The 65,309-nt window shown below is 43.3% G+C and overlaps 1 protein-coding gene across 1 annotated transcript; it reads left to right on the forward strand.

Moving 5' to 3' along the window:
• The first annotated feature begins 7,296 nt into the window (after positions 1-7,296).
• Positions 7,297-49,617, forward strand: FAM124A (family with sequence similarity 124 member A). Its single transcript, XM_058045481.1, has 4 exons — positions 7,297-7,355; positions 18,688-18,719; positions 34,473-35,212; positions 44,130-49,617. Exons 1-4 carry the CDS (start codon positions 7,297-7,299, stop codon positions 44,925-44,927), a joined length of 1,629 nt encoding a protein of 542 aa, XP_057901464.1. The 3' UTR covers positions 44,928-49,617.
• The last annotated feature ends 15,692 nt before the right edge of the window (positions 49,618-65,309 follow it).

Consider the following 65,309-nt stretch of genomic DNA (forward strand, 5'->3'; position numbering starts at 1 on the left):
TTGGGGCAGAGTGTTTCTATTTAAGTCCCAATGATTTTCTTCCTGTCATTCCTGTACAAGACTCTGCTTTCATTCCTTGCCAGGTTTTGGTAGAATCGTTGAATGCTTTGGGTTGGAAAGGAACTTAAAGATTATTTAGTTCCAACCCCTGTGCCATGAACAGGGGCAACTTCCACTGCACCCATCCAACCCAGCCCTGAACATTTCATCATTGCCTCCTAATGTTTTCAGCACAGGCAGAGACATCACATATTCAAGGCTGCTCTCACCATGAGAGAAGGGATAGAGCCGTCACAGCCTCAGTCTAACAAGGGAGGGGAAGGGAAGGCTGCACAAAGCCACTGGACACAGGAGCTCCTACGCCAGTCAGAGCAAGTGGGACTTTAACATCTCCCTGCACAGCAGTAAACCTACTCCTGCTTACAGATGTCAGAAGTGGAAATGGAATCAAATATCTTCTCACAAAAAATTGCTTACATTTTATTTCAGTGATCTACTTCACTGTATTTACCATTGTTTATATCACCCGTAAAACAGGCATTCTTGATGTTGATTTGATACATCAGTGGCTAAAATTCACAGCTACTGGATGAAAAGTTTTAGTGAAAACATTTAAACCTAGTAGAACCATCTGACTGCCAATCTTATGATTAAAAATTTGTATCACAGGTAATTCAAAACTTTTTTTAAAAAATGTGGTAGAACAATTAGGAAATAAAATCTCCCTTGGAGATCCAACAGTGTTTTAAATGTAGCTGCTTTCCAGAGTAAAACTTTTTACTGTCATGACCAGCTGCAAAGGAAAAAAACCTGAAGATAATTTTCAGTTTCAGAAGAGTCTACATGTAAAAGCTGCTTAGTATTTACTGCTGCTACCATAGGGGCTTAATCTTTCCTCTTTCAGCATCAATGGGTACAGGACTGGCCCTTGAAAATAAATGTTTTCTCTGCCTCGTAAAGCACACTATTTCATGAAAAAACTTCATTTAATAGGAGTTGTCATGGTTACCAATATAGGAGTGCTTTTCTGAATATAATAATCATTCACTGAGTATATGTGAAGCATTCAGGACACTCACCAGAAGCCAGAACTGTCTCACTGACCTCATAAAAGTGGCAGCAAGTCCATTGTCTGCTTTCCTGGTATACTTTTCACACATGTGACACCCCATGACACTGGCTAGCACTTCTCCAAATGTGTCAACTGAAACACTTCCACTGTGCTTTAGTGGATGTGTGCCAGCACACTCTTAACATTCCATTGGCAGAGAAACAAGGCAAACACCCAAGCATCACCAGACTCGTACTCTAGCTCAAGCACTGCCTCCCTACCTCAGCAAGTCCAAGGAAGACAGCTCCCTACCCTGTCAGCCGGCACAGATCAGTAGTCTCTGGCCAAGTGGGATAAGAGAACCTAGAAATGTGCAAATTTTTAGGCCTCTACCCATCCACTGATATCTTGAAAGAAGCTCTCTAGTCCTAGAGAAAGTAGAGATGGCTTTGTGTGGATTGTGCTGATGCTCTCCCTTCTTGCAGAGCGGCAAAGAAGAGGCGCAGTATAACACTACCAGAAAAAGGAGAATTCAAGTGCATGACCTCCACCTGCCTTCACACGACTGCAGCACGTGGCCCTTGTACCAAGCTTCCCACCTTCAGGGCTGCCCAAGCTGCTGCTAAGCCCTTCTAAGTCCCCTCACACCAGTAAGGGCTGCGTCCAAGTTTGCAGCAAAGGCTCCCCTCTGGTGCTTTATCTGGGATGTCAGGACTGGTCAGTGCACTCAAAGAGCTCGGGGACTGATCCAGCATTGCCTGGCACAGAGCCACTGCCACAAAGTCCAGTCCTGGGTGCTGATCCTGGCACCACTGATTGCATCCACTGGAAAGGTCTGAACGGGATCGTTGCAGTGTAAGAGCAAGATTAATTCCTAATGTCCATAATACAGACTCACCTTGACTTTACTTCCCCTGGAAAGGGCTTTTCATCACTCACACTGATCAAGCCTCCAACCAGAAGCCTGAACAGCAATGGGGTGCAGCTCTGCCTCCCCTTGTACCCCCATAGAGTTCTGGGCTTTAGGATGATACTGAAAAGGATTTGAAATAGTCGAATTTTTATAGCAGTTGTTACAGAGTGTTAGAAGTTTTCCATAAAAAACATTAATATACTAGAATTCAAGTAAAAAAGAGCAATTTGCTTATAAAATGAGCATTTGTTGTACTGTACCATGAACTTGGGTAGGAGTGTGTGTGTGCTACAGTTTTCAAATGAAACTTAAAAGAGTGGGACCTGGGAACCAAGCTCCCTTAAACTTCACTGAAAACCCTCACCTTGGTGCTTTGAAGAAATAGCTTTTTATTGCATAGTTGTATTTTACCTCAAAATTGTATAATTTTAGGAGGTTGGGTGTCTGGCTTGAGACCTACCACAAATGAAACTGACCTTATCATAACCTTTAAAAATCCAAACAACCCAACAGTCTATGTGAGAAACTGCCACAACTATTTTGGCAACATTTACCAGTCTAAAAGTCAGCCTTTTAGGGCTGACCTAGCATGAAGAGAGAACCACATGCCAAGCCATAATTTTCCTTCTCCTTCCAAAACTGCAATTGTCTTTTTTTTTTTTTTTTTTAACCACAACCCCATGTCTTAAGTCCAGCAGTGAATGCTAACAAAGCCTTGACCTGCAGAGGGCTAATTTCCACAGGGACCATTAAAAGAGAAAAACTTTTCTATAAATGCCAGATTCTGTAAACTGAGAAGTTCATCACTGAAATACCTAGAGTAGTGTGGAAAGTGTCAGGAATGGAATCCAGAACCCCTTATTAGAGGGTGAGATTCTGCCTCCAGAGTCAGGTAGCAGAGGGTGAAGACAGCAATTTGAAAGGTTGTAGTTGGGAATGAAAAATCCCATCGTTTGGCATCTTTGCTATTTCTTTGTCTATGGTACTGAATCCTCTGCTAAGCTAGGTTCTTTTTCTCTCAAAAGATAAGAGGGCTCTCTAATTTATAGCATAATGCCAGAAGGAACTTCAGTAGCATTGATCCCCTTTTGCTTTGGAATTGCACAGGAAAACAGAGAGATCCCAAATGCTCCATGAAAAGAAAACAACTGAGAGCTTTTTCCCCCAGCAGAACACCTCTACCACCAGAAATTCAGTCACATGAAAAGGGACACATTTTTCTCCTCTCTCCCTGCCCTGCTGCACTATTTTGCTTACATTCCATCCTCCCAGCTGGTGCAGGAAAGTTGATATCCCAGCAGACAGAACTCAGGGAGCAGAAAAGATATTGAAATTTGAATCCAAGTGTGGATTCATCAGGGAGATGGATGCTTTTGCTTCCCCTTCTTTCAGTCCCCGTATGATCCGGCGCGGTTCATCTTTCAGCTTCCCAACCTGCCTTTCCTCAGCTGGAGGCTGCAGCTATTGCTCTCCTGCACTGTGCTCTCAGCTACTGAGGCCACTGTGTGATGAAGGAGGATCTGCTGCCTGCGTTTGCTTCGGTGAGGACAGAGATTATAGCAGATGGAGGGTGCAGTTAGGTGGTGCTTCACTCTGCTGATGCAAGCTAAAATGGTTCACCTTGGGCAACTGCACACAGAACCCCAGATACATTGGAAGTTTCCTTTGGAAGGTAGATACCTCCTAATTACCACTGTGCAGGACTTACCATGATAACAGATTTGAACATAGTCATAAAACCGGGCTTTACATCCTCTTTTATGTACCTTAGGTCCTATTTCAGATCTGGATCTGGGCAAGTAGGAGCAAGAGAGCTTCCTGCAGAACTAATGTTCATTTCACATCCTCAGTGTTTGGTTTTGAGAACAGAATACTTTACTTTTTTGGCATCTTTGAAGATCCAAAGTCTCCTGTTACTTTTGTGTCTGGGTCCTTACCACCACTGCTATTAAATGAAAGGCTTGAAATTTGAGGAAATTTAACTTAGAAATATTTTCACCATTGTCTTTGTCTTTAAACTGATGTCACAGCATCAGAAGTATAATAAAGTAATTAAAACGCCTCTTTTATCAAGAAATAGTAGAGAGGACTTAATGTGAAGTACAGGTAACAGAGAAAATCTAAGTAAGGGGCAGGAGTTAACACCTCATTCATTAAAACCTTTTTAAATGCTTGGAATTTAATACAGAGAAGTCTCCTTTTCACCATAATTATGTGAAAGACCAGAATAAAACAGAGTTAAATGGGGCAAATATATAAATAAGAGAACCTACAGTTTGCGGTAGCTTTACTTACTATCTTAATTATATATTTCCTTTGAATGTTTCTTTTTTCCCTCCCTGGGACAGATGGAATAAATTAATCTTAAATGCAGCATAAAATCTATTCCAGATCCCCTCATATGCCAGTGTTTAAACAAAACTAACTAGAATAATAAAAGTCAGAAATGGAAAAGATCTATTAGCTGACCACCTAAAATTTTATGTACAGAAATGTATCAATTTAACTAAACCTATTTCTAAATATTTAAGGAGGTTTGGTAACACCTTAAATCAGTTCAATGGTGGCTAGAGTCAGTTTATTTCACTTTGAAACCACTCTTAAAAGCAAATAAAAGTGACCTGCTTTTAAGCACAGTTGCACTAGCTAAATAAATGCATGTGTGCAGGCTAAGAATCAGAGAGACAAGCAGGTCTGTCCAATCCTGGTAACAGAGACTACCAGCATCATGTTTGTGAGGCCCAGGGATATCCCTGGCCATTGCAGTGATGGAAAATAAAACACTTACCCAAAACAGAGCCCTGAGTTGGGAATCAAGAATTGTTGTCTCAGTTTTGCCTCTGTCCAGCCTTGGGGGAATCCCCTAATGATGCAGAATATCTGAAAATATTAATGCCTCCTACCTGAACGTGGTGATTCAGATTTTAGCAAGCTGGGAAGCAGACAAGAACAGCATTTTGGTCCCAGTCCTAAAAGAAATTGTATAAATTTCATTTTGTGAGTAAATTGTTTTGGATGGCAGTTTACCAGTCACAGAGCATGGAATAGGTTGTTTCCATGTGTTCTGAATTACTGTGTAGGTGCCTGCACAGGACTGTTCTGTATGAGCCCCATTAATAGCATTTTGTCCAAACTAGCTTTTAACAACTTGCTGGGGGGAGAATGGAGGAGGGATTATTAAGGGGGCTTATTCCGTACCTAAATCCTTATATTTATGGGAATGTTAATGTGAAAACCTCCACATAAAATGAGAAATCATTTATCTGCTTTCAAATTGACACACATGCAGCCCATGCATGCATGCAACCAGACTGTCAAAACAGATCAAACACCAAATTTCCTATACCACTTTTATTTTTTTCTTAATTCTGGATGAATAGTAGAAGCTAAAAGTTTCTTCTAAAACCCTCTGAAGGCACTCAGTGGGTTGACCTTCTATGATGCTGAGAGGCCACAGGACAGCACATGTGTTCAGTGTCTCTCCAAGGTGGAGCAATGGGAATTTTCCAGTTTCATGATAAACACTTTGGGGTTTGGCACTGACTTGTTGTTCCTACAACAAGGCAACATCACCTTGACAGCTCCAACCAAGGTGTTCTCCTTTCCTTTTATTTCACAAGAGTCCTATCTACACCCAGATTATTTCAGAGAACAGAGACCATGCACTATTGGAGACAACAGTAGCATGAACCACACCCAGCCTGTTAAGCAATGCTAGGTGCCACTATTAATTTGTGCTGCCACATACAACTTGGGAGACCACTGGCAGGCTTGACATAAAGGACAGCAGTGCCATGCAATGTAGAGATGCATATAAAAGCACTGGTGGCAAACCAAACCAGTTTAGCATTTCTTAGACCAACAGAAGGTTGGTTTGTGTGGTATATTTTTATAGTCTGGTCAGTTTTATGTCTTTTAATGACAAAATTTTCACTATTTTTCTTCTTTCTTGTAAGACATAAATAAGAAAAGGTCTAAGAAAAAAATTTTTTAAATTAAAAAACCTTTTTTATTACTTTCTCCAAGAGCCTGCAGCTGATAGAAATCTGGTGATTGTTGGAGATTTTCCAAAAGAAAATTCCAACTCATCAAAGCATCTTCCACAAAATATTAAAGGAAGGAACCTCCAGTTATGGGGTAGATTTAATTGTCCCACAATGTCTGCATTGTGGGGAACACAGAGCACCCCATTCCAGTTTTGTGCTTGAACCTTTGAACCTGATTCAGAAGAGACAAAGAGCTGGTCTCTAGAGAGCTGAGCTAACAAATCAGTTCTGCCCCTCCTCTTGTAAAATCTGTCACAGACTGAATGGACTCCGTAGATTAAGGGAAGACTCTTTTTTTTCTTCTTTTTTTTTTTATTTTTTTTTTAAATTTTTTTTTTTTTTATTTTTTTTTTTAAATTTTTTTTTTTGGCAGGGCGAGATCTTGGTTCACACCTACATGGATGGATATTTGTATTTCTGTAAGTGATGGTGAAAGAAATTGGTGTTCACTTCCAAATACAAAACAGAAAACAAGAGCGCACCCACAACTTTTCCCTTCACTCTCACTTTACAGACACCACCATTCAGCTTTCCTACATCAGCATTTCCTCACAGGCAGCATTCAAAATGCTTCTAACCCTCCTTTTGCATCGCTACAGAAATTCTCATCAAGCTGGAAACCACTCTGTTTCTGCGCGTTATTTCAAAGTTATTGCATTCAATGTAATGAACAAGTGCCAGGCAGCACTGAGGGAGGCTGGAGAAAGCTCAGCACAGTAAGATACTTCAAATAAAAGGCTGTAACAGCGGATGTTCCAAGACCGGATGGATAGCGAGAACGCCCACACATCCAACAGTCTCTCTTAACTTCCACTGGACATGGGGCGTTGCACCTCCAGCCCAGGGAGCACTGAAGTGTCACCGTGAAGGTGCTGACGCGCTTTGTGAGCCAGCAGCCCGCGGTGTCCCAGCGCGGGGCACAGGCTGTGCCCGGGGGCCGGACATCCCGTGCCCGCGGTGCTGTCCCGGCTCCGGGCACATCCCGTGCCCGCAGTGTCCCGGCTCCGGGCACATCCCGTGCCCGCGGTGCTGTCCCGGCTCCGGGCACATCCCGTGCCCGCGGTGCTGTCCCGGCTCCGGGCGCTGCAGGGAGCGGGCGCGGCGGGCGGTGCCTCCCGCGGCGCGGGGCGGGGGCCGGGCCGGGCCGGGCCGGCGGAGCGGGCGCTGCTCTCGCTGCTCTCTCTCTCTGTCGCTGCTCTCTCTCTGTCGCGGCTCTCACTGCGGCACAGGGCGGGCGGCAGAGGCGGCAGCGCCGCTCCCAGAGCCCCCCCAGCCCCGCCGCAGCCATGGAGAAGCCGCCCGGCGGCGAGGAGGAGTGCGCGGACTCGGGAGCGGAGACGGGCGGGTGAGTGCGGGCGGCTCTGCCGGGCTCTGGCGCGGCTCCCCCGGCCCCAGGGGCTGCACTTGTTGCCGGCAGCCGCCCCAAGCGCGTCCCGGCACCGGCGGGGCTGGGGCTGGGGCTGGGCTGGGGCGGCGGCTGCGTGTCCCGGGCAGAGCTTCCCTCCGGCAGCATCCCGCTCAGCGCCGAGCCTCCTTGCCTTGCCCGCCCTTCCCTCGCCTTTCCTGCCCTCCTGGGACCCCGTCCGGCGTGACCCCCGGGGAGGCATCACGCTGCTCCGACTGCCCCGGGAGTTCGCGTTCCCCTTCGGTGAAGCAGACCCTACACACGGGGAGGGAGCCACGACAGGTCGTGGCTGTGGGCTTTAAGTTTGAGCTCCAAAGCACGGGGCGATAGCTCGGCGGTGCGGGCTGTATACCAATCCTGTATCCCAGGTTAGTGCGGCTGAGGATGGTCTGGGAGCGTGTCCAGGACCCGTCCTCTCCTTCTGGCGGTGACACCCAGACAACGTGGGGCAGAGAGAGCTGACTCCTCAGAAGGACCATTGAGAGCCTTCCACAAAAGCAAGTTTGATTTGCAGGCACTCTGAAAGTGGGTTGCTGTTGTCATGATTCTCGTCGTGGTACTCTCCATGCTGGCCTGTGAACTGCTGTAAACTTTGCCATCTCAGTCAAGGAGACTTTTTTCCCCCTGATTTCATGACCATGTTGCCAGAGTTGTGCTGCTTGTTAGCTGCATGACTTCTGAGCTAATGGAGCTGCAAGGATGATCCATGGGATCTCCCATTCAGCTCACACCTTCAGCCCATCTCTGTGGGAAAGGGAAGTGTTTTCAAGCCTGTCCTACATGCTGCCGCCTTGGGATCTTGTCAGGAATGGCAGTGAGCCTTTGCTCCTCCTGCGGCTCCAGAAGGGCAAAGGGAGGTTGCATACTCCTGCTAAGGCCGTTCTTTCCCGACTCTTCCTTCTCCTCACTCCTTGCTCCTCCAGCTGCTTCTCTCCAAGGTCCTTGCCTGGTGCATCTCCTTTGGCCTCTACTCTGACTCTTGCAAAACTGTAAAGCTAATTCTTTGCATGGTGGTGTCAGGTGCACCACACCAAAACTGAACTAGCAACATTACAAACATAAATCTGAAATGTGAAAATGGCATATAGTAATCTTTTTCATACATCCAGCTAGTAATTAAAATAACTTTTTAATCTCTTCTGTAGTCTGAGAAGTTAAGGAATTTTCCCATCACCTTGTATTGTAGGCACACCTAACAGTAAAAACTTTAAAATATTTTATGTGACATAAGTTCAAAGGAAAAAATCCAGGCTTCTTTTCCAGATATAGGTTAGTCCCCATTAGGGATGTGGGTAAAAGGAAGACAAAGTAATCCGTGGACTCATGCCTGGTTCAAAGCTCAAAAACCCCTTGATTGGTCAAGTCACTCTTAATTTGCTGTGTTTATCTGGAATGGAAAAACCTGGGTTTCCTTGGGACAGGCACTTGGAAGGATTTGACCCAGCTGGTGACATTAGCCTTTAGATCTCAGGGACCAATGTGACAGCTGCTTGAGTCTGGTGTTGATGAGGTGCTAAAGCTGATGATTTTATCAAGTGTCTCTGTTCCGGTGCGTGACACTGGAAAGTATAGGTTGGTGGAAGAGTCTGTCTGAGGAATTTGAAAAATGACATATGGCAATTAATAGCTGCAGTGCTTTGCACTGATGTTTATTTTGAAAGGCAATGGGTCTCTGCATTTCAATTATTATTTTTAGTTTTGTTTAGCAGCTATTTAATTCTGATAAACATGTTGCGTATGTCTCTTTCACAATGTTTATATTTCAGCTTTCTCACCAGACCAACTGTTCACAGCACTTGCTTTTCCCCGTTACCAGAGCTGCTATTTGCTTTGTCTCAGTCCCATCACAGCTATTGCTAAATTGAACAATATTCCTTTTTCACCAATTACTCAATGGTAAAAAAAAAAAAATTAAAAAAAAAATTATCTATTCTGAGCTTCAGCAGGAGGATAAGAAAGAATAAGGAGGAACAACTATCAGAGTGATTCAGGCCCAGTTTTGCATGGAGTGGTCGCTTTCTGTCACTCAGGGAACAATAGTGGATAGTGACTGTAGTAACTGCAGGCACTGCACGCCCTTGTCATCTCAATGATGGCACGTAATGATGTGTGAGCTCTTGCACGGAGCCCGGGCTGCTGAAGCTGCTTAGAGCAGCTAACAAATTGAACACATCAAGTACTCCGCAGGGCATATGTTGCTTAAGGTTTTGTTGTGGCTGCCAGCTACAAAAGCAGGCAAAACTCTTTGCTAAAGGCAAGATCAATTACAATTCAAAGCCTTCATTTTCCTAATCCTTTAGAAAATATGTTCCTCTTACTGCATTTGCCTTGGTAAATAGGGTTGGCAAAGAGTCTGCTGAACAGAAATAGCATATTTGGAGTTCCTGAATCCAATAAGAATGGATTGAGCTGGTGTTGTCAAGTACCTAAATAAAGGATGTAGAACATATAAGCCAATTAGTTTATATTGGCTGTTTATTAATGAGATTTGAAATAGTTCGACCATCCTTGATCTGAGAGACTTTGCCTATACAAGTTGTATTTTCTCAGGAAACATATTTTGGGAAGTTTTAGTATAAGAACCTTATTTAATCTGCTACTGAAAACTTTTAGTCCACAATTATGGGACACAAAGCTTTCTCTAGTAATAGTTTCAGCAGTGGGTTTGTACTATAAAACCTGACATTTTAGGAAGAATAAAATAGTATTTCTTTAGTCTTTTATTAGAAAGAAAACAAAGGGCAAAAGCAGGTGGAAGAAAGATTGAAAGGAGGAGAAATGTACACATTTACAGAACTGTAGTTGAATAGCAAAGAAAAACAAAAAAAGTGAGAAAAATAACAGTTACTTAAAATAAATTGTAGAAATATTAATTTTAATATTTTCTTCATTTTACAAGCCATGCAAATGCTGTTATTTCACTCTCTTTGAGCAGCAGAGCAAAGATGACAAACTAAGACAATTTTGGAAGTTGTTAGGCATGCCTGATTTTGAGGCAATGATACAGATTGGCTACCTCTGGTATCCAGGCCATAGCATCAGCTGAATTCACTGCATTCAGGACCAATATCCCAAATGAATGTGGAAAACCAGGTGGTTTCTCTGTTCTAAACATCAATGTTCTAAACATTTCAACATCCATGATAGTTCCCAGCAGAAGTTAACTTGTTCACTTAGACAGCTGTAAAAGCCCATGTCTTAAAATGTTCACACTTCAATCATTAACTTACTGATTGCCTCCAAGTTTGCCTAAACTTGTAATATTTCCTCACCTTAAAGTCATTTCAAGTTTTGAGAAGTTATAACTTTTAATTTTTTTGCATTTGCAACTTACCTGCTTGTATTTCAAATAAATTATTAATCTACGTAGAGAAAGTGGGGAGACATTGCTGAAGTACCAGGTGGGGAAGTTTTTTGTATAAGTTTAAAATGTAAATATTGATGATGCAAACTGGATTAAACAGTGGTTAATTGTTGAGTATTTGATGAATTTTCGGAAGAATGGTTATAGTATTTTTTGGTAGTAGGCAACTGCAACAAAACAGTTCAACAAGATATAGAGAAATCCCTTGCAAAACAGAGAAACAAGGGATGTTTGAACTTTATGACACTGTACCATGCAGCGGCTATTTGTAACATACATTTAGCAAAATCCAGTGATGTTTGGTTACAATTAATTTTTGTGGTGCTTGTTGCCTCCTCTACATTTTGTCCTGTCTCTCATTGCTCAAATTAATTTTGCAGAGATTATGTTCATTTTTGGAGTGTTCTATACTTGTTTGTTGGTTTTCCTTATGGCACTCCCTAGCTGCATGTGCGATCCTGGCCAAACCACAAATTATTTGAACCTCTGTTAACTTATCTCTTAAGCAGATCAAAAAAGCCTTTCTTTAATTGTTGCAGTTCAGTAAAAGGTGTGAGGTTCTAAAGTAGAAAATACACTTGTTAATAGAAGGTAAGGCAGCATATACATATACATATACATATACATATACATATACATATACATATACATATACATATACATATATATGTATACGTATACATATATATTATACATACATACATATATATATATATATATATATATATATGAAGTTGTGCGCCTCTTAGAGGTAAAATATCAAGAACGCTGTAATCCATGTGTGTTCTGAGCCAGAAAGGATCACTTAAATTATCAAATGAATAGTTGAATGTTTTATTGGGGTGAGAAGTTGCTTTTATGTCTCATGTTTCTGGCTTTAAGGAATTTCTCACTTAGGACTTTGTATGGCAGTCCTTCAAACTGACACATCAGTCTCTTGTCACGTATTTCATCCATCTATGAGAAACTCTCAGAAACACAAACCACTGATGCTGAAAGCTATTTTAAGGCCTATTTTTACCCTGGAGCTTCTTTTATTTTGGTTTGGAGTTTGGGGGGTTGTTTTGCTGTGGGTATTTTGCTGACACTTTCACTTCATGTATAGACCCATCAGTCCAGATATGTCATGATACTCAAGTTGTCTCTGATTTGACATGTGAAGTTGAGCTGTTTGTCACAAACTGGCATTGAGGCACCATTTCCAAACAGATTTACTCAGTGAAGCAAAGCTGTTTGGTTGAACATCGGGGCAGGCAGACCTGAGAGTGCCAGGCACTGGAGCAAGACACGGACAGCAAGAATGAAACACACTTTAGATCACATTCTGGAGGCCATGAGCTCTGTGCTGATACCCATAATTTTTAGGTCCCAGCAAGCAGCAAGGTTCACCTCAGCTAAATGTAGCTGTGTGAAGGTTTGATGTTTGGTATAAATCAGGCTTCTTCTGTTGTTAATTAAGAGAACCAGGACCTCAGGAGGATAAGTCAGCCCCTGGCCTGGGATGGGTGGATACATGGCACCTGATGTGTCCCTCTGGGAGTGCTCTGTGAGGGAGTGGTGAGCAGGGTGTGCAGACTGGTGTGCTCACTAAATCCCAGGGTGTTCCTGCCTCATTAGGTGCTTTTTGGAAGATGACAAACAGCTTTTCAAACCCTATACAACAATGGTGTCTCTCATATGGTGTCTCAAACATTGCTGTTGGTAATGAGCTCTGGAGTATAGTGGTTAGAGCTGCTCAATGGGAATCTTTGCCACTTTCCTAGAAATCCAAAGCAAGGAGTATAGGGACAAGTTGCTGTGAGTCATTCCATTTCAGTCATCTTGACTGCACAAGTAGAAGTATCATGAGGGTAACAGATTTGTGCTGGACTGGTTTTAGTGAAGCAGATTGTAATCTGACCTGCAGGAATTTGGTGAGAAGAAACCCAAGACAGAGCTATAAAGCCAAATCTTCTAATTCTTCTAATGGGACTATAAAATACTCCCTTGTGCCTTGTGGAGTATTTTCTGAGGGAGGGAAGAAGAAGCTGTTAAATACAGTACTTAATATGAAACAGTGAAATGTGCCACAAGTATAGGTAGAGAAGGCTTGGGAAATATAAATCCAGCAGGTTCTATTCCATCAGTCCTAGGCAAGCAAAGGATGCAGAGAGCAGAAGAGATTGTAAAATTTCCACTATTTCATTTTGGGGAGTGGGTTTAAAGAGCCCTTGCAATGGAGACCATAGGCATATTGGGGTGTAGTATTATGTTAGAATTACTGGAGATGTGTTTGTTTTACACAGCAGGCTGCCTTTGGGGATGACCAGCTCAGAGACCTTGGTCCCAGCCATGCCAGAGCATTGAACAGCACATAGGGGTGTCCCTGAGCACAGGATGGAGTTGTCCATGTTGCTGAATCATTAAAATGGTTTGATGGGATCAGTTTGAATGGGGCCATCTAGCTGTCCCCCATGTCTTTCCTGGGTGTGTTTTACCATGGGCCAGGATATGTTTTGCCATGTTGCCATGGTTCAGGGATCATTCCCAGCAGACAACTAGCCAGGATGTTTTGGGAGGCAAGAGGTGTTACTGGTACAGGTGCAGACTGTTCCACATCACTTGGCCCGGCTCCCAGGCAGTTCCCTTGGGACTGTTTGTTTATGGCTGCAGCTGTCAGGGCTGTAGCTGTGCTAACGTGGTGCTGTGTGATCACAGCTGATCAGTGTGCCCAGGAACCCAAGCACAGTGTGGTGCTGGAGGAGCTGCATTGCTTGTGTGAGCCAGAGCTGTGAGAGAGCCATGTTCTCACCCAAAGAAACGGGCTCACAGTGCTTTTAGGTACCACATTCAGCAACTGCAAGTTGCACTAGCACCTTTTGCTGGTATTCAGTGGAATGCTTCCCTCTCTTGGATATTTTGAGGTTCTGTATCACTGATCAGCAGTGAGAGATGCATGCAGATCTCAGAGGATTGTTCAATATCTTTTGTGCTCCTGATGCTCTTAGCATGTCTAATAATGCACAAGTCTGATCCTTCAATGATGGTAATGGGAACTGAGGTCTCACCTTTATCACAAGCTTCTACATTTCCATTTTAATGTCTTTTGACATCTCCACAGCTCCTCTTTGCTGGTGGGCTGACCATTGAGCACACATTCTTTGCAGACTAATGTGTCTTTTGACTGAGCTATAAGCCTTCCTTTTCAGTACCTCACACTGTTTCAATACCCTGTTTGATAATTTTTCTTCTCATTATGTGCCTATAAAGGGAACAGTCCTCTATTTGTTCACTTTCTCTCATGGATGTTTTTTCCCTTTTTATCTATAATCTAACATCTATCAGAGGAAATAGCTTGCTGCAAGACCACATAATAGACCTGGAACCTCTTGGCCCCAGTGTGGTCCCAGGTGTCACCATTAAAGCACATGAGTGCTGTACTCTTGAGTTATCCTATTGGGAAAATCCTCTTCCAAGGGAAATGATAGAAGCCAATACTCAGGATGTTTAAAAGAGGAATGAGAAGAACAGAAAGGAGCACAGTTACTTGATGTCCATGGAGCTTGTATGCCCCAGGAGATGTTTATTTCAGTACTTGATTTTTCTAATGCATGATTTTGTTAAAGGAAATGTTGTGTGTGCCAGTCTAAAAAGCTTAAAAGACTTATACTAACTTCAGAATTTAGTGTCCTAAATAGATGACTGTAGAGAAAAAAATTTAATTTATGAGCCACTTACCAATGCATGCCATGAATCTGGATGATTTCTTCTAATATTTTAAGAACAATAATAATTTTGCTAGCACTGTTTTGGTTTTGGTTGTTTTGTGGGTTTTTTGTTGTTGTTGTTTTTTGATTTTTTTTTTTTGTTCCCAAGGACTAGATTCAAGGCAAGGAAAGAAACTGGAGGGAGAACAAAAAGTGATCCAGATTGTCCCTTAGAGCACACAGATAGACTCATATTCATCCCATTTGGTTTTAGACACCCAGACTAGGGTTCTACGTTAGAAATGTTGTATTTCTACATTAGAAATGTGATTTCTGTAGGATTCTTGTCTAGGCAACAGCTAGGGAGAGATACTTCAGACCTCTCTTTTCCTTGACAATAGAGGGTGCTTAGGGAGGGTACAGCCCTCATTTTGGTATCTGAGGTTGACATAAGCCTTTGAGCCTAATTGCCCTTTTTTTTTTAAATTTATGGATGTCAGTTATGCAACAAACATGAATTAAGTATTAGCTTGAACCATATTAGACCTACAAAAAAGCTCCTGCAATACAATTCTAAAGCCTATTAAAATATGTCTCTGCAATTTGTCTCCAAGCATGCTGTTGTTTCCTCCTTTCTCACCCCCCATCATTTCATTTTTCCTCTTGTTTCATTTTTCAAGTTCTGCATGTACATAGTCTGCTACTCCCTAAGTTCAGGACTCATTAGTTCTCCATGTCCTATAATGTGCCTGCAGCACTTTGGGATAATAAAATAACAGTGTGAAGTAATAGAATACTGTTCCAACTTGCAGTAAGCAAAAGGCAAAATGTTGTCTCGCTTCCATCCAAAATACAAGCAGTGCAGATTCATTTTGAATTAGCTGCCAACTGCTGAACACAGATACATTGAAGGACAGCCCCAGGCTGTGTTCAAACAGAAGTGCAGACTAAATGAATTCTTGCTTGGGCTGCTTGGAGGCAGCTGGATGTGTATTGCTTGCCTCTAGGCTTATGAAGAATGACATGTTACACAGTTTTCACACCCTTTCAAATATACATGGTGTCAAGTGACACTGGTGTGACTTGCTGCTGAAAATACTGTGTGGTTTTATGGCCTGCATAGCACCTTACCCAGCCCCTGGCACCACTTCCCCTTGGTCCCTGCCCAGAGCCAGACCAGCAATATGTACATTGCCCAGCAGTAGGAACAAGAACGTGTCCTTCTCTACTCACGTTGATATCCAGGCTTTAGTAGATAAATTAGAATTTAGCTGTCAGTAGAATTGCCCTGGTACATTTTAGGGCTTGTGTGGGAGCCCAGGACATCCCTCTGGCTGTCCAGAGTGGCCAAGACCCTGCCAGGGAGCTCAGAAGCCCTGGCACAGAGTCCAAAACACCTGTGGTTTTGATTATGACCCGTGGAGCAAATTACCAACCTTATATGAAGATCAGCAAGCCACAACAGTTTAGGTAGAATAATAGTGAAGTTATCACAGGGTGAATTTTGGGGTTTCTGGAATGGGGGAGGCAAGATGGAGGGATCTGGGCATGTCCAGCCTTTCTCCTTCTTGGCCTCCATCTTCTGCTGTGATGCTGGCACTTTTAGATTGGTTTAGAGTAGAAGCTCACTGTCTAACATAGGTAATAGGTATTGGACAGTAATTGTAAACATTGTGGATGTAGGTTTTAGTATAAAGACATAACACCACCCTGGGGGCAGCCAGAGTGCCTGGACTGTCCTGCTGAGCAGACCTCAGCAGGGCAGGAGAAATTTTTTTATAGATAAGATACAAAAAACAACCTTGAGACCAAGAAATGAAGAGCTCTGACTCCTTCTTCAACTGCTTGGGCTGGGAAAAGAGACTTTTAACATCTCTCGGGGTCACGGCGACCAGCAAAAAATCCCGAAAGGCTTGATGTGCTTCAGTGGTCTCAGATCTAGGGGGAGGTTAGCCAAGCTTGGGGAGAGGGATGTGCTGCTGATAGTGGGCACAAAGAACACAGAATTCACGAGCCACAAGGACATTTGGCAGAACTCACAAGATAAGGATTGAAACAAATAAAGCCAACTAATTTCAGCAACTGTGCTGAAGTCAGCTCTAACTAGGTAGAAAACAATTTCACTGGGGGAGATGGTGAGCATTGACTCCCAGCCCGCTGACTCGAGAGACAGGCTGGTCATTGGCATGGCAAGTGAATCATGTAGCCAAGCACAGGTGGAATACTGATCAGTAGCAGAGCTGTGTGGCTGGTGGCCAATGAGCCCTGATTTCTTTGCTTGCTAAAATATGAGTGGTGTGGAGCTTTGATGGCTGGGGACCCGGTCTGCTGTGGGCCAGCTCCCTGCTTTGCACAAACTGGACAAAAGGAATGGGAATACCTCATCTTGGAGTGTAAATTGGTGCTGCACACAGGGCAGTGAGGCCACATTTGGGACACCAATGTCATTGCTGCCCCTGCCTTCCCAGCTCCATAGGGGTCCTGGGGGCGATTGTTTGAGGGGTAGCTCTTGATTAATGGAGAAGTTGCTGTGGAGCAGCTCTGTATGGGGTGCCTGAGGGTGGCTGCTAATGACCTAGACCTGTGGTCTCTGCCAGTGGGACAGAGATGTTTCCTTGCTCCCTGGCCTTATCAAAGTGGCTGGGCGTACAGGATTAGCAAAGAGGAGGGAGAGCTGCAAGCCCCCTCCAGCAACTCTTTCCCCAGCATTGCCCAGATCTTTTCCAAAAACTATGAAAACCTCATGGCACTTGATGGTATTGGTGAATCTTTTTTTATGAGTTTTTTGAAGCATTCAGGTTGTGTCATCTTTCACTAGTCCAGCAGGATTGGCAAGAGTTGGGGGTGGTTCCTCATCATCTTCTCACCTAACCAGTATGAGAAGATGGCATCTGCCCTGCAGAGTGCTGAGTGCACAGCTGTGAAATATGGGGATGACTGTAATTCTTTTTTCTTCTGCAGAGACATTTCTACATTAAAATCAAAAGCAGATACTATAGATATGTGGGACTGATGTCCTTTATTCCCTTGGTTGCCTGAGAGCCTAGAGTATGAGGGTGTCCTGAGAACAGACTTAGATGGTATCTGCTTCCCCACACATCTCTTGGGAGTCAAGGCTGGTGTGGTTTCTTTAATTTAAAGCAATGTTGCAAACTTGCTGCAACTATTACATGAAACAAGGATTTAGGTTTGAATCCCAGAGCTGTGTCAGAGCTCCCTGAGCCCTTTGCCTGTTCAGGGCACTGCAGGGCACACGTGCCATGCGCTTATGGTGGCAGGGGGCTCTGGTGCATGGGGTCTGTTTTGGGGACCCAGTAACTATGAGGGTAGAGGCTGTGTGGCTGTGAACTCCAAACCCAAACACTCAAAGGTCACAGGTAGGGCCTCAGCAGTGGAAATGATTTTTTTTCCCTTAAATATTATGTGATGGCATGTTTGTTTTACCTTATTATTTCTGAATCTTCAGGGCATAAATGGATATGTTTTAATCATCTCAGAATGGGGTTTTCAGGAGTTTGGGGTTATGTGCAGCCAAAAAATTAGTTGCACTGCTGCTCAAAACACTCAATTTCTTTGGCTTTCTCACAGATAATCCAGTATGCCCTGAACTAGAACCAATGGCTGTATAGTTTTATTGAGATGTCTTCAAGAGGAAAATGGCCTACTAAATCAAAAAGCTTTGTTATCTAAATGTTTGTATTTTGGAATTCTTTTTTTTTTTTTCCTTCTCTGACAATTGTAACTGTAGAACTACAAAAATTCTGTTCATCAAATAGAGTTCTCTTTAAAAGAATTCAAAAGCATTATCTGGAAAGCAGCATTTAGAGGACATAAACTGAGGAAGGAGAGGAGCTGAGTCAAAGTCTAGTAGACTTCTACTCCTCACCTGTGTCTGAAGCAGACTATTTCTTCCTTATGGAAAGCCATCTGAGCTTTTATTTTCACATCTAGAATTAGGTAGCATGAATAACCCCTAGATAAAAGCATAGTTACTCATTCTACTTACATATTTACTTATTCTACTTATGTGTTTTCAAAATTCACATGTGATGCCAGTTTTTCTGAAGCAGTGTTCAAAACCTATTCTAGTTATTCTCTTAGCACAAAAATAGTGCTAGATGGGCATTAAACTTTTTCAATAAGCACAGTGTGTCAGCTTTGGTATTTTTTTCATTATCTCTTTTAGATTTAATACATTCTAATTAAAATCTTTGTCTTGCAGGTCTGAGTACAGCCGCATGTCCTCTACTAGCAGTGAGTATAACTTTGAGATTCTTTTTTAAAGTGGATTATTATATTTTCTTTTGTTCTGCTTGCTAATATTTATTAACATCAAACTGGTGTTACTGACAGAGTTCACTTTGACACAGTAAAGCCTCCATTCCTTCTCCTTTTGGATCTATGTCTAGAAAGAGTATAGAAAATGAAACTGTTTGAATATTTATGACCAAACACAAACCATGTGTAAAGACCTAAATATTGACGTTTGCAGGGATGCAAGGCAAAATGAGAACAAAATCTATAGACACAGTGTGGGCCAGTGTGAATGGGCCCTCAGGCCAAAGGAGTTTGCAGTGATTAATGTCATTGGAGCTGGGAATGCAGGAATAATTGAATGTTTATTGTGAGCTGATGCCAACAAAGCACTTCAGAGCAACTCCAGTGAAGTCGGTTTTTTATTTCAGAGATGGTAAATGCACTAGTAAGTGCCACAGTCTCTCTAGATATTTACAATGACAGTTGATTTTCAGGTTATCCAACTGATAAAAGACAAATTCCCGTGTCTGGACTATTTTTTCTTTATTTTTCACCAATGCAAAATGAGGATTTTTTTTTTTTAAGCAACGAGGAGCACTTTCACTCCATCTACTTCCTTAGTTGTAGAACACACTGCATCCACAGCACTTTGAAATGCAGCGATGCTTATTCATGCATGACTGCTGGTATCTCTCCTTGTCCAAGTGCAAAGCGATGTCTGTCTTCCTGATTCACACATAGGCATGAACTTTATTTATGCCAAGCAAGCACATCAAAAATTCCAAGATGACAAGATGTGTTTTATAATCTGGATCTTTAAGCACCATGAAAATCAGAGGGGAAGAAAGCTGTCAGGTTTTTTTCTCATTCACACATTCTGGCTGAAGTGTGGGGAGGGTTATTTTCCATCTCCCGTGGTCTTCACTGAAGGGCTTTAATTGATTTCAACAAGAGCTGGATGAGACAGCATTCGTAATGTCTGACTCCTGAGCTGATGTGACTAGCAAGGAACTCGCTGCTTTCCCTCCATCTGCTCACTCTGTGTGTGTGTCTGAGAAAGAGAGAATTTAGTGCAGCTTTTCCCCGAATTCTGTTGTTTAAATCGATTTCTGGATTCTCACTGTTGGGCATAGTTTTTTAAATGATTGGGAGGCAAAATCCAGGCAATCAGCTTCTCTGTGCTAGTGAAAGCATATTGGATTTGCCTGATTGCACCAGATGTGTGGCACACCACCCTCTCAGCTCTCAGTTTCAGATCATGGCTTGGGGAATATGCTGGCAAATTCTTCCACTTTTTGGGTGGTGACTCATACTTACTTGATTAATGGAGGCAGATTATTCAAAAGAAAAGATGCAAGTAGAGTATTTCTCGTTTTAAAACTAGGTTTGAATCCCTTAAAAACTTTGCATGGCTGCTGCACATTTTACAAATAAAGGTAGCAAAATCCAATTGTAAGCCTTGGTTTTTATTAACTGAAGTATTTCTGAGGGGGATGAAGCTGTTGTTACGTGGCAGCTACAGTGTGTCCTGTTATCTCTGGTCTGCTCAGTGACTTGCTGGCCACTGCTGTGCTGTGTATGTGGCCATTGCAGCTGTGTTTCAACACCAGTAATTTGTCAGTGCAAGGAGGTATTATCATTCCAGCAAAGACACACAAGTTCAGGAGACAGAAAAGTCTCCTTTCTCTTTTCTGCCTCCAAGGCAAATTATAGTGACACAGCTTCACAAGTAGCAGTATTTAGCTTTGCCTTTTGAGCGGTTTGTGTGTGTGGTTGGCTTGGTCAGACTTTGCAACAGTAACAGAAGCAGTTACATAAAAGAATTTTGGTAAAATAAAAATACTTTCATGTCAGAGGCTGGTAGTGGATATATAATGCATTTTGAAGAAAGAATGTTGGAGAAGAGAAATTGAAAAAAAAAGGTGATTTGGACTTTTTAATTTCTTTGAGGAAAAGATTCAATAAGTGATATCATTCACAATACAAAAAGCAGTCTAGTCAATGATGCTGTTAGGCCCTAGTGCAGCACAAAGTAAGCTGTTGTAAATTATGAAGGAAAGAATCTCCATTACCTGCAGCTGCTTCACCTGAAGCTCCTGTTCTAATGGTGTTTTTCTAAACCAGAAGCATTACAAGAAGGATTACAGGTTAATTTGGTTTTATAGAGGTCCTATTTGGTAGTACCAGCGAGGCTCCAATTTCAGTGTTTAACAAATGAATAATCTTTTCACTTTCTGGATTAACTCCCCTGGACAATGATTTTCCACAGACATGCCAAGAAAAGGCTAAGAAAGACTTAGCAGGTGGATCAACTACAGCTTCTGTCACAGCAGCTGAGCAGACTGCAGGACTTTGCACCAATGCAGAGTTGTACAGGAGCTCCAGATCCCCCAGGTCGGAAGTAAAACCTCATTGACTGCTAAATGGCAGTGGCAGGATCATTCTGTGCCTATTTCTAGTACTTTTTTTCCCTGAGCACAAGGCAGCAGCAGCTATTGTGGTCAGTGTACTGCTCCAGCAGTTCAAAGCCCTGCCTTGTGGATTGGTTGGACCTTGGGTTTTAGGCAGCCTCTCACTTCTTTTGTTCTTTGCCCTTGTGTCCCAGCTTCAGACAACAAAAAAATGCTTTTTGCTGGCAGCATTCATCTAATGCTTGTGGTTTTGTACAGCAGGTAATGTGGGGAAGAGTACCAAAGTTTGCAGAGCGTGTGTATTTCAGCAAGAAAAGGCAGCGGGTGCCTGCTGTGCTGAGGGTGTTGTCAGGGTGACTGTGTGCCACTTGGCCTTGTCTTATTGAGTTGGAAAAAAAGGTCACACAAACCTGTCTGCAGAATGATGCATCTGGAGGTAGTACAGCTTTCAAAGGTTCAGCAGTATAATTTCAGTAAAGAGAAATGCCTTTGCTTTTTTTTTTTTACCTGAATGCCGGTGTATGTAGTTACTTTTTCCTTTGTTCTTTAGGAGGAAGAGTGCTTTGTCTTGTTGGGATATTTTGCCTACTGGTGTGCTCTTCATTAATCTAGGAAATGTATTAACCTTAATTTTCCTCATATTTTCAATTACCTTTTCAGTTGTGGTGTGCAGTTTCCATTAGGGATCCCTAATTCCATATGAGAGAGAATTGGGCTAGGCACTTTACATCCATAGAAGAGACCTTTACATAATGCCAAAATATAAAGACCATTAGTGGCATATGGATATAGACAGTCAGAATCACAAAGAAATAATTAATTAGTGTTGGTCGGCAAAATAAACCGCAGTCTCCATATATCATAATTTTAATTATCTTCAGATTGCTTTCAGCTATGTGTTTCAGAGATTTTCAGCTAGGGAGGTGGAGTTTTGATGGAGGATGCTTATTGCCTCTTCTGCTTAATTTTTGCATTGATGAAAATGGCTCTTCCATTACAGCGTCCTGAGTGGGTCGCTGCTGGTGAGAGAGAGACGATGAATCTTGTTTCTAGATCAGAAGGCTGGATTTATTGATATATAATATATAATACATTATGACTATGCTAAAAGAATAAAGAGAGAGGTTTGCAGAGCTGCTAGGCTAAGAATAGAAAGCAAGAAAGAATCCCTAACAAAGTTGTGTCCAGGGACTCTGTCCCCAGCCTGCACTTTGCGATTGGCCCTTAGTTATAAACAAGAAGCATGAGCCAATCAAGGTGCATCCCATTACATTTCAAAGCAGCTGATAACAATTGTTTACCTTCTCTTCTGAGGCCTCTGCCTTCTAGAAGGCACAGAAATCTGAAAGAAAGGATTTCTGTAAAGAAATGTCTGCGACACTCTTCAGAAAGACCCAAACGAGAAATGGACGTTTTGAAACATGACTTTTGTCATTTGTAACATTCACAAAGGATGAGAGGAAATGGTCTTAAATTACACCAAGGACAGTTTATATTAGATATTAGGAAAAATTTATTCACTGAAAATGTGGTCAGGCATTGGAACAGGCCCAGGGAGGTGGTAGGGTCACCATCCCTGGAACTGTGTGGATGTGGCACTTGAGGATGTGGTTTAGCGATGAGCAGGGCAGTACTGTGTTATGATTGGATGGAATGATCTTAGAGGTACTTTCCAAACTTAATGATTCTATGATTTGGAGTATTCCACACCTAGTCAGCCTTGGAGCCAATATAAGTAAGTTGTCTTAGAAATAATTGTGGAAGTTAATGATTTTTTTCTTTTTCTTTAACCATTTTTAGCCTGACAGGTAAATGGTAAATTAAATATAAAAATGGCCCTATGGGATAAGATGCAAGTTTCTGGAAGAGTTTAGAGCATTTGAAATTGTAGAACCCGGCAGTATGCTGTAGTTCAGGTTGTGCTTCTCAGTGAGGTAAAGAGCTTGTCACTCACCTGCTCTGCAGTTGGAAAGCTGGTAATTCCCCTTCCCCTGCTCCCCTGCCTTTCCTTCAGCAGCTAGGAAACAATCAAGTCCTTGTAGGGTGTTCATATTCTTTTCTGGTAAACCTGGGAGTTGAGGTATTAAAATTTTTATTTCCATATTTCACATACCCATGCTCCCAGCCCATGGAATTTCACCCACTTTCTGGTTCTAGAAATTGAACACAAGTAGGTTTGTTTTGGCAGATATAAAATATGTGGGTTACTGCACATATTTCTTTTTAATAAATGCTCTGTTTGATATTCTGTTCCTCCACCAGTATAAATTCAGATCGTTGTTTGGGGATTTGGTCACGGTTTGGTCAACATTTTGTCAGTGTCATCTGCATCAGCTCTGCGGGCTTGTGACCCTGTGGGAGCCCTCACTAGGGGAGGCTCCTGCCGGGCCCACGCTGGAGCAGGTTTGCTGGCAGGGCTGGTGACCCATGGGGGGCCCGTGCTGGAGCCCGTCCCTGAAAGCCTGCGCTCCACAGGAGGAACCCACGCTGAAGCACTTCGGGAAGAACGGCAGCCTGCGGGAAGGACTCACTCATGTTGGGGACGTTCATGGAGGACTCTCTCCCATGGAGGGACCCCACCCTGGGGCAGGGGAGGGACTCTTCTCCCTGAGAAGGAGCAGCAGCAGAAACGATGTGATGGACTGACTGTAACCCCCATTTCGCATCCCTATGTGCAACTGCAGGGAAGGAGGTGGAGAATTGGGAATAAATTTAATACCAGGAAGGAGGGAGGGGTGGAGGAAGGTGTTTTTAAGATTTTTTTACTTCTTATTATCCTACTTCAGTTCTGATTGGTAATAAATTCAACTAATTTCCCAAAATCAAATCTGTTTGGCTCATGACAGTAAGTGATGATTGATCTCCACCTGTCCTTAACTCATGACCTTTTCATTAAATTTTCTCTGCCCTGCCCAACAGAAGAGGAGAGCAATGGTGTGGTTTTGGTGGGCACCTGGTGTCCAGCCAGGGCCAACCCGCCACAAGATGCCTTGTAACAAAAGCACAGGGAGAAATGGCTTCCTGTTACTTGTGCATCATTTCAAAATCTGTCTTCAATGAACTGTTAAAGGTGATGAAAATTAACCAGCAGCAGGAAGGGGAAGGGGTCTGATTTTGGCATTGAAAAATCTGTCACAAATCTTGAATTTCATAATATAGTTGCCAGCTTTAAGTTAGGTTAGTTCTAGCTGATTCTGACCCAAGCACTGTTGTACTGGGTATCTTCTAAGTCTGTTTCTCCAAACAACATAATTTAATGAGTGTAAGGATATAATTATATTCTTTTATTGCTATACAAAGATACACTGTAGTATATTGTTTCTTATTTCCATAGAGAACAGAGATGCTTTTACAATGGCTGGCAATAAACTGTATTAAATACAATTATAAAAACAATTTACAACAGGCTTGCCAGCATCACACTGCATTTCCAGAAGGTGTTATTATAAAACAAAGACTAATTAAAGTATGAGGAGAAATGCAAGAGGAAATTGGACCCAAATGATGTAAAGCCTTAGCCTGCAGCATCTGTCAGTGTTGCAAATTCAGGTGTTTTATGTAGTAATGAAATCTGAAGTGTCAGCTCCTGTGGAAAATAAAGCTATGTAAAATATGATACATCTTCTGCATATCTTGCCTGGCTCATGTTATGATGCCAGGGGTAAAATGCAATGCTGATTCCCACTCTGGCAGGGGGAAGAGGGAAAATGTCACTGGTACGTGCAACCTAGCAGTCTTTGGCTGTGCAAACCATTTGTGTAACTGCTTGTCATCAGATTCCACTGTGCTGAAGGACCAAATGCTTGCATCCAGGATAGGAGAGTGCAGTGCTGATTCACAGAGAGTTCAGCTTGGAAGGCACCTCTAGAGATGAGGCACAGCCGTGTGGAAGGACATGCACAGAAGAATGTGTAACTTGAAATCAAACCTAGATTTGATTTTTGCATTCCAAGTGGCATTGACCACAAACATAGCATTGCCCTTGTTAAGACTGAGGTTCCTGTTCAGGTTTGTCTGTCTTGGAGAAACCTGTGTATCTCTGGATTTTGTAAAATTCGGTTTCACTCTTTGGGATCATTTAGCATGCACCAAGCAGTGTGTTCCATGGCTTAATTGTTTTCTACTGGCTTGGTGCTAGATTGGGATTTCTGTATCAAGGATGTGCACGTTATCCTAAACAATTACTGCACCAGAATTATCAAAACATTGTTTGCAGTTGTTTTGCATACTCTTTTCTGACCACATCCAGTCAGGTTGGGTTTTTTTTTTTTCCTTGTCATACAGATACAGCAGATGAAAACTGGACTAGTTTAGTGGACTAGAATAATGTGTATGGATGACAATGTAAATTTTTTCCACCTCCTTTTTTTAAGGCCACACAGTCATAATCAAAACCACATAACCAAATACATCCTCATTTATAATAATCCAAGCATATTTCAGAAGCATAGGAAATCTTTGGTAGACACTGAGCTATCGAGTGCCGTACAGTTGTAGTAAAATCTTACAGGAAATATGTCAGAGAAAGTTAAATTGGATTATTTGGTGATGTGGGTTAAATTTCCCCCTGTGGAAGTGTTACTGCTGCTGTCCCAGAAAACCACAAGGAGCTAGGCAGCCATTTAGTGGGTGTTTTAACCCTGAGCAATGGGTTGCAGGAAAGATCTTGGCACTCCTAAGTTCAGCTGGTACAGTGATGAGAATGATCTGGAAATTGTTGCTATGTCTGTCTGAATTGTTAAAGCCCAAAGAGGGAAGCTAAAAAAATAAATCTGTCCCATGGCAACTCCTGACTCAGAGGCACTAGTTGGGGGAGAACAGGAAAAGCCATCTGAGTCACAGAGTCAAATAACAAAACACTTGTGGAGGCTGGAGCTATTAAGGCAGTTTCTACTGAATGTTGCCAATGCCAACAGTCAGTATCCTCATGGCCACAGCACATTATCGTGGGGTACTTTCTTTCATCTGAACTTTTAAAAATAAATAAATACCATTTGTTTATGCACACTCAGTGGAAATTGGGGCATTTGGTAATAGTGCATGCCACATTCTAGAGCTGTAGATATCCTCTGTCTGCCTTGTTTTAGTTGGAACAAAATTTGTTGATTTGTAGTTTGGGGGAAAAAAATAATTGTACCTTTAGTTTGTAAAATGTTCATGAAATGTTTACCAGGTGACTCCTGGCTGCCATCACAGGGGACCAGGATGGAGTATGGACAGCATGCTTTCCATTCCTGCTTCCCTTTTCCATCAGCTGGTAGGGGGTAGATATTTTCAGCCACACGCTGCTGTCAGCTGAAAGGATTATGAGATTCAAACTAGTTTTCCACACCTGCCAAGTCCAAATGGGCCCTTTGCTGTAATGCTGATATTGTTCATTGTCTACAGAGACACAAACGTGGCAATGCTCAGCCATGCCCCAGGGTTTGATCCCACATTGTCTTTGGTTGTGTCTTCAGTGCAGATGTTTTGGTGTGACTTCTGCCTCCTCTCTGGCTGGCTTTCCCTGCCACATCTTTGTGATACCAGGAAGCAAAAGCACAGACTGATTAAAAGGTCTGTCTGAAATTTAACATTTTTAGCCAAGCTAGTTTTCTGACTGCCACCAGAAGACACAATCCTTATTATCCCTGAAGTCTGAGAGTTCCTTTTCAGTAAGTTCAGCAAGCTCTTTCAACTTGCATCTAGATCTGACACATGGGAAGCACTGGAAACACTTAGCTGAGAATAGTAGGGGGAAGAGTGCCAAGAGTAAAGTCTTAAATTGTCTTAAGCCCATCATAAAATCACACTTTCAGTTAACTAAAGTACATTGTGTGTGGTATGGACCTCATTGTTGGACTGAATTTGTTAGCTACTCAAGTGTGCAGTGTTTCTTGGGTTTTTTTTTTTGAAGGCAGTGTTCTTTCTGCCCTATTATAAAAAACACATTTTTGACAATCTCAGCTTTTCACAGGAGTGGAATTTTAAGAAAACACAATGCCTATAATCAGAGGACTTTGGAAATTATGGTATTGGATGCAGTTTTTTACAGCTTTTGATTTACTAGTGGTTGCTGATGGGAGTTTTATTATGTAGTTTATTTACATTTATTTACATAGTAATTTAATTACACACACAACTTGTAATTGAATTACACATTGCAGCTCTCTACAGAATCTGGTATTTATACCAAATACCAGTGTCTGGGTTCTTGCCAAGAACTATGATCCTTATCTGTGGTTGAGAAGAGTATTGAAGACTTCAGTGCTCTCCAGAGGATAAGTAGATGATAAGGCTGTTGGGTTTTTTAATTGAAATTCTGATTATTTCTAACAATATAAGATAATGTTCAAGCAGCACATTTTGAGGGAGAACACCAGGCAGCCAAAATAAACAGCTTATGGAGGAGCCTAGAGCATTGGCAGAAAAATCATTGTCTTACATGGTGTTTGTAAAGAATTGCCAAGCAGTTTGCTTGCTTGTAACCATGGTGTGAAAGCATTCACTTTGGGTTCCTCATGCAAACAAACTCCTAAGTTTGTTTGCATGAAGAACCCATACACTGTCTTCTCAGAGCTGGGAGTCCTTTTTTTCCTTGGGTGCTCAATATACAATGAGCACAGCCTCTGCTTTGACATACCTCCAGGCCCCATAAAGCCTGGGTGGAATACACACACCCAGCAAAAAGTGTCAGGGACACAGGATTACACATCCAGAAACACAATATGGCATTCTCATCCTTTCTTTTAGCCTGTTTCTGAAGGGAAGCATGATGTGAACTGGTGCCATCTTTCTTAACAGAGACACTAACTTCCCACAGGTTTCACTGGAACTGAATGAAATGCACTGGGACAAGAGGGAGAAAAAGTACTAATAGGAGTTCAGGTTTCCCCTTTTCCTAACCTGCAGCTGGACAGTCAGCCCACAGGAAACCCACACATCCTTCTATACCAAGCATGAGCTGTTCCTTAGCTGCCAGCTAGTGAGGGGATAGGTGAGGAATCTGCAGCACTGTGAATGAAGAGATGAGGGAAATGGGGGCTGAGAAAATATCTGTGACCTAGGGAGTGACTCTGACTCTTTGCCTTAGTATGGACAGTCAGCAGCCATACCAAAGGAGTCAAAGAAGTTCTAGAGGATGTCATGGAAGACGTGATAATCATGTAGCTCAAGGGCTCTTTTTCCATAACACTTACCACAAAACCACTCCTCATTTGTGGACAAGAAGTACAGCAAGATAATGTGTTAGAAAAAGATAATGCAGCCCACACAGATGAGGCATCCAAGATGGGAGAAGAGAGTGATGGGCCTTATCTGAGGTTTGACTCTGCTTCTTACCTTGGGCTACAAAAATAGCCCAGGACAGCCAGCCATGTGCTGGAGGGACATCCATCAGGCCCATAACCTTCCATGGGAGGACTCTGTGCCACAAAAATTGTGATTCCCGTGAAGGAGATGAGGGTCACATGGCTCTGAAGAGGGCTTAGATGGCACCAGAGGCCATCTGACTGCAAATGGAAGAGGGAGTGCCAGGTATTGTTGCATTATCAGCTTAAGAAATGTAGCTATGCAAGTAAGGTGAAGGGTGTTAGATGGGCCCTTCCAACAGCAGCTTAAATTGATCATGAAAAGTTACCCCTAGGCAGGTCAGGAGAAGATATCTGGTGAGGGAGGGATGAAAATTCACTGGAGCTGGAGCACAGTGGGTAGTTTTAGAAGACATTTTACCATCTAACAGCAAAGGTACCACTTGTTTAGATCTGCCATTGCCTTTGCTTGGTCATGCAAGGGCTCTGTGGGCATTTGTTGGCTGTTGACAAGATCCATTCCCTCAGAACTGGCTGCAGTGCTGTACTCTAAGGGTAATAATGACTCCTTGTAAGGCTGTTCATATTAATGTACCAGAGAAGGCTTTTTATCTTCATCAGAGAAATAATGACCCTAATTTTGAACTTTTTTTTTTTACTCAGGGTTTTTTTGTAATTGTTTTTCAGCTACTGGAGGAGCAGATTGACCATTTTGCTGTGCTTGTCTATGTACTGGTCTTCTGTGCATTGTCTGTGCTTCCTTAGCATGATGGAGGAGTAGAACATTCATTGTAGAACATCCAACTGCAGTTCCTCAGGAAAATGATGCTCTGAGGGGAGTGTGAAAGAGGCTTCTCCTCTTGGCACGGTGCTGGGCAGAAGATCCCCCTTCTTCTTGCTTCTGAACAGCCTTCCTGGGTTTGAGGTGGTGTGCAAAGCAGGGCATGCTGAGAAGCACATCATCCGGCAGCCCTGCATTTGTCAGATGCTATTAAACAGCAGGGAAAGGGAATGGAGGAGCTGGTGAATCTGCCACATCCTGCTTGTTCTAAAGATTATCGATGGTGCATAATTCATCAAAGCATGACCGACCTAGGGGTGGGTTCTGCTGCCAGAGGTGTCCTGTTACTGCTTCTATTGCAGCTGCCCATGAAGCAGTGCTCCTGTTTGTGAAAGCAGCCTCTGACTTTGTGCCTGACCATGAGCCTTTCAATTAGTACACCTAAAAGGATCACTCTTGCCTTGGACTCAGATAAAATGTGAAGGTCCTGTTCACTGAGAAATGCTACAGTTTGACATTTCCTTATGTTTTGCAATGTGGAGGTACTGATATTTTCTGTGCAACAGTAATCCTGGGAAATTTTAATTGGAAACATTATAGTGCCTTTTTATTCTGACATTATTTATATAGTGTTTGGGATTATTTTACATTCCCACAGTTGAAATATTTTGATTGATTAACAGTGAAAAAATATGCTGTTTTGTAATGTTTGGTTTTGAATTATTTCATTACTTCCTAATAGCAGTAATTTCTTGATAATGAAGTACTGCTTGATGGGAGTTGCAGTTCAGAAGCTTGGCAAATTCACCCTGAACAGCTCCTGTTGCCTGATTTACATCTCTGGTACTGCATCATGCAGTTTGGTCAAATGGAATTTGAAGTCTTACTGCCTGATGTAGCAATGGAGGAATCTGGTCTGTATGGCATAAGGCAGGTTCAGGTGTTGATTCTCATGAAGCAGTGTGCTGCAGAGGAAAAAATGGAAGTTCGTGTTCCAGTGTTCTGATTCTCAATGCAATATTGCTGGTCAGGGAAAAAAAAGAAAAAGAAAAAAGAAAAAAAATTCATCAACTATTTTTAGGTTGGATATTTCCTCTGTGTTTCCTGGATAGAAGATTGAAAATATACATGGCTAGAAAACTGAAATTATCTGCCACAGTTTGGAAATGCTCTTTCACATGCACAAACTAGGACCAGGAACCAGTCTGCCTAAAATCTCACTTCATTGTAAATTCAATCTTATCCTATGAAACTTACCAGGTTTCCTTGGCCCTGTAGGTAACTCTTCATTAAATAACTCCTGGTAAGTCTGAGAGGTTTTTAGATTCACCCTTTGTTTCACCAGGACAGGGTGAGGAGAGACATTTCAGGGAGCCAGGTATTATATCCTTCCTAAGCTCTGCTATGGGATGAGTTTAGTTCACTGGAGAAGCCTGGAAAATCAGATCTCATCAAGACTGCTGGTGATGGTGACTTCTGAAATAAAACAGTAGTTGGAACACTGCCATGAGAAGGAATGGGTCTTTGCTCAGGGCACCTTCTCCAGAGGGAAAGCAACCTGGGTATGTCACAGTGTAAAAGAGGGACCAGACTCCCAGGTCATGGTCAGAGTTTTGCTTGAGCAAGGTGTGCAAGAGACCTAGGGCCAAAAAGGAAATGAAAAAGGGAGACTTCTCTAACCTAGGATTATGCAGGTGGTGTGGAAGAAAACTCATGGCACATTTTGCCTTTTTTGTGGGTTGAAGTTCAATGCATACATGCTGTAGGGAGGAGTTTTAGATCCAGTTCTCCATATCTGCTGATGAAACTGGCTGCTTCCCGGCTGCTGGGGTTGCTCTCCTGACCTTACACCCACATGTGCCTGCCTTAGGTCTGGAGCCCTGCCTTCCCGGCCAGCAAGAGTGATACCTGAGTCCTTATGGCACCTCTCAGGGGTGGTGGCTGCCCCCGCAGCCACTGAACCCATTGTTTCCCACTTCACCCATGGGTATTTGTGTCACTACATCATAGAATCATAGTTATTGAAGTTGGAAAAGACCTCTGAGATCATCGAGTCCAGCCATTAACCCAGCACTGTCAAATCCACCTGTCCTGTTTGTCCCCAAGCCCAGGCAGCTGCAGTTTCAGAGAAGTCACCAAAAGGAGGTAGTTGGCACAGGCAGACTTGACAGGACCCACTGCTTTCTTTCAGATTGTCTTACTGATGAAAATGTCTTGGTTTCTGGGCAGGAAGAGCCACAGGGCTGGACAACCATTCTGCTTTGCAGGACTTTCTTTTACCTCAGCTCAGCAATATCGCATCAGCAACAAAATAAAAATAACATGTACAGAAGGACACGTACCATCATGAAATATCAGGGCCACCTTCCACTCCCAGCCTTAAGAGGTCAAGTGTAACAGCTCCACAGCATTTGGGCTGACTGGCTGCTTTAGCCTCTCATGGGTGGTTAACAGTACCTAGCAGAGGAGTAGAAACTTTAGAATTGTAAAGTACTTTTTCAACCCTGTTAGTAATTACCTCTTAGCGAAGTTAGTGCTTTGCCAACTCAAAGAGACCTAATCCCCTTCTGTCATAGGAAGAGAAAAAATGTAATAGCTGTGAGAACTGTGAAGCTTATTTTCAAATAGATGCCTCAGCATTTTGATATTTTCTGTGGGATTAACTGGTAACACAGGAAGGCTAATACATATGCAGAGCTTTCATTAGCTTCTGTAACAATTTGCCCGGGGCAAATTGAACTGTGTCATGAGAAATGGTGTTGTTTCCCCTCCTCCTTTGTCAGATGAAGGAAAAAGACTTGTTAGCAACATAGAAACAATTTGCAACTTGTTGTCATTTCAGGGAAGGTTTGTCCTTGCCTCGTATTTCTGCTTAAGTTTCTCTTTTTCTCACCCAAACAGAAAGGGCTGCCATTTTAGAGGCACAGAAGCCACATAATGAAACATGTTAAAGCATCTGTGCTAACATAAAATAGGACTAAAGCTCCTTCTGTACTGATCTGCTGCACTCACATAGTTGCTGATAGCTCAAAAAGAAGAGATGATTTGCTCTGCTCTGTGTAACTCTGGCTCCTAAGGATGGCTTTGTGCTGTGCCTCTGAGGCTGCTTCTGCGAGCATCTGGTGCGGATGGGCACAGGCAGCGATGGCTGCAGAATACTAATGCTGCCACTGGCTCCCACCAGGCTCCACTTCTGAAAAATGCTTCAGCCATTCAGTGTCCGTGCAACATGCTGAGCAACAGGAGGCTAGAAAAGCCATGCTCAGGGATTTTTATTTTTTTCTTAATTCAGAGCAAGAAGCTGACAGAAATGATGGCTCTGTGCTTCACATTGTTGTGCCCAGGCTTCTTTCAGAGCTGCAGTCATTTATATGCATAAATATCAAGCCTGTCACTTGTTGCAGGCTTTGATAGCATTTGTGTAACAAAGGAATCAGAGAGAGAAAAAAGCTGAACATCTTCTATTCCAGCCTTAGAAAATGAATGGCTGTGTCGTTATCAGGTTTCAGGTTTCATTAGATCGCTGTCCTCTGCAATTTGTTTTCCTTCCTGTTCTGCTGTCCAATGTAGAGGACCACGAGAGGACCTCCCCCCAGTGCCCTTTTGTCTTTCTCCCATGCTGTGACTCCCCACAGGGGGTATCTCTAAGAATTACCTACCAGTAATGATTGCCACAGCAAAGCCTCTTGCCACATACTGACCCCGTTTTTCTTTTTGCTTCCATTTTTTTTTCTTCCATTAGCCGTCTGACAAAGTCACTCCACATCACCCATTTCATGCAGGGATACGAGAACTCTGCTGTAATTGTATTTTTGATTACTTACTTGGTTTTTCTTTATCTCCCCTAGGCAAGATGCACACTTGCTATTTGCTCTGCATGCCATATCTTTCTGCAGTTCTAAATTGAGGCCGACATTGTATTTACCAGTCATCCCTCTCTGCAAAGCTGTGCAGTTGCATCTAAATTTTCTCTGGGTCTTGCCGCTATTCTATATTGAAAGACAACTAAAATACACTACTCGCACAAAGCTGCTTTTCCATTAAAGCAATTGGTGAAGTATCACAAGAATGTTGTTCTGATGCCAGGAGGGAGGAGGGAGAGGTTTGTACTGATTGCTAATAGGAGGGGGAATAGCCTTTGAGACAATCCCCTTATTAAATGTGGTCTGTACAATGAAAAGCTTGGGAAGCCTTTCCAAGGCTTCTCACATTTAGGCTTTGTGCCCAAGCTCAGGGTCTCAGACATGGAGGTGGTTTCAGAATACCACACAAGGGGAACCGTTTCAGCAAAAATATCAAGGTTACCTGATTAATTTATTAAAGTGCCTTGGATCACCATGCCTCTTTATTGGCATGTAACTCCAGCAGAAAAAGCAACAATTTCTCCCTAGCCCTCAAACCAGCCATTGCTCTGCTGGGCTCTCAAAGTTCCAGGCACAAACAAGAGATAGAGCCCCTCTGAACATTGCCAAGGTTAACTAGAAGTTTCTTTTCTCCCCTGAGTAAGTGTAACTTTTTTGTTCCTCCTCCCTTTACAAGTCTTCCCTAATCTTAAGAAAACCTTGAAGCAGTAGTATTACAGTCTGAAGATATAAACAGTGCAGGATTTGTAGGGACAAGTACTATATTATCCTAAAGAAGGACCTATATGCCTGAAGGCTTGTCTGCCTTTTTTTTTTTTTACCAGCTGTATCAGTGGGTCTAATAAAAGATATTACCTTTCCCAACAATCGTTGCCTTACTTACTAGAATAGTTGCCTCCAGGACATGAAACATTTAACTGTGTGTAAAACTCCAGTGTCAGGGTGATAGAGCTCAATGGTATGATTTCCATGTCCTGAGCCAGCTGGCAAAAATGAAAGTAAGGTGGGATGAACACTTTCCACCCTTATCATTCTGCACATCATTAATGTCCCTTACACCCCCACTCTACACCAGTATTTTTGTCTTTCCTACCTCTTCCTACCTGTTCCTGTATGGAACAGGTCTTTTCCAACAAATAAATGCATGTTGTCTAGCGTCTTTTGGATGCTGTCTTGGAGAAACAGCAGCTCTTACAGTGTGCTTAGTGAAACTTTTCTGATTATTTTCTTGGTTGCTATATCACTGTACTTTTTTTGTTGTTGTTTGCTACAAGTGAGATTCAGAGAGCTGGAGAAAAAGAAAAGGCCACTGTGGCTGAGTAGACTGTTTCTCCTTTAAGGGTCACCTAAGTGTTGTAACTTGGTTGCAAATCTTAAAGGACTTTTTCTGTTTTTTAACATTTCAGGTGAACTTTCTGTGGAAGGCATACAAGACCCATTCCTTGTTAGTGTCCATATTATCACAGACCCAGGTGAATCCAGGACTCTTCAGCAGGCCATTGATAAGCTTCTAGCCTGGATCCACCCAGACCTGCAGCTGTTTCGGGTCTCAGAAAGGCGGGTGCCCAGGAAGCGCAGGAAGCCGCTCAAGGCCGGCGTTTCTCAGCCAGCCCTCGCTGTCATCCTGTTCCTGCAGGAGGAGTACGGGGAAGAGCCCATCTTGCAGCTCCATGAGACTTTTCAGCGGCCACCCTGGCATTACCACCACACAGAGCTAATGCATGGGAAGTTCCTCCCTTACATGCCTTGCAGCCAAGACTTTTACACTCTGGCTCCAGAGACTCCTCTGTGGGCCATCCGCCCAGTGCACTACGGGAAGGAAATGATCCGCTTCACCATATACTGCAGGAATGAGAACTTTGTGGACATTTTGAAATTGTATGAGTTAATACTGAAAAGACCAATGTGTCAGAAAAAAGCAGACTTCTGTGTTTTTCCTGTCTATTCTAACTTGGAAATAGACATTCAGTTTTCTTTAAAAAAACTCCCAAAGGGACAAGTTCCAGTGAGGACAGAATCAGCTGTGCTGGAGTTCAGAGTGAGAGATGTGGGGCAGCTTGTGCCTCTCTTGCCCAACCCTTGCAGCCCCATCAGTGAAGGCAGGTGGCAGACAGAAGACCACGATGGAAATAGGATCCTTTTGCAGGTAAACTCAGTATACAGGGAAATAGAAGCATATTTCTTGGTTTTGTGCAGGAAAGCTTATCCTGCACTGACAGTTGCCCTTTTGTTGGTTGGCTGGTTGGTTTTTTCGCTTTATCCTTGGAGCAAAAGCCAGGACAGTACTGCTGAAAAAAGAATTTGAAACCCCTTGCTGTGTTGTGTAACTGATCACAAAAGCAGTGAATGATGTTAGCCAGATATCAGTCAACCTCAGTTTATGCTAAGAGTGATGTGAGATGAGATAGCAGTTTTAAAAAATGAGAGAGAAGGAATTATGAGCCCAAGTGGAGAAATCATAGCTGGTGAGTGTAGTTTTATAAGAGGTATGGGCACAGAACTGACAGGGAGTTTTAAAATAGCCCTCAGTTATGAGATTTTTATGGGAGACAAGCAGAAGTCCTAATGGTACTCATTATTTTCTGGCATCACTGAGTGACAAACTGCATCTCTCTTTTGCACAGTGATTATCAGGATGAAGAGAGAGGTGATGAAGGAAAAGAAATGCATTCTGAAGAGCAGCCTAAGAGAGACATTCCCACTGACTCTCTTTTTGAACTAACCTCAAGTGCTCATAACCAAATCCTGGGAGTTTTTTTGTCAGGACATCTGTAGGCACCATATCTGGGCAATATATCAGCATGCTCTGCTTCACCCCACCACATCCAAGGGAGATAAAAGATAAGCAGCAAACTCTTAACAGCTGCCTACCCTGCAGAGGGGTAACTGTGGCAATCCAGAGCCAGGTTAATGTGCATTCTTGCACTGCAGAGGTTTTTATTGCTGCTTACATTCAAGTCAAGGAGCACAGTCCTTCACCTTTATAAGGCTGTTGTTCAGATTTCAAAGGGTATTCTTTTGGAGTGAATTCCATTCACGTGGCTTGTCCAGTTGCCTGACCTTGTTTCTGTGGAGGACACATTGTGGGTGCCATCCTTGCCCCATACAGACCTCTCGGCTTGCAGAGAGGTGTGTGCAACCCTCTGTAGCACAGTGCCTCTGGGTTTGTGGTTCCTGGGACTGAAATTCCAGGTACACAGGGCATCTCTGTTCCACTGAGTCACATCCAGGTGGTAGTGGAACCTTTCAATGCTGTTTTGCAGGTGCCACCATCAGAAATCCCGTGCCAGAGCTGAATAACATTTGTAAAGGGCTGAGGAGGCCAGCTTCCTTCCCCATCTGGCAAGCCAGTCACCAATTTGTCAGGGTTGCTGATTGCACTTCAGGCATATCTGTGTTAGCCTGAGATAAGCTGCAAACTGAATCTGACATGTCATCACCAAACTTATACACAGTAACCACACTCATCTATATTCCCTTTTCCCTGCTCTTTCTCAGGAGGTTTCTGCTGTGTGATACAACTTTGGTTTATGGGACCTTACACTGGTTTCAAGCAAATTGAAGGGAAGGGTAAAAACAAACAAAAAAATAGGGCTTCTAAATAGGGCTTTTGGTTTAAAGCCAGCAAATTTTCAGAAGTAACAACTGTCAGGCAGTACAGAGGTAAAGTGAGACTTGCTGAGCAAAGAAAATCAGAATAAGATTTTAGCCATATGAACCAAAAGAGAGGAGTAGACACCTGCCTAAGTATGGCCTGCAAATACAATTGATTTTCATTTCTCTTTTTGGTGAGGATGATCACTCTGAACAGGAGGACAAAATGGCAAATGAGAATGAAGTTACATAAATGGAATTTATCACTCTGGTAGTTTGGTGAAGCAAAAGAAGTTTAGTATATGCAAAGTGGAAGGAAAACAGAGACTTTGGAGCTAATTTATACCATTTTAAAATCATGAAAACTAGGTCCTGGTGTATGGCTTTTAAGCAAGTCTGTACAATAAGAAGTGGAGCTCTAAGGCTAAGTCAAAGGGAAAATTTCCTGTTACTCAGATCCCTACAGCCACCAGTGCAACATGACCGTGAAAAGAAAATTGCAGTCCCTGGTGTGTACCAGAGTGACTGTGCCATAGGAAGCATGGGAGGTTGCACAGGATCCCAAGAGCCACACCTGTCTTCAGCTCTGGACTCCAGAAAGGTGACCTCAGAAAGTGCAGGAACAGGGAAAGGCTCTCCTCACATGCAGAGGAATGGAGAAACAGCCCTGCAATGGGAAACTGGAAGAGTAGGGTCACCTAAGCCCAATCAAAGTAAGTCTGAAGGGAGCTCTGGCTTGAAGACAGAGCACATGATAAACAGCAGGAGCAGGAAAAGGCTGGTTTACTCAATTATTGTTTTGATACAGGAACAAGAATCTACCAATAAATAGATTTTAGTACATATTCATAGTTAACTGCATAACAGCCAGCAGGTGCAAGCAGGTTAATACCTGAATTTAAGGCAGGATGGTCAGTTAGGGAGAGGAAATGATGGAGCATGGGTTATAGAAAACACTGGATTTGGTGATCCATTAATTCCTTATACTAATTTAATTCATTCTAATTTAAAGCAATTATAATATCTACCTTTGAAAGTAACAAGACTACATTTTGACTTCTCACAGAGAGCTGCTATTAGCAATATTTTCCATGCCACAGCATTGATGATAACTTTGACTTCCTCCCAGTTATATAAACTTAAACAATGACCTCTCAGTACTTTTCAGTCTCCATATTAGTTGATAATTAGTAATCATCAGAATGGTTTTGTTTACTTTATACAGATGCTGCACCTTTTTTAAATTATAATTGTACCAAAAATGATAGGTTAACATCCCTGTTAAATTGCAGGCAGTGTTTAAAGTTTGAGTATACCTCCATGTTTAAGCTAATGAAATGTGACCTCTTGCTTGTCCTGACAGGGACTTGGATACTTGCCAGCCAGATTGATCCATGTTCTTAATCCATTTTGCAAATGCAATTATCAGGGGGCTTAGATAAAGTCAGTTCAAGAGACAACAAAGTTATTCATGGGTAAGATAAATCTGTTTAATGCCAAGAAACTATTCCCTCATTTGCAGGGAAGCCCTTGAGAATTATTTTGTCACAGTAGCTTTTACACATTGGCAAGTTGCTCCAAAGGTGCAGCCATACGACAGCTGAGGTACAGGGTTCAGCTGGCTGGAGCAGGAGCAAGGCTTAGGAACACGATTGCATCCTGTGGGACGACACCCACAGTGCTTCACCAGAGCTCAGCCCAGAAGCAGGAGCTCTGGGGAGCTTTTGGCAGAGCAGTGGGAAGAACATGTAAATAATGGAGCTAAGAATATGCCATGTACTAGTATGCTGAGTGCGCTGCTGGGTTTATAGGTCTTGTCCAGATTCTTGGCTGCCTCTGGGCATAATCCACACGGAGACAGATGAAGTGCTAATCAACTTGCAGTCCTGGCAATGCAGTGTGGGAAGCAGGAAAGGTTGGTAACTGATTGGACTGGCTTGGCCATGCATGTTTGGGAAGCAAGGATAGTGAGCAGAGAGGAGAAAGTGCACAGATGGCTTCTTTAAATTCTGATAGCATCTCTGGATAGAGTAGGGAAAGTAAAATAATATTTTGGCAGGATTTCCTAGCCACTCTGCATGAGATGGAACATGCAGACCCAGAAGGAAGGTGGACACCAGAAAAATTAATATCTTACCTAGGCAGAGACTCAGCACTTGAGCATAGGACCTGCTGCTGTTTTACATGCCAGAGAGTCCCTGTGCAGTTTATGAGGTGGCTATTTTCTGCCTACTGCTGCTTTTTAAGGCATCCTTGAAATAACACTGCAAATGTAAACAGATCACAGCTTATGAGGAGGTAGAGGGATTCTATTTTTAGCTGATTTGCTGAATTAATCGGCCAATGTTCTTATCTGTATGGGCAACTGTAATCTTGAGTTGAGAACTGGTGTCAAGTGCTTCAGGAGCAGAGGTAGCAGCCATAACTGGCACAAGGAGCTGGGACAAGAGGACTCAGTTATGTACAAGTGGAGAAGAGAAATAAAGGCAGCTAAAGCAAGGTCAGAGAAGGCAAAAAGACAAAAACAGGCAAAGAAAGGGCACTTTTGCAGAGAACAGTTCAGTCTGCAGGAAGGAAAATGGAGGTCAAAAAAGACCTCAAGCTCACTGAATTATTATACATAATAGTGCAGAAAGAGCAGAACTGAGCATAAAGAGGAAGAAAGGCAAGAAAAGCATCCACTGGCACAAGCTGCCCAGAGAAGTTGTGAATGCCCCATCCCTGGCAGTGTTCAAGGCCAGGCTGGATGGGGCTTTGAGCAGCCTGGTCTAGTGGAAGGTGTCCCAGCCCATGGTAGGAGGGGTTGTAGCTATACAATCTTTCAAGTTTCTTCCAACCAAACTGTTCTATGTCTTATGATAGGCAAGAATGTGTACAGGGCACCTTTACAAAAATTATATTTATTTTCTTCTGAAGATGATGAAAAAGACACACTTTTAGAGCAAAAATTTACTCGGTTTAGGGAGGTGCCACGAACTGATTTAATTAATCTGCAAATCTAACACTAGTCTCCTGTTTTACAAAATACTTTATTCTATTTTTTCATTTCCTTTTTGTGACATAAGTGTTTGGTTGTCCTTAATGCTAATGTCTGGGTTTTGGGGGAGCATGGAGAATCAGTCCCTTAACTCCTATAAGAGATTTTTACTTGTTTTTCTTCAGCCTAAGGTGCTTTATCCAATTAAGTTCTATTGCATACTAGGATCTCTTACAAATCTATACATGCAGCAAAAATTCCTGAGAATGAATATATTTTATGTTACAAAGCACTCAGCTTTTCTATTTCTGTAAACACATTATAAGCCGCTTTTCAAATAGGTTCCATTTTTAATCAAATCTGTGCATTTTGCCTTTTTGAAATGGTGTGCTTCTGACTATTTGCCTCTCAAGTAAAACTTATTATGATGATACTGAGGACTAATCTCTGCCACTTTTTCTTGTGTTGATTTTTTTTCCCCTGGATCAGTTCCACTGGTTTTAATACAATTAAACAAACACCATCACACTCCTGTTGAGCAAGGCAGGCAAAATCAGAGCTTGAGATGGTGATGTCATTGCTGTGCTTACTGGGTCCTGACCTCAGCAATGCCTTGCTGGCAGTTCTTAATGCAGATAATGCTTAAGGAGATCTCTATCTGCTTTCTTAAAAAGCAGATAACTTAAAATAGATTGCAGAGACATTCAGTTGGGTCCTGGCAGCCCAAGCTGAAAGTGCATTTCTGAAAGGTTCACCCCAAGTTGTTTATGGCATTCCCAGATATTCATCATGGAATTCTTTTGCAGCCCATTGTAAAACACAAAGACTCTAAATCCCTCCAGGCTTCACAAAGATTTGTGCAGAGATTATAAATGAGCAGCAGATTAGCACCAGATGAAAAAATCTGTTCTGTTAGAGAGCTAATCTGTTCAGTCAGTGGCTGGGTTTGCTGCACGTCTTTGTGGCAAGGTCTGACAAATCCACCTCCCTGCATTTGGAATTTTGGTCAAAATCAATGTGCCACTTTGCCTTGTGCCTTTGTCCTCTCAGATGACAGATGCCCTCTTGCCCTGTGCTTGTGCCTGTTGCAGGCAGCATGGCTGTGCCAGGCAGCAAGGAGGCAACAGGCAATGCTGAGGGTGTTAGCAAGCTGTGAGAAGGCTGATGATGAGGAATTGAAAAAGAAAACAACTCAGAAAAGATGCAGCTGTTTTCAAAGGCAGTGGCAGGATTAAGGGGGCAGAGAAGGCTCCTCCAGAAGCTGAAGAGAGGAGCAGTCACACAAGCTCACAGGCTGCGTGCAGCACTCGGTGTGCCATCCCAAGGTGGCACAAGGAGCGCAGTCATGGCCTTGGCACAGGACAAGGAGCTAGTTTTACCTGACTTTTAATCCTGGCTAAATCACTGAATCCCCTCTGTGATCTCTGACAAGCTAGAGAATGTAGATATAGAAAAGTCTTATTAGTCCACGTAATCCAGTTCTCTACAATACAGGATTAGCCTGTAATCTTTGTTCACTAGTATCTCATGGGATGGAGCTTCTGACACACTACCTGTGTGTCTACACTCTTCTACCTGTAGCACATCACTGCTGCTTTTCCTATCTGGTGTTCTCACAGCCAGGAAAGCCTTCAGTTACATTCCTTTTAAGATTAAAGTATTAAAATAATATCTCCCCATTATTTCCCCATTTCTGCCCATATAATGAAGAGCAACGTTGGAAAATAGGTCTTTTAAATCTTAACTCATCTAAAAAAAATGATTGAGGTGAGCAGCTGTTCAGAAATGAGCTGTGTTAGTGATGTTGCTCAGTCTGCCCTGCAGGCAGCCATTCTGGGGACAGGCTGTGCTTGCTCCCTTCTCCTCACCACCCACCACTGCCTCCTGCCAGGCCAGCTGGGCTTGACCAGGAGCTATGACCCAGGAGCAAGATTAACAGCAAATATTTTGTGTAAAATGAAGTGCCTCCATCTATCTGCAGAAACTAGGAACTAGGAAAAAGAACTGGGACAAAAAGGTTTAAAATAGCAAAACCCTAAATCTAACATCTTACCTAAAGTAGATTGCCAGCTGCAGTGTGTGTTCTCACTGTAGTACAGCCCAAGGACATAGAAAACAATTCAGCTAACCAACCCCACACAATAATTTTTTTCAGAGAAAGCTGAATTGCTCTCCAGACCCCGTGGCTGTATTAAGTAGACAGCTAAATCTCATTTATGATGTCTGTGGACTCTGCCTGGCATATGTGTGGTAGACAGGTGGCATGGCCTGCACAAGGTAAAGGTACTGGCCCCAGAATTCTCTGCAGTGCAAGGATAGATCTGTTCCCAAAATGATTTTGGGAATTGATTCATTGAGCATGGTGGTTGAGTTCATGTAGTGTATCTCATAGCAGAGTTACTGCAGAGAAAAAAAAATGGTAGCTTTTGTTAATGCTAACAAATTTAGGACTGTTTTCTTGGTCAAACACATCAAAGGAGTGCAGGACTTTCAGCATGTCAGATTCTTATTTCTGTGTTATCCAAAAATGTATTTAGTTAAGAAACAGCTAGTGGACAAGCTTTTTGTCTTACAGAGTAATTTCTAAACAAATTGGCTCACATATTGCACCAATAAAATAGTGTTATTTGTAGAGGTCTAATGTGATTTCTGGCAAATGTTTTGTTGACAACTGACTCATTACATTTGAGTCAGTTGGGTCCTTTGAGTCATTTGAGTCAGTCTTTTGTCCTCAATTTCTTCCTTCATATAATTCTTTATGACATTAAGGGGAAACAGCCTACTATATTACACAGAAATAGGTTATGAAATAACACACCTTATTACAGATATATATATATCCACATATATATATAATATGCATATGTATATTTACTCATCTACAGTATCTAAATGACTTCTATGGTTTGGCTGTCCTATAATCTCTAGTAAGAAATCATGAAAGAACCAAGCATTTTTTGCAGATGTGGAAATCCTTTTTTTGCCCATAAAATCACTTCAATAAAAACCAGAATATGGCTATGACAGATCTGGGTCAGTAAGACAATGTGATGTGCACTAGCAAGATGTTAGAAGCAGCAATGTATGGAGCTCTCTTAGAGACTGGGTACAAAGAACCTCCTTGGTTGCCAGGTCTCAGCTCTTTCTGTCATGTCATATAATCTGTTTGGTAAAATGAGCAGGCTCTGTATTTATCCATTACTCACCCCAGAAGACTCTTCTCTTTCTGTTATTGTTTATAGAAATAAAGAAACCTTTTTTTGTTAAAGAAAAAGGGGGGTTTTTGTTTCTTTGTTAAAGAAACGTTTTATTAGTTTGTGGTTCTGGGTTTTTTAATGGACAGTTCTTTTTTTTTCTGTGGCTCTGTCATTTTCAGTTCAAATTTATTCTTTCTCACATAGGTGTGATTGTAATAATGTGCAGTATTCTAGATGAGGCCAGAACAGTGTTGTCCACAGTGCTTTTTCAACTCACTTGAGACTGCCCAGTACCATGTTGTCACAGCCTTGTTGCTTTAATAGCAGAAAGGGATCAGGATGCCCAGTTCTTTCTCCTCTCCTGTTTCCAACTGACAAGTCCCATAGCTGAGATTATTGTTTATTCTCAAGGGTACAATCTTGCACTTTGTCCCTTTAGTTCCTGTCCCTTTTGGAGCAGAGATCAAGCAATTTTTATTATGCAAGAAATTCCATTAAGGAGACTTAAAATTAAACTTTTTTAAAGGCTGATTTCCAAAAGCCTCACTGAAATAAGAGAAGGATGTTGGCTCATCATTTGTCACAGGTGCTTTCCCTGTTCAAATGCTTGAGTATCTGATGGGTAGGCAACTGAACCCTGCCCTGGGACTGGGATTCAGCTCCAGATTTGGATCATAACCATGAGTTTGGGTCTTCAGTCTAGGTGTCTACAAGCAAACTGAACATGTGTCTGTAATGTCACTGTGAGCTAGTTGATAGAGCTGACTAGGTAAGAAAGAAAATGTGAAGGAGTTGAAAGAATTAGTAAATTTCCATTGACAAGACAGAATGAGTTTGCTGAAGGCTTTCTGATGTTTTAAAGGAGAACAAAACAAAACAACAACAAAAAAAAAAGTTAGGAAGAAATGAGAAATTACAATTATATAATATACTTCTTCCATTTCTTTATTATTTTCTTAAGCTGTCCACTAAAGTAGTAATGTTGGAAGACAGAATATGAATGAATCTGAGTAAGTCAATAGGAAGCGAGAAATTCAAGCTAGTGTAATTCAGCCCACAAGGCAAGGCTTCTCTACCATTTATTCTTGTTGTCTTTGAGGCTCCTTATGTAAATATTTGGGATTTTGGCAGGGTGGTTTGTCTTTGTTATTGAAGTGAAACATTTGCTGCAAGCATACTGACTGAAGTCTGCTTCATAATTATTTGCAGTAGCAACTCAGCAATGGAGACTCAGGGTTGTAAAACTGCCAATTCTGTATTAACGTGATCGTCTTCTTTCCCTCTCCCTACTGCAGCAAGCACACAGTTGGAGTAGGAAGTCTGCAAAGCAGAACAAGCAACTGTATCCATCTGTGTCTACAGATTCCCACTTCACCACTCTGCCAGCCTTCCTTCCTCAGAGCCACCGATCCGTCTCTGAACTGCCACAAGAAATGGGTCCAAAAAAGGTACATCTCACAAATGGCCTTGGTCATTATCTTGGTTTCTCCCAGGAGGACTTGAGACACAGCAATCTAGGAGACTTCACACGCAGACCCAGGAGTGCCTCCAGCATTTCTTGGTCATTTCAACGAAGCAAGTCTCTGTTCTGCTTGCCCACAGTGAATTCCTCTTCAGCATCAGAGACATTTCATTTCAGTGAACCATTTCAGTTTTTAAACACTGGGTCACCTGCAACCAGGTTAAAAACGTGGAAATGCAGCCCCAAGCTTAACATTGATGACTTAGAGCATGCCCAAGAGACTGATGTGGACACAGGGATGAAGATGTCCTTCTCAGACCTGTCTGTGGTTTCTGCATACTCTGCCCTTAATGGGTTTTGCAGTGAGTTGGAAGACTCTCTTCCATCACAGAAACAAAGTGTCAGTAGGGCTAAACAGGCAGGCACCAGGGGAAGGCCTGCATCAGCCATGTGCAATACTTTTGATTCAGTTGGTGGTTCACTGCCTTCTCTTTCAGAATGGTCTTCCAGCTCTTTCATGTCAGCATCTCTCTCCAAGCAACACAAACACCCCTTGAGAGCAGCTCCCTGTTCTCTGGATGATCATGTTTGCCCAGCTTCACCAGTTAATGAAGAAGAATTTTACATCTGAGGCTTCTCAAATTTACACATTCCAGAGGAAAAGGGAATGACTTGAAAATGACAGCGGTGGGTCCACCCTGAGCTTACAGGTTACTTGCTGAGGAGAAGGTGATGCAGAAGTTTGTTAAATATGTGAAGAAAGTACTCAGAACCCTCTGAGATTGGCATCCCCAAACTGGGTACAGTAAAGAAGTCTGAGATTGCACCCTGTGTCTCTGTACTGGAGGATATGATCAGCACAGAGGCACAGAGGCTTTTGCACAGCAGCGCAAGGTGGATGTTTCTGACCAGCCCTTGGACTGATGGTGAAGGAAATGCCAGAAGAGGCACACAGTATTCCATTTTAATTTGGCAGACAATGAAAACTAATATGTGAAAACAAACTACTTTAACTTTTCTGAGAAATTCCCTTAACTCAGGAAAGGTGGGGGGAAAATGGGGTCTTATTTCCCGTTCACAGGTTCCAAAGGCAGCTCTAAGCTGCAGGTCCCAGCAGCACAGCTCCAGTAGGGTCAGACAAGAAGTTTCTTGTGAGGAAACACTTTCCTTCCATACTTTGAGAGCTGGCAGTGGTGAGGTGGGGCAGAATTACACAAACATCAAGGTTAGAAGAGATCTTCAAGATCATCTAAATCCAGGTGACAACCTAGCCCTACCATAATCACCCCTAAACAATATCCCCAAGTGCCACATCCTGACACCTCTTAAACTCTTCAGACACTGACCCCACCAACTCCCGGACCCTGGACAATTTATTCTAAGGTCTATTTCAGTGAATATTTTTTTCCAAACATTCAATCTGACCCTCTCCTGGTGCAATTTAAAGCAGTTTCCTCTCATTGTTGCACTCAAGATATGGCAGAAGAGACCAACCCTCCCTTCACTGCAACCTCTTTTCTGGTAGTTTTAAAGATCAGTGAGGTAATCCTCCAAACTAAACAATCCCAGTTCCCTCAGCTGTTCTTTATCAGACTTTTGCTCCAAACCCTTCACCAGTTCCATTGCCCTTCTCTGGATGTGCTCCTGCCCCTCAATCTCCTTCCTGAATGGAGGGGCCCAGAACCGAGCACAAAGATTCAGGGTGCAACTTTCACCAGCGCCGAGAACAGGGGTCCTGCTGGCCACACTATTCCTGATATAGGCCAGGGTGCCGTTGTCCTTCTTGGCCACCTGGGCACATGCTGGAGCATGTTCAGCTGGCTATTGACCACCACCCCAGGTCCTTTTCCAGCCACTCTTCCTCCACTCTTGCAGTGCATGGGATTGTTTTAACCAAGTACAGGACCCAGCACTTGGATCACCTTACTGAACTCCACAAGACTGTCCTCAGACCATCGATCCAGTCTGTCACAATCCCTCTGGAGGGCCCTCCTGCCCTCCAGCAGATCAACACTCCCACCCAGCTTGGTGTCGTCTGTGAACTTACTGAGGATGCACTCAATCCACTCATCCTCATCATCAGTGAAGATGTGAAACAGAGCTGGTGCCCCTGCTGAGCCCTGGGGAGCAGCAGCAGTTACCAGCAACCCACTGGATTTATTTCCATTCACCACCACTCTCTGGGCCTGGCCATCCAGCCAGTTTTATTCAGTTAAGAATCCACCCATCCAAGCCATGAGCAACCAGTTTCTCCAGGACAGTGCTGTGGGAGACAGTTCCAAATGCTTTCCTGAAGTCTGGATAGACAACATCCACAGACTTTCCCTCACCTACTGAGTGGATCACATTGTCATAGAAGGAGATCAGGTTGGTCAAGCAGGACCTGCTTTTCATAAACCCGTGCTGACTGGGCCTGAGCTCTTGGTTGTCCTGTACATGCCACGTGATGGCACTCAGGATGATCTGCTCCACGACTTTCCCCAGTGCCAAGGTCAGGCTGGTAGGCCTGTGCTTCCCCAGATCGTCCTTCCAACTCTTCTTGTAGATGGGCATCACATTTGCTGATTTCCTGTCAACTGGGACTTCTCCAGGAAACCAAAACTCCTGGAAAAGGGTTGAAAGGGGTTGGCAAGATCTTTTGCCAGCTCCCTCAATACTCTCAGGTGCATCTCATCAGGACACATGGATGTGTGTCTAACTGGGACAGAAGGTCGTTAACCCTTTCCTCACAGATTATGGGGACTTCACTCAGCTCCCTATCCCTAACTTCCAGCTGTCATTGCTGGATATGCTGGGGGCAGCTGGCTTTGGTATTAAATACTGAGACAAAAAAGGCACTAGGTACCTCAGCATTTTCCTCATCCCTTACACTGAGCTACCCTGTGCATCCAGCAAAGAATGGAGACTCCTTAGCCCTCCTTTTGCTGCCAATGTTTTTATAGAAACTTCTTCAGAAGAAGTGTCACTCCTTCCCCAGGGAAGAGGAAATTCCACTGTATCTTTTAATTTGACAGACCAGGATGCAGAAAGTGCCAAAAGAGAAACCTTAGAAAGCATTTTCAGCCCCCTCACCCAGAAAGCCCATCCTGTTCAGCTAGAAGGGAGCCCTCTGGGCTGTGGTCTGAACCACCTGTACAGACAGTGATAACCTGAGTAAACCATGTTTGCTACTCCTGACTCAGGCAATACAGCTTACCTTTTTGGAATACAAACCAAGAAAGGTAACCCAGCATTTTTATATATTGCTACACCATTAGACCCAAATAAAAGACAGCTCCCTGTTTTTTAAGGGGTTGTTATTTTTCTGTTAGAAATAATCAGTGCAGAAACTTTTTCTTTGTATTTCCAAGCATGCTTCTTTCTGGATGAAACTTGTTTCTTCTTGAATACCTCTCCCCAAGGGGAAAACAAGTCAAATTTTCTGTCTTTCAGAAGATGTTTATAAAATATGCATTTTTGATAACCTGTTTCACTCCAATTAAATTGATGTTTTTAAAAAAAAGTAAGTGAAACGCTGCTAATATGACAGCTAAGTACCTTCACCAGGATTTGAGTCATATAAACAAATTTTATTGTGTGTGTTCTGAAAAGTTATATTTTTGGCTGACAAGTGTCACTGATCACAGCTCTGGTCAAGCCACTGGGGAAATGACCATGTTAAAAGGTGTGTGTATAATGCTGGATGTAGCCTGTATACAGGTGTAAATGCTGAAGACCTACCATGATGGCATTGTGTTGTGTGGAATAAAAACTCATTTTCAGAGAAAGATATTTGCTGTATCGCCAGGTAATTTTAATTAAAAGAATTTCTGCTTTGGTGGGGGAAAAAGGGCGGAAAAGCAGACACATACTGTAAATAATAGTCACAAAAAGTGGAACAGCTCCCCTGGCCCATTTAGGTAAGTGCATGGTTTTTACAAACTATTCTGGAAGAAAGTCTAGAGGAAAATGAGTGCAGGTTTTTAGGGGAGGAACCTGCAGCCCGAGCCTAGAAGAGGCCAGAGTCAAGGTTTTTTCCTTTTGCTGTTGTTTTCTTCACACAGGAAAAAAAGCAACAGACTGAAGTCCAAGTCTCCTCTCTGTGAGATGCTGTCATAGCATTTACCAGGAGTAGACTTTGCCTTTTGTGCTAAACGCAGTAAATAAATAGGGAAATCTATTCAAAGTAAAGAGCACAGAAGATTATCAGCCTTCTCCTGCCCTCTAAAAGTGTTTAGGCTTATTGCAGTTTTGGGTAAACTGTTCTCTTTCTGGGAGCAAAAATAGCACTAATGAAGAATTTGTCATGGTGTGTTTACCTGCTCAGTGCTCCTTCAGACCCCACACAGTCTTTCCTCTGACTGTTGTGACCTTTAGATCAAATCCCTCCCTGGAACACATGAACCTGATTTATCTAAAGTTGTATTCCCATGTTATTGTTTGTACCCTGCCAAAATATATATAAAAAACCACTATGAAGTCAGACTAGCCACTTTTTCCATCAGCTTGCATTTCACCATACAAACAGTGATGCCTAGGACAGTCAGCATCCACAGGTTTAAATTTATGCTTCATCATTTTCAGTCCATAATCATGGTATTTTAATAATGCAGAAAACTTTTGATCTGGACATGAAATAAAAAACTCATTGATCTGATGTAGCTGTCTGATCCTGGCATCATGCCAAGACTCCTGACAAAAAGCTGATTGGGGTTTTTAATGAAGAGGAAGCTCTGAACCATTTTTCTGCTAAGGCATGCCTCTAGAAGGAGTCCATTACGTCTGGGGGCTGTCGCCTGCTGCAGCAGGGAGCACTGGTACTGGAGATCCACAGGGAAGCACAGGACAGCTCAAGTGTCAGTCATGAAGTTCGTGTGTGTTTTTAACCAGCAGCTCCTCGAGCATCTCAGCTCCAGATTTTGCCACATTAATCCTGATGGGAAGAGAGCCAAATGAGTGTCCACAGACTCTGCATTTGTATTGTCCCCACTGGTTCTGTCTCTGTTCTGTTTACTGATACCTAACTAGAGATTAAAGTTTTAATTGTTTACATTGATGGTGCTTGTAACCAAATCTTGTAAAAAATGATTGTCCTACTGTCAGGAAAAAGAGAGGTGATAGTGTACAGAAAACTTTCTGTCTATAAAAAGAAAGCCAGATTATGAAATGTGTTTCACTGAAGGTAGGCTTCATTAATTCTCTTCCCGTTATTGAAGAAGGAGCTCATCTCTTCAGAGACTTGAATATGCACAAGTTTCATGCCATTTACTTATTGATTTGGTTAAATTATCAACAGTATATTTTGAGAACTGCAGGTTTTCCTGAACTTTTTCTCCTTCTCACCCCAGAATGCACTTCTTTTGTGAAATAAAATAGAGATGAAAAGTCAGTTGCACGTAAACTTCTGTGTGTTCATTTATAAAGTCTTGCAGACTTACAGAGTATTTTAACTAGGCTTCCAAAATGACTGCAGTGCCACAAGCTCTACAGCTTTTGGTGGTATGTGTTGGTGGGATAATTACAAAAAAACACAGCAAAAATATTTTTTGTTGGACTTAGTTTTGCCTCTGCAGACTGAGTCTTTTGATTCTCACTGTGGTGTTGTAAATCATTTTCTCTAGTAAAGGTGAATGATAAAATAGGAGCTGTGACACGTATTGGTAATCTTGCATGCTCAAATCCCATCTGGGTTTGTTTGATGTACATTGGTCTCCATAATCATCCTTTCCTCTTATTTTCATCAATGTGGGGTGTTACTTATTATGCATTTCTTTATTCCCCCCATGGGACACATCTACATGTCAGCATTACATTGTATATGCAAAGCTGTGTAGGTTTGGCTTTGATTGGTTTTTATGGTTTTATGGTTTAAAACATTGTGGGGTTTATATATGTTTTTATGGCACTTACAGAGCTGTAGAAACGTCAGGAGTTGGAAGAGGCCTCTGGAGGTCATCTAGTCCATCTGCTGAAAGCAGGCACAAGGCTGCTCAAGCCTTGAGTTTAGAGTTAAATCAAGTTGTTCAGGACCTTGTCTGGTCAGATTTGAAAGTATTTAAAGGTGGCAATTTCACAGTGTCTCTGGGCAATGTGTGCCAGTGCTTACCAGCTGTAAAGGTGAAGAATTGCTTCCTAATCTGCAGTGACAGTTTCCCATGTCCGAAATTGTGATCTTTCCCTCTTGTTTCACTGAGCACCCGTGGGAAATCCAGGCTCTGTCTTCTCTATAATCCCATTTAAGGTGCTGGAAGACTGCAGTTGCTCCTGCAGCCTTGGTCTTCTCACTCCCTGACCCTCTGAACTCTCTCAGGTTTGTCAATACCACTCTTGTACTGATGACCCCAAAACTCTACACAGAGTTGGATGTGGATGATGAGTGTGCTCAGCTGCCAGGAAGAAGAATTTCGGTCAACCTGCTGACAGCTCCCTTGCTTAAACCACCCAGTATCCTGTCGGCCTTATCACTGCAGGGTTGCCCTGCTTAACTATGTTCAGCTTGCTGTTTTTTAAGGCCCCAAGGTCTCTTTCTTCAGAGCTGCTCCCTGGCCAGAAGATGCTTCCTCCTGTGCTGGTCGTACCAGGTTAGTCCATGCCAGGTGCTGGGCTTGCATTTGCTTTTTTTTAATTCAGTGATGTTCTCATTGGCACCTTTCTCCAGCCAGTGAAGGTCTCTGTGAGTGGCAGCCCTGCCCTTCAGTGTATCAATCACAGCCATCACATTGGCCAGTTTCTGTTGTGCTGTCAGTGGGTAGCCACTTGTGCAAGTGCAGCTTTCTGCATCCCTGACTCAGTCTTCTAGTGTGATTAGTAATTTTCTCCTCAGAACTTTGCTAGATAAAGACACGTGGCAGGCCTAACAGAACATCTTGTGAGTGATGACCCTGTGACTGAAGGCAGAGGTTTTCCAGTTGGCAGATTTTTCCAGTTACAGAAGACAGGAAATTTTCTAGTCTGTCTTGAATAACTCCTGAGTTGTTTAAGGAAGGTTCTATCTGTCTTTCCTTCTTGCTTGATTGGGTGGTGGGAGATGCCCAAAGCAATATCCCTTTTGTTAGCTTCTCCTGGCCCATGAGCTCTTGAATTTCTCACCCTCTGCTCCCCCACAAACACGCACAAATTCGTCCCACTCAGTTGCCTAGAGCACAAACCTCATCACCATCTTCCATCCTTCCATAAAGAACCTGTATCTAGCCATGGAAGCTCTGGACCAAACTGCCTCGTCATATCTAAATCATCTGACAGTGCTGAGGTCATTTTACATCCTGAGAGTGCTGAGGTCTTCCAGGAGTGATTTTCAGGTTCAGCAGCCTGAGCTTTGGCACTGGCCATCCCATCTGCCCAACAGAATGGAGCTGCCCAGGTGTTGGGAAGAGAGTTCCACTTCACCAAGGGCTTAGGAAGCAGTTTCAAACAGTGAATATGTTAACTACTGCAGAAATCAGATTATTTTTTTTCCTATCAATTTGAGAAGTCTTAAACCAGTAACTCATTCTTAATAGGAAAACCATTCCATGCTTCTGTTCTTTCTTGTTACCCCTCTGTTACCTTTCTGTGCTGTGTGCTTTTTGAACTAGAGGGTCCATAAACACCTATAGTTTTTGGCGATTTAGATGCACTGTACGAATGTACAGCTTAAAGGTGTTTTCCATTTTATTCTCTGTTTCTCTCCTAGTAATGGAACTTGCTACTTTGGCTGCAGCTGAGCACTGAGCTACCCTTTTCATAGATATTTACATAACCTTAAAATCCAATTCCCAAGTAGAAAAAGTCAGTTGAGACCCTATTATCATGTATGAAAAATTAGATATTTTTGAAATTTAATTAATTTTAGAATAAACTACATTGAATTTCATTTGCCTTTCTATTGCCCAATTGCTGTCTATTGTGATGTTTTTCTGTAGCTTCCCCAGTTGTTCATCATCTTTGCTGTCTTGGATGCTTAATAACCTCAACAAACTCCCATCTCACAAAGCCCCCCCTTTTCCAGGTTTAAGTCATGCTGAGCAATGCAAGCTTGAGTACAAATCCCTGCATGACTCTGCTGCCAACCTCCTTCCACTGTCAGAGCTGGCTATTTATTTCTACCTTCTGTTTCCTGCCTTTTAATCAGCCCTGTATTCACATAACCTTACCTCTTAAACCATCACAGCAGGATTTCTTGTGAAGGCTTTGATGAAGGGCTTTGGAAAACTGCTCTTAGCTCTACACCTCTTTGTTGATGCCTTCTGCAGCCCCAAATAGATTTAAGAGGTGTGATTTTTCTTTTGTAAAACCATGTTGACTCCTCCCCAAAAAAAATCCTCAAACTTATCTCTGTTTGGATAGTGACTTATCTCTGATCTGAGCCCAGGTGTCATTTGAGTACAGAGCCATGCTCCCTGTGGCATTCCATCCCAGGATTCGGCATAGTGCAAATTGCTAAATTTACACAGAGTCCAGACTTACTGAGCCAGAAACTGCTCAGATCACTGTGGGACCAACTGCTACATTGTGCTACCAATGGATTTATCCTCCCTCAATTTGTCAGATTTCTTGTTGAATCTTTCTTAATTCCTCGGGTTTCCACAGCAGCTCAGGGCCATGAACAGCACTGAATTCATTCTCTGCATGAGAAGAGAGGCACATTTATTTGCAGCCTTCACCCAGACAGTTTCACTGAGCACTTTCTGTTCCAGAAGTCAGTGCAGGCTCCTGGGCCATGTTGCCTCAGTAGCTGGGAAGGATTTTGTCTCCATGAGCTCAGGAACCAGTGGGTTGGGAGATAGTTGTGAAGGAATCTGCTTGCTTTGGAAAGCCTTGCAGCTTTCCAAGGCATAAATCCTGTGGAGGGATATGTCTCCAGTGGTAAAGGGAAGTGGGACAGGGGGCAGGTTCAGACACAGGATTGTTTGATTGCTTATTGTCTCTGTTTTGGACCACTTCAAGCAGCTTTCACCAAGACCCTTCCTGGTGGTGCCCTTCACCCCTAGGACTGTTCCCACTATGGAAGAGGTCAAGCTTTGGCCTCTCTGTCTCCAAAACTCTCCCACCAGGCTTTTTGCATCTTCCTGTCACCCCACGTTCCCTTGGACATCCCACAGCATGAAACTCCACCTCTCGGGGTCATGCTGTCAAAAACACCTCTCAGTGGGCTGCAGTGCAGTCCTCACTTGAGTTCAGATAACAGCTCCCATGCACAGTGGGCTGGCTGTGTCTGAGAGCTGGTCCTGGGGCAGTCCAGGAGGGCAGCCAGGCCAGCCAGGTGACATGTGGGGCATCTCTGGAGCCTGTGGACCCAACTCAAGCAGTGCTGGGCTGGCCTTGGAGCCCAAGAACAGTATTCAAACTGCTGCTATTTTTTTTTTTTTTTTTTTTTTTTTTTTTTTTTAGATAGGTAGTGTTGATTCAATTTGGCCACAGAAAGGGAGTCTTAGAGGGCTTCACAGCTGTGCAGGTGAAGGATGAAGGATTAAGCCTCCTGCATTAAGGCATGGCAGCCGTTTTAATCAGATGTCCTTTTCAATCCCTTTCCCCCTGAATATGTGGTGCATAAAATGGAAAAATAGCTTGGTCGGTGGAGGCCATTAATCCAATCTGCCCGTCATAAATGAAAACTGCCGAGTTGGCGGCGCACAGTGGACCGGCGATGGAAACGGATCATGCCGAAGCTGATCGCTCGGCGGGAGAGCGCCGCCGTTCCCAGCTGCGGGACCGGGAGCGCCCGTGCCGTGTGACGGGATGGCAGCGATGCCGGGAAGCCGCCGGCCCGCACAGGGGCCTGGTGCCATCTCGTGGTCCTGGCACGGAGCTGCCTTGCCGGGCGGCGGCACCGGGACCCTCCGGCTCCGGTTTGGTGCCTGCTGTGCCCCGTCTCCGTGCCCCGCGATTCGGTGCCCCGCTGCCCCGCAGCCTCCGTGCCCCGGGGCTCAGCCCGAGCTGCCCGCAGTGCCCGTGCTGCGCTCCCAGCCCGCTGCTCTGCCTCTCTGCCCTCCTTCCCTCCCTTCCTCTCTGCCCTCCTTCCCTCCCTTCCTCTCTGCCCTCCTTCCTTCCCTTCCTCTCTGCCCTCCTTCCTTCCCTTCCTCTCTGCCCTCCTTCCTTCCCTTCCTCTCTGCCTTCCTTCCCTCCCTTCCAGCGCCAAGCTGTGCCGCAGAACCACCCAGTGACCCGAAGGGCTCTGCCGTGTGCCGAGGAAGCGGCCACAGCGCACGGGGCTGCTCTTGGGATGGAGCCGAGCATCCGCTGGGAAGGAGCCCCCGAGCACGGCACGGTAAGCCGGCTGCCTGTCACGAATTCCTCTGTTTACTTTGATGAAAATTTCAGCCCTCCTGGTACGGAGATAATCTGCTAAGTATGACCCGAGTCCTGCCAAGACAATGCTTCTTGTGAGGTTAGCAGTGCTACTGGAGAGCTCCTGCTCCTTAGGTGTAATGAAACTGGGGACAGGGCTGCCCGGGACAGATACTCCTTAAGAATGCAACACATAATACCAGTTTTATAATTCCTCTTGCTTCCATGAATTAACAGCCTTTTTTTGCTGCTCACATGTACTGTTGCATGGATGTGGTTTTTTTTAAACTGGGCTGTGATTAGGAGCAAGAGAGTTTTTTTTTCACATGGTTTGCCATTACATGGTTATGACTCCCATTTTTTCCTACTTTTAAGGGTTTTTTTGTCACAAGAAAGCAAAGCTATAACTAGTTACTCTGTTCCCCTGCTTATGGAATTTGACTAGATGCCAGTGCTCCCCTGTTGTGCCATATAAAGCCACAGAAATGCAGCCTCTGCCCTTCAAGTCCCTCTCCCTGCCACTTTGCTGCCTTTCTCTCTTTCAAGAGCTGGTTGTCCCCTGGTTCTCCCAGGATGGGTGAGGATGCCACTTGCTACCCTGCCACGTGTGTAAAGACTCTGCAGAAGTTTTGAAGCAAGGACGTTTGCAGCAGATGCACCCACTGCCAGGAATGCTGCTGCCAGACAGCTGGCCAGGAGAGCAGGGAACAGTGCTGGGACAAGCCACAGGGCAGGAGAGGAGCAGAAAGATGGGAACCATCTGTGACCCTCCTCCCATTTTCTAACCCCAGATGGTGAACTAGCTTCAGGCATGTGGGGCTGGGCAATATCCCACTCTTTGAGGATGAGAGGGAATGTGGGGGGAAACCCTGGGGGATAAGGATGCTGATGCTGTCAGGTTGCCAGGACGGCTCAAGGACACAGTGTTTTCCAGGTTTCCAGGATAATCTTTGCTCCAGGTTGGTTTGCTTTTCCAACCACTTTCTATGCTGATGGGTTCTTTTGGATTCATGCTGCCAGTCCCCACAGATGATCCTTCCTTCCTTCCTTCCTTCCTTCCTTCCTTCCTTCCTTCCTTCCTTCCTTCCTTCCTTCCTTCCTTCCTTCCTGAGCATTTTCTGATGATGCCATTTTTGGCAGATAGCCCAAAAAAAAAATTGGCTGCTCTCTGGAGTGACAGCTAGATCACAGCCTGACATGAATGAAGAGCATAGCAAGATGGAACAGATTTTTGCTCCAAGCTGTCTCTGCTGATGTGTTAACTTTGGCAGCATCATTTGGAGAAAAAAAGTGAATTAATCTCATTGGAGTTGTGTACAAAAGAGACTGGGAGAAGGAACGGGGGGGGGGGGGGGAAAGGATGTGTGAATCTATGTTGATTATTTTGAAGCCGTAAACAAGTGGCATCAGAAAAGATGTTGACAACCATATGGACTTTCAGAAGTGTGAAATCTTCTGAAAATGATGTGCAATCATGTAAGGGCTGGCATAAAAAGAAGTAAAGAAGACAAGATATGGATTGATGAGACATACACATAGCAGAGTGCAATCTGTGATACAAGAGTTAAGATTCTAGGTACATGAAAAAATGTTACCTGGAAAAAAAAATTATATAAATTAAATCAAATTAAATTAAAATAAATTAAATTACATAAGAGAATGTTCCCAAAGGTAATAGAAATAACAGTCAATCCTATTTCTTAATGCTGGTTTTCAGAACTAGGCTCTGGGGAACAGCAGTCTCAGGGACTAAGCAACAGCTTTCCACTGAAATAATAATTGTTTTTCTGGGAAGCTTCACTGGAGATGCCACATGCAATCTGGATTTTCCACAGAGCAGAACCACAGGTAAGAGAGTGCAGCTTCTGCTGAAGGACATCAGCTGCACTGGCTGAGGTCAGGAGCTGCCGTGGCACTGCAAGGTGTCTCCCCTGATGTTCTCCAAGGGGACACTTTTACCCCAGAGCTTGGGAAGTGCTGCCTGAGAGGCAAGTAGGATGACAAGAAAGCAGACTAGCAAATTTTGTAGCACAGATTTTGTTGCTTTTGTAGCCCATTTCCACCCAAGCGGTATGTGTGTGCCTGTGGCAGGGACATGCCCGTGGGCCACACGAGGCTGTGTGATGTGACACGCCAGAGGAGTGAAGCGCTGCTCTGCTGCCCTGGGCAAGCAGGGCTGATGGCAGGGGCAGCCCATCAGACCTGGGCAAGGCCACCATGCTGCCTGAGGCCTTACCTGCTAGGAGAAGAGAAATTTGAGAGGTCTGGGCTCTCTCTGAGGACTGAGTTCAAATGCCAACACTCTGAGTCTTTTTACAACCTGACTGTTTGATGCCTTTCCCCTTTAAGTTATCACAGTGCACAATAATGTGAGACAAAAATTGCAGCAAAATACTTTTCAAGTTTGATTTATAAATGGCTCTGATTTGCTTCTGATTTCAGCTTCCCCTGTGACAGCATTCCAGGTCCTGATTCTGGTTTGCATTTCTTTTCTTGTCGCACCACAAGAGAATGGGAAAAGCAGATGAAAGGTGAAAAACTGAAAATGGAAAACAAACCAGCTATGCCATCTTAAAGAAGCAGGAGGAAAAGTAGGCTGAACTCTCAGATGAGAAATGATTTTTCATGGGAAATCACTGATCAGGGAAAGAGTTGGCTTTTATGTATCAATAGGGATATATGATGGGACGAAATAGATGATGCATATGAAATTAATCTCTTTGCATAATTTTAACATTGAAAAAGTGCAGCACCTGTGCACTTTATATAATATACACTATCCCGTAGTCTGATGCTTTGAGTCCTCTTCCCATTCTGCAATATTTCCATTACACCTCAATCCCTAAGAAGTCAGTACACACCCAAAAATGTTCATACACATCTTAAATTTTTCTATATATGTCTTCTAAATATACCACTCATTTCCTTCCCTTTGCCTTTCACCCTACAGCCCTTTGTTGTTTGGTGACATTAGCACAGTCACCAGTAAATTTAGTGTCTCAGAGTCTCTTTCCACCACTGAAGGTGGTACTTGGAGTTAGTCCTAAGAATTTCCAGCAAGAAAGTGTCACTGAAGAAAATGCGATGAACTGTATAGAGAAACTTTTTTTCCTATTTGAAAAGAAAACTGAGAATACTTTAAGATTCCATGATCTGTATTTTCAGACTCTGGAGTGACAGGCCAGAAGAAAAGCATATCAAGACCCCCTTCTTATTTCTTTATTTAATGAGGTATGGAGTTTAACTGAGGAATTTAAATGATTGACTGGAAAGTATTTGAAATTCTTGAGGGTCATAAAGATCAAGGCAAATGGATCAATCAAAAATAATTACTTTTGACACTGTGACAACGGCTCACACTTTCTTTTTTCCCTTAAACAATCTATGAATATTCTTTCTCTTCTTGGAATGCTGAAGTATAGAGTCTTATTTTCCAAGGAACTGCAACATTAAATGTCCCCATATTTGACAAAAGCACTTACAGAAGGCTGCAGCTGTTCTATTTCTAAAAGAAAGGAAACAATGAAGATGAAAAATTTCTTAATTCAGGATCCATCCATTCATTCATTCATCAGCTGGTGTTTTGACACTTTTTCCTAATTAATAGAGTTGTTATGAGACCAAGCAGCAACAAATAGACACTAAGCATGGGGGGGAGGGGGGGAAGTTTTACATTTAATTACAACAGGCGTGCAGAGATCATACGTGCTGTACCACATCTCAAGCAGAATTATGCCCAATTGTCATGCCCTTGAAGAAGCAACCTTCACCAGACCAGTTAGGTTTCTAACACTTTTTCTTCTCTGTTACTAGTAGTGTGTCAGATGAAATAAGATATTTTTACAGTTTAATTTTGTTTTGTTCCAGAAAACAGATTTACTGTTTCCAAACATACAACCTCAGGGGCTGGGAACACAGCAGTGCTGAGGGTCCCAGTGTGAAAGGCATCTCTGGACAGAAGTGCACAGGGAACAGCTCCAGATGGAAGATCAGCAGCCATCCTGTAGTGAATGGCACATGCCTTCTGTGTGGCTTACCACAAGATGTTCAACCATGCTGTGTGCCAGTCTTCCCAAGGAAAAATTGAGAATAACCTTGTGTCGCCAAGCATAGCTCTAATATAGTCCCGCTTACTACAGAAATAAGCAAAATAATCTTATTTTATTAATACCTATTCCAGCAGACTTCTGTTTAAAGGAGGAGAAGGCAGTGCTTGTTTTCTGTAGGAACTGGCTCTGCATTACAGCCCTGAGAGCTCACCTTGGAGTCAGCTCTCTTTTCCTGCCTGTTTCCAGCTGTGTCAGAGAGAGCTAATGGCTGGACACCAGGCAGACTGCACACTGATACAAGGGAGGTCAGCTTCCCAAAATTACTGCCTCTTTGGGGGTTATTTTAACTCTCTTGATCTCCAAGAACTATCATGCCTCAGAGAGGAATGCTTCAGAGTTGAGGGGGAAAAGAGGAGAATGGACTTGGAAAGCAAACAAACTACCCTGGAAACCAACACTTGCCCATGCGAGTACGTGCTTGCCTGCTCCCATGGGAGTTGGCCTTTGGCTGTACTCTTTGGAGCAGTCTGGAAAAAGATAAACCCTAAGCAGTGAATCCCACTATTCTCAGAGGACTGCAGGTGCATTGATCACCACTTTAACTGAAGAAATTCCATGTAGCTCCTTTGTGAATTTGCCTTGTAATAGCTAAGTCAGGATCAGCAAGTTAACTTTTCAGGATCCCATTTCTGGGACATTCTCCTCCTCTGACTTTTGATCTACTATTTCCTCATTCTTGACATCTGTATGAGCATTTGCAACAATACAGAATAAAAAGTTCAATTTTAAAAGTTGTTTCCCTGAGCTATAAGGGTGATCCTATCAGCCTGCCTTGATCTAATGTATAAGGCCTGGGTGACCATCACAAATGCGACAACATTTCACAAGCCATGGTCCCACTGAGCTGAGCATCTGTGAAGAGCCTGCAGACAGCAAGTTCTATTCTGTCCTGCCCATAAGAAATTTATTTTAGTATCTTGGATCCCTATTCAAGTGGTGGGCTGGCCATGACACTCTTAGGGAGATCAAGAGCCAGAGCTGTTAGTGCCCAGCATTAACACTGGGTAGGAATTCTTTTGGCTCTGCAGCAAGATTTCCCTGCCACCTCATGTCTCCAGTTTCCTCTGGTTCCTTAGCAGAGGATGCATCGACCCCAGCAGAGTGGAGCACCATCACCTCCCAACACCAGCAACTCAGAGGGGGCAACTGTTCCCATGGGACTGAAATGCCACTTTTTAATGGCAGGCACATCTAACATACCCCTTCTAGGAGTGTGTGTGGAGACTCCTCCCTTGGCTGAGGACTCCCCTAAGGCTGAGCAGAATAAATTTGCCCACAGTTGGTATGGGTGAGTAACATCAATCTCTACTTAATTGTTTTGCTAGCTTCAATATTGCTGTTTCAATATTGCTTCAAAAAATAGTGCACTGCTCTAGTAGCTATAACAATCTATACTGTGTAATAAATCGTTCTGATTAAGGTCTTTTAGTCTAATCATTGTAATTATCACCATCAATAAAATAAATAATTTATTTTATTCACATAAATATATTTGGTTTTCCTTTCTTAATCTTGCGGTCCAAATTCACACAAAGATTCAATTACACCTATATAACCCTATAAACATAAAGTCTGGGGCAAAGACTGGATCCATCTGCACCTAAATTCTTCTCTGAGGAGGAGTTTAGAAAGCAAGGGGGTTCTTTATGCACCTCATGACTCAACGAGAACACTTCTCTGACAAACTTTGTCTGCAGCTTCTGTTCTGCTGGCGACACCTGCATCAGGAGAGGGCGGAGGCAGGGATCCCTCCCAGGGATCTGGGAGGGTGCCACACCAACAAATGCCACCTCTGAGAACGAAATCTTGCTAGAAAGGCATTAGGAGGAGGCCTCCCCACGAGTGCTTTCCCCTTTGCTTGTAGCTGCAGGGTTGCACAGCAGCCTGCCCGCTGCACTGGAGCCGCGTGTGCCCCGGACACGGAGCGCAGACCTCCCTCCGCGGAGCACATACACCGGCAGATAATCCAGATCAGTTTACCTCTGCGTACCTGGCAGCACGCTACTGTGCACTGACCAAATATCAGAAGAGTTTGTGGTTAATTAGGATCAGATTAATCCCTGCTGACTGCCTGTCTCTGTGTAAAAAGGGCACTAGAGGTTAGAAAGTATTAAGTACCTTAAATGTCTACTTGCATAATGTAAAAACTTACTGAAGATCCAGACTTTGTGTTTGAAAGTGTTGATGTGAAATAATTTACCCCTAGAGGCATTTAAATGGGCTTCTTATCCTATCAAAGCAAAAGAATCCATTAAAAATGTTCCAGGATAAAATGTAATAAATACTTGACCATGGAAAATAATAAACCTGCAGAACAGTTGAGACAAGACATCTACAAAAAAAGTGCCTTAGAGATTCTGAACATTATTTCTAATTTCAAAGAATTTAGCTTAGCGTATAAAGTATCATTTTTATAGCTGCAATAAAGCTTTTCTATGATACAATTGTACAAACCTTTCAATTTTATTAGTTCCTATTTATCATAAGAATACAGCAGGTAATAATTAGATAGTTTCAGATATACCCCCATTCTATGGTACTCCCCAAGGACCCCAGAGGGCTTCACAGGAAAGGCACATTTCCATGTTCTTATATGCTCAAATTACTTAACATGTTCGTGATACCAAAATGTAGATTATATTTGGTTGAGATGCTTTGCTATGCCTAAGCATGTATGTGATTATTTTATTTTAGGGAACTGGAAATATATGGAGAACATTTGTGTTTTTCTCTTTAAACAAGGAAATATCCTGAGATTGATTTAAAAACTGAGCTGATAGAAAGAAGATTTTTAGAGGCAAGACACACTAATAAAGGATCTGTGGGTCTGTGAGAAGTGCCAACTTTACACACATCTTCACATATCCTGATTGGTCATTGGACCTTTTTTCTTTCTTAGTTTTTTGTTACTGGCACCTTTATATAAGTATTGGGAACACTTATATAATAGCAGGATATTAGCTTAATTTGAGGTCATCTGTTCTTGTGACTTACTCCCCATTTACAGTCATAAGCTCCTCATTGTGACATCACCTTGGCGGCCTCAGCAGTACCTGTGATGTCACCAAAAGGGATTATAACCTGAAGCTGTGAGAGCAGATCAGCTTCCCAAGAATAAAGGTTTTTCCAAAGAATAAAGGTTTTTTGTTTTGCCCTGCTAGCAGAGGGACATGGGAGCACCCCCACCCTTTATCCCTGCCTGTCATGGTGGAGCAGGACCATTTCACCACACAGGGAATGCCAGAGTGGGGCTGCCTGGGTAGGAGGGTTTGCTTAGTTTGGGTGAACTTGTGTGCAGGGAAGTGCATGCACATGTGCAACATGTGCAAACACACACAACTGTGCCTCTCTGCCCAGCTTGGGGGCACATCACAAGTTGGGGTGGCCTATGCAAAGCCATGCTCTTCTACATCATTCACTCCATAAATTCCCATTTCATCTCAACTGTCTTGCCTACTCAAACACACCGCTCTTTCTGAAAACCAGACTTCTTATAAGAAGTCAGCACTGCAACTCCATAAACATCTTTATGTTTTCATCTTCTGTTTGGTTCCCTGTCGTTTCAGTCAGATCAGCAGCAGAAATTTCAGCTGGCAATGTACTCATATGAGGACCTCTTCCTATGTCATTTATTTGGCATCTTTCACTTGGCACTGTAAGAGCCTGTGATAGACAGTTAGACAAGCATTTGGGGGCATCAGTTTTTAACTTACTTTGTATTCTATGTCAACAGCAAATGCATTTAATTTGCTGTTTCATGGAGTTGTCTGGGAGGAAAATATGCTGCCACAGTGCTGCTCCCCACTCCTGCTTTGTCTCATTGGCATGTCTTGTCTGAGTGTGAATCTCCACCAGGCCCCATGCAGGGCACTGACTCCATCTCAGGAGAACTTTAGGTCTGCAGATACCAAAAGGGTGACGTCTGGGGACAGAGGTGGCATCTCACAGACTGGCAAGTCAACTCTGAACACACTGATGCAGCACCTCTGAGCCACTGCAGTCAGCTGAGCAGCTGGTGTGTGACAGCAGCCCCCACAGGTCAGCTGTGCACACAGGCAGGCTCTTATCATACATTCAGAGTCCACAGGGAAGAGGCTGTACTGCTAAGATCTTCATATAACACTGCAGAAAATATATAAACAGTGAGATTATCTCTTCAGACCTCATGCATCATTTTCCTGATGTTCCTTAAGCTGTTCTCCCTATGACACATGCATAGGACAACTATTGCATTGCAACAAGGATGTACAAGATCTATAGTCTTCTTCCCTCAGCCAGATTTTCTTCCTTTTTTCTTTTTATTTTCTTTCTTTTTAATTCAAATAAATTTTATCAACCTGAAAAAAGAAGAAGTGATCTTATTCTTGTAGTTTCTCAGCGCTCTTGAATTTTTTCTATTAAAAAATACATAATGAGAACAGTCACTGTCAGTTAGAAAACTGCTTGATTTGGGCTCTTATTCAGCCTACACTTCTGTGTGTGGAACAGCTGTCATTTCATCGGTGTTATGGCATTAACCTCATCCAGTGGAAGTGGAGCTCCTGTTTGCTTTGCTTTGCTTCACACCAAAGAAAGGCACTGTTCTTCCCACGGCAGAAGACATCACACAACATGTTAGAAACACCTACCCTGCCAACTTGAACTTTACCCAGCAGCAATTTCTCACACCACTTATTAACTTACTGCCTGGCTCAGTTTTTGGTTGCTGTCACTGGCTGTCTTCAGAACTGCCCCCAGGAAAAGTCCAGGTCTCATTTATTCCCATACTCAGCTCAAAAAACTCCTGTGGCATAGCCTGGCCAACGCCTGGATCCCATGCAGTCCTCTGTCACCAACCCAGGTGTGCCCTTGGGGCATCTCTCAGGGCAGGAAACCCCAATTCCCAAGGTGATGCTGTGAAACCTCTACTCTGTTATTCCACTTGGAGTTTTAAGAGATAGAGGAAAATGAACCCACCAAAATGTTACATTTATGGTTTAGACCCACAGGGGTTGAAGAGGACTGGGAACCAAGTGCTGCACACTTTGGTCATAGCCAGCCTTTGCCACTGCTCCTCTGCTACCCAGCCTGCAGCCAAGGGCAGGGAGATTACCTCCTCCTGTGGAGCTGCCAAAAAGCCTTCATTGCTGCTAACAGCATTCCTTTCCACCTGGAGCAGGCCAGGAGGGAAGTGATCTGGGGGCTCCCGCGGAATGGAGTTCCACTGTGGTACTCTACACTGTAAGACCTCCCCAGAAGGTCCAGACTGGCACCAAGTTCATCTGCTCAAACCAAGACACGTTGCTGAGCAGATGGATTTCTCCTTTGGAAGCAACCCTCTGAAGTGGTCACCCTTTGAAGAGCCAATTTTGTCCTCACATGCCAGTGGGAGGCAGAGGCAGTGCTGGTTTTTACATGGCATGAGGACAGCAGCAAACAAATTCACTTAATTTGCTCATCTGGGTGTTTTGTGGCTCCACAGCCACCTGCCTCCCCACAGAATAAGCTCTGTATGAAATGATGATGCCAGTTTTTCTTATCCTGAGATTCAGCAGTACCACCTTCCTGACTGAGCAAATGTGCTGGCATCTTGCAGTGCAAGCTCGCTCCTGGAGGAGAGATGTAAGCAGGAGGGAAGCTGGTTTGGATCCAATTTAATTTCCCTAGGGTTATTCTATGTGTTAAGGAGAGCTAGCACACAAAAATCAGTTGCAGCTAGAAGGTAAAATTCTGTTCTCATTTGTGAAGGGGTAAATGCACAATAGCCCTGCTGATAACAGGGTTGTGCTAGAGTGGAAGGAAGACTGCAGGAGACTGACCTGACACAGAAAAACTAACAGGAGAGTTCTGAAGAGGAAAACCTGCTTCTTACTGGTTCTCTCATATTTTTCTCTTCCAGCCTTTCCCTTGGCCAAATTCTACTCCAGATCACTGTGTAAAGTGCACGCAACAGAAGCACAAACTGGCCAGAACCCAAAGCAGAACAGCTCTCCTTTTCCTCTCAGCAGCCACACCAAACTAGGGCTCAGTTTTCTCAGAACACTGATAAATCAGAGAAAACTCCAGTCTGCTGTGAGAAAAAATTGATTGTGAGGAAATGTTTCCAAAGAAATCTTTCTTTGCCAATTGTGTCCATGTAGGCTGTGCTTTTCCCTCTGGTTTCTCATTTCGGTCCTGTGACTTCTGGCTGCTTCCAAGGCTAATAAATTCCTGACCTTCCTCTCTTTTGCCACCACCTCCACAGAGGCTCCACCCTGAGTCTGTTTTCCAGATTCATGGAGCACCCTGTCTCCCAGAGGAATGTCCCAGCCCACAGTCCCCCAGCAGCTCTTCATTTGCTCAAGGATCCCAAGTTTGTGCTGATGGTTTGCATTTACACCCCTGAACCTGAGAGCAGAATCTGGCCATGAAGACCTTGAAGATGTAATTCTGGAGGACAGGTCTCTCTCTCTGTTTCTTTTTCCCTCATCCTTCTTTTCCACTTCTGCACATTTCTCACACCAGACACTGCAGAGCTGCCTGTGATGGCCCTGTCAGTGCTGAGCAGCAGGGCATGGTCAGCAGTCTGTCCCCTTGCCCACCACCGTGGTCACACAGGGGGACACCGAGGGGCTGTGCAGGAACAGCAGTGGCACACTGCAGGCACAGACATGATCTAATCCATCATGGAATGCAGCCAC

The sequence above is a fragment of the Melospiza georgiana genome, chromosome 2, assembly GCF_028018845.1.
Source record: "Melospiza georgiana isolate bMelGeo1 chromosome 2, bMelGeo1.pri, whole genome shotgun sequence".
NCBI classification, from domain to species: Eukaryota; Metazoa; Chordata; class Aves; order Passeriformes; family Passerellidae; genus Melospiza; species Melospiza georgiana.

Coding starts and splice junctions, on each gene's coding strand:
- FAM124A (XM_058045481.1), top strand. CDS start 7,297: ATGGAGAAGCCGCCCGGCGGCGAGGAGGAGTGCGCGGACTCGGGAGCG. Junction 7,356..18,687: donor TCGGGAGCGGAGACGGGCGG/GTGAGTGCGGGC, acceptor TTTGTCTTGCAG/GTCTGAGTACAGCCGCATGT. Junction 35,213..44,129: donor GAAATAGGATCCTTTTGCAG/GTAAACTCAGTA, acceptor TCCCTACTGCAG/CAAGCACACAGTTGGAGTAG.